We start from the raw sequence: 72089 nt of genomic DNA on the forward strand, positions 1-72089 counted from the left end.
CAAGAACTAAATCAAATAAATTTGTCAATAGGGGCGACTCAAGATAATTAAAAATCTAAAACAAAATTTAAAAATGAAATATCTAATTTATTTAATAAAAACTAAATTTGATTTAAATTTGTCATGGCAAATCTTATATGAGTTGTTTGTTAACACATCCGGAAGTTATTATGACTCATCACTGCTTATAATAAATGGATGTGTTTTAGTTCTACAATCAAGAACTCAAGATTAAAAACAAAAAATAACAATAAAAATAACTTTAAAAAACTCATAATTTATAATTCAAAAAATGAACGTTAGATTAGTCGTCAAAAAAAATATAAAAATATATAATTGATTAAGCATTAATTAAAAAAAAATTAATACCCTAATTTATTATATTAAATAATTATTACAGTTATTATAATAAGGTTTTAAAAAAATTTAAAGCTGTAAAATTCATGATGAGGACTGTTAAAATTGGAAGGCAAAAAGCCATCCCTCTAGTGCCAATACAGGATCACAATAAATAAGAATCTTTGTTTTAAGAACTATTAGCTTTTTTATAATAATAGTGGATAAATTATATGGGATTAAAACCTAGAAATTCTTTCCCAAAACAAAACTTATAAAAAAAAAAAGAAAACTTTTAAAAAAAAACAAAAGAAAGAAAAGAAAAGAAAAGAAAAGAACTGACCATAGGAAGAAGGATTTTGGATGATGTGAAGAACAGTGTTGTAGATATCAAGGAAGATCAATCTTATGCCTGGAAGTTCAGCATTCAATTCATAAATCTTTGCCATCATCTTGGAATTGAAGTCTTTTGCTACCTTGTTGTACTCTTCAATGCAAGCACCACCATGTAACAAATTGGTGGTCCTCTCCAATGGAAGACACCCAATTGGACTTAGTCCAGTGAATGCAATCTTTCTAGCTCCCAAATAGTATATTTCACTAAAGAATTTTGCAGCCAATTCCACTAGAAAATCCTCGAACTCTTCAATTGTGTATTGCTTGAATCTCCCTGTTATTAGTGCGTAGTAGTTTTCCAAGAAGTCATTTGTCCCTGTCAAGTGTCAACAATGCAAAATCAGATTAAGTTCAGCAAGAAAGTTTTATCACCAAATAAATTATGTTTTAAAATTATAAATAATGGCTCCGGTACTATTTGTATGTTCTCTTCTATAAAGCTTTGGTCGTTTTGTTTTTATATATCTATTAAAAAATTTATAGACTATTAAATAATTTTTTTCAAAATTTACTTTTTATTTTTATATACTTTTACAATTTTCAATATATTTTTTGGAAAAACATAAAACACAATTTTAAAATAAAAATATTAAAAAGCACTGTATTCTTTGAAGAATCTCCAAAATCTCTCTAACTGCCCTCCCTGTATTCTATATCAATATATTTTTTTGAAAAACATAAAACACTATTTTGAAATAGAAATATTAAAAAGCAATATATTTTTTTTTTTGAAGAATCTCCAAAATCCTTCTAACTATCCTTCTCCCTTCATTCTATATCTACTTAAAAAAATGGCCAAACATCTCCTGGTCGTCTTTCTATGAAGGTGAGCAGTCCTAAGAATAATAAATCCGAACTAATTTGTAGTTTGCAATCCGATTCCTCCTATAAACGGGACGTTTTTTTTTTTTAAGTTTTAGAAATTTATATCTATTAAAACTCTAAAATTTAATTTTCAAATTTCAGTGGTTAGTAGCTCACTTTCTCCAAGGCTTTATAAAGGGCTTTTTTCTTGAACTTTAGGTATACAGACAAGAGAAGTTCCCTTTTTCCCTTCTTTCTCCGCTACTCTCTCTTAGAAGGTTTAATTTCTAAATTCAGTGTAATAGTTATATTCTAGGAAGTAGACACTAGTTCAAACTCAAGTACAGGAGGGTGGTGAATCTACTTTAAGAAAATTATGTGGTACATAGGCCTCGATTCTATCTCACCTTGTTTTTGGGATATGGACTTCACACTTCCTATATGAAGTTTTTGTTTTATTTGTAATTTTTTTATTTATTAATATCCCAAGTAGGATTGTTTCCAACAATCTTAAAGCAAATGCAATGGATTCTGAAACAAACAATGTTTCTAATGTGACTCAAGAACCTACCCCTACTAGGAGCACCATTGTGCCTCAAGATGTTATTCCCATCATGAATACAACCGTGTCTCAATTGCAATCACCCATGGTGGATCTTGTGAACTATGCTGAAAGACCATAAAAATTTACTCGGTTGCATTTAAAGAGGTGGTAACAAAAGATGGTGTTCTGTTTGATCACTTTTAACCTTTTAAGGAGGGCAAGATGCTTAACTTATCATCACATTGGAAGCTTGGAAGAAGTCTAACTACCTGTGCAAAAACTATATCATGAATAGATTGTTAGATGCATTGTACAATGTACACACTTCCAAGAAAACTACAAAAGAGTTGTTGGATGCATTGGACCACAAATACAAATCTGAGAATGTTGGAACCAAAAGGTTTGGGGTTGACCAATTCCTTGATTACAAAATGGTGGATTCCAAGACTATAAGCAATCAAGTGGAGGAATTCCAAGTGATATTGCATGAAATTCATCTTGAGGAGATGGTTTTAAGTAAAGCCTACCAAGTAGCTACTATCATTCAGAAGCTACCTCGTGGTTGAAAGGACTTAAAAAATTACTTAAACACAAGCAAAAGAAGACAAATGTTGAGTATCTTCTACTTAGACTTTGGATTGAGGAAAATAACCATAGCAATGACAAGAAAGGTGTCACTCTAGCTATGGCTAAGGCAAATGTTGTAGAACATGGTCAAAGCTTGAAGAATAAGAAGAAAAACAAGCCCGACTAAAGGCATATGTTAGGACCAAAAGGTGCAGTTTAAAAGAAAAAAAAATCCAAGGAAAATAATACAATGGTGATAAGATGGGTCACAAGGCATCTGAGTGCATTGCCAAAGAAGAATAAGAATGAGACTAACATTGTGGATGATATCATTCAATATGTATCTAACATGAACTTGGTTGGGTATAATCCAAACCAATGGTGGATTGACACAAGAGCTACTGAGCATATATGTTTATATAAGGGTCCATTTGATACGCAAAATTTTGAGGTACAGCACAGCACAACTTCTCTTGTTTTTTGTTTAGTTAATTTGTTAAAAAGTTAAAAGTACAGCACAAGAGGATGTCAGAGTATAGCACAAGTAGCTAAAATTTTTGTACGATCAAAACCTTGGTACAAAAGTTTTATCGTGGTACAGCACAACTAAAGACTAAATTATCCTTAATAAAGAATAAAAAATACAATCATGTATATCGCATCCCACGACGCTCATCAAGCCCCACGACGCTAATCAATTTTAATAATATAACATTTTTTTAAATGTAAGATCAATATCTTAAAATTAAAATTTTAAATCATAAAAATTAACATAAATTTTTTTAATATTTCAATTTAAAAATTAAAAATTTAAACTGTATAAAAAAATAAATATAAATCTCTTTATATCTTATTTTCCTAAATCATAGATATGATTTTCATAGATATATCAACATATTAGCAATCTCATATAAAAAATAATATTATTTAACAATTGATATGTTAACGGAATTTATCATGTATTTTTTAACAAAAAAAATTAATTTTGCATATATTTTGAAAATTTAAAAAAAACATAATTATGATTTACTAAATTGATTAATTATAAAAAAATTAATTAAAATATTGAAAATGATATCTTATTGTGAAATTGTTTATTGTAAAACAAACATAAGATAATATAAAGGGTATTAGAAGTAATTTTATAATATTTTTGTCCAGTACTCGAGAAGATATCCATAAAATATCAAACATGGTACAAGACAAATAGTTGTGTTGTACCACAACTACTTGTTCTATTCTGTACTGCTTGTGCTGTACTTAGCTGCGTATCAAACGCACCCTAAAGGTGTGTTCACCATTTTTAAACCATTAGAGAATGGGGAAAAGTTGTTCACTAGGAACTCTACCACGTCTGAGATTCAAGGCGTAGGTAAGGTGATCTTGAAAATGACTTCTGCGAAACAACCGGCGCTTAATAATGTATTGTATGTGTCAGAATTCTGTAAAAACTTGGTGTCCAATTCGATGCTTGTTAAGCATGGATTCCGCTTAGTATTTGAGTCAGACAAAGTTATCATTAGTAAAAATAAAATGTATATAGGGAGTGGTTATTTGACTGTTGGGCTTTTTAAACTCAATATGATAACAATTAAGCCAAAAAAGAACAATAATAATAATGTTAGTTCTTCTGCTTGCTTGAGTCTTCTAGTTTACGGCATGGTAGACTAGGACATGTTAATTATAATACCTTGTGTAGATTAATTAACTTGGATTGCATACCCTCTTTTCATATTGATCCTAAACGTAAGTGTGAAACTTGTGTTGAAGGAAAACAAACAAGATCATTCTTCCAAACAATTGAAAAAGACACAGAGCCTCTTGATTTAATACATAACGATCTATGTGACTCAAAATTTATACAAACAAAGGGAGGTAATAAATATTTTATTACCCTTATAAATGATAGCACAAGATATTGCTATGTGTATTTGCACAAAAGTAAATATGAAGCTATAGAGAAATTTGCTCTTTATAAAATCGAAGTTGAGAATCAACTCAATCGGAAGATTAAGGTTATAAGGAGTGATTAAGGTGGTGAGTATGTAGCACCATTTGATGAATTTTGTGCTCAAGATGGAATTATACATGAAGTTAATCCATCTTATTCACCCTCGACCAAAATGGAGTTCTCGAGAAAAAAATTGAACTTTGGAAGAAATGATTAATGCAATGTTAATAAGTTCTAGGTTACCTAAGAACATGTGGGAAGAGGTTGTTCTGACAGCTAACTATCTTCTAAATAAGGTACCCTACAAGAAAAGGTATAAGCCCCCATATGAATTAAGGAAAGAAAAAAACCTTCTTACGGATACTTAAGAGAGTGTGTGTGTGTGGGGGTGTATCTTGCTAAAGTGGTTGTACCTACCCTTTAGGAGGTGAAAAATAGGTCCAAATTTAGTTTATTGCATTTTTCATTGGATATGTACAAAATAATAGTGCTTATCGTTTTTTGGTTCATAAGTCTAATATACCAGACATTCATAAGAACACGACAATGAAATAAAAAAATGCAACTTTCTTTGAATAAGTGTTTCCTTATAAAACAAGGAATGATGAAAAATCAAGCTCATCTAAACAAACACATAAGTTTGTTAATAATGAGGATAGTGTTGATCAAAAGCAAGAGGTTGAACTTTGACCTAGCAAGAGAGCAAGGGTAGAAAAAGCTTTTGGTCCAGATTTTCTAACCTATTTGCTAAAAAGTGAACCTCAAACCTATCAAGAAGCTGTGACTTCTTCAAAGGGCCTTTTTGGAAAGAAGTCATTAAAAGTAAAGTTGATTCCATCTTACAAAATTATACTTAGGGGTTAGTGGACCTACCCCCAATACGTCAGCTTGTAAGATTTTATTGGATTTTCAAGAGGAAAAAGAAAGGTGATGGAACTATTGACAAGTATAAGGCTTAGCTTACAATTAAAGGCTACAAGTAGCAACCAGGCCAAGATTACTTTGATACATATTCTTCTGTAATGAGAATAAATTCTATCAGAATTATAATAGTGATTGCAGCTTTGAAAGGTCTTGAAATACATCAAATGGATGTAAAACAACTTTTCTAAATGAATTTTTATATGAAGAAAACTACATGGAGCAACCTGAGAGTTTTGTTACTCCAAGACATGAAAAGAAAGTCTGTAGATTGTTAAAGTCTTTTTATAGCTTGAAACAAGCTCCAAAGTAATGGCATGAGAAGTTTGTTAGCATTATATTGCCAAATGGGTTTAAAATCAATGAGTGTGTCAAATCTGTATATATCAAAGAGACTGAAAAATGGATATGTCATTTTATGTCTATATGTTGATGACATGGTCATTGTTGATAGCAATGATAAAATGATCAAATCTACCTAAATTATGGTAAATTCAAGGTATCACATGAAAAATATGGGATTAGCTTATGTAATCTTAGGAATCAAAATCATAAAAACATCATATGGTCTCATTCTTAGTCAACCACTCTCTATGGACAAAATCCTTGAAAAATTTAGTTTAACTGATTCTGATATAGCTAGAAAACTATTGAATGTGAATCTACACCTATATAAAAATAAAAGCGATAGTGTTTCACAATTTGAATATTCAAGAGTGATAAAGATTTTGATGTACTTAATGAGTTGTACAAGACCAAACATAACTTACATGGTTAGTAAGCTAAGTAAATGCACAAGCAATCCTAGAACTGATCACCAGAAATGAATTGTAAGAGTATTAAGGTATTTAAGGTATGTCTGTAGTTACGGGCTACATTAAACCAAATATCCAACAGTTCTAAAGGGATACAGTGATGAGAATTGGATTTCTTATATGAAAACTCTAAATCCACAAGTGATTATGTGTTCACACTAGGAGGAGCAGTTTTATCATGGAAATCCTCTGAACAAATAGTTATAGCTCATTCTACAATGGAATTAGAGATTATAGCTCTTGATAATTGTGGTGAAGAGATTGAATGGTTATATAATTTCTTAAAGGTTAAGATATGCTTTTAATAATTCTTATGCATCAGTATTCCGAGGGGTGTAATGCGGGTTACTCTTAAAAGAAATCACCTATGTGAGAGAGAAATGGGGCCGCTTCGAAGGAGAATTGTGTTGGGCTTAAATTCTTTAAAAACTATCACATAAATAAGAAGATGTTCAGGGCCAAAATGAACATGACATTGAGAACTCAATTGTGTTCAGAAGATTCTTGTGAGAAGTGTATTGTCATTTACCATAACGACGGAACAGTTCAAAGGCAACAAAGTCCACAATTCATTTGATAAATTAAGTATACTTTCTCAAGGGAAGGTTCAAAGGTTAATACCTACTTATCCTTTACAAGTTTCAACCAAGACGCTCTATCACTAGGTCAAACATTTTAAATTTTTTCTTCATCGTTTTGTCACTTCCATTCATGTGGGGGATTGCTAGAAAAATTAATATTGAATGGAAATTAAAGAGTGGAAACTCTTGAAAAGTTTAGCAACTCCAAAAAGTTTAATTCCATAGTTTGAAAAGGTTTTAAACTTTCTTATTATTATTATATCTATTGAAACTCCAAATTTTAATTTTGGAATTTCAATGGTAACTCACTTTCTCTAAGTCTTTATAAAGGGCTTCTTTCTTCAACTTTAGATATACAGAAAAGATAAGTTCCCTTTTCCTGCTTTCTCTCTTACTCTCTCTTAGAAAGCCTTATTTATAAGTTCAATGTGATAGAGCTCACATAATTCATTTAGTTGGAGTTGTAAAGTAGTGCACATAATTCAGTTCGTTGGAGTTGTAAAGTGTTGTTCACTTGCAACTGGAGACCATTGTATTATGGGAAGCAGACGATAGTTCAAACCCAAACACTGGAGGGTAGCGAATCTATTTAAGGAAACAATGTGATACAAAGGCCTTGGTTCTATCTCACCTCGTCTTTGAGATCAGATTTTCTCATTTCTTACCGTAAGTTTTGTTTTATTTGTGTTTTTTTTCAGTTATTAATATCCAAGTAGAATTGTTTCCAAGAGAGATTGTAACTTTTAGAATATTACTATTTAGGCACGGCGGGTGGGGCACGGGGAAAGAGATGGTTCAAGCTAGACAGTAGTGATAGAGGCCTACCCAGCCCCAACCCCATTGCCATCCCTAAGCAGCCCAACCCCTCTTACATATAGTTATTAGGATTAGAAGTCTTTCGGGCGTAGGGAGAGATAATAAAATATATAATTAAAATATATTAAAAAAATTAATAGAATTAGATGGGTTTTTAAATAAAGTAATTTTAAAAAATTGATATAATATTTTAAAAATGTAAGACTATCAATTATGTTTAACTAATTCTCTTAATTGGTGTAAACATGGCAAAACCGGCATATAATTAGTTCTGGAGGAAGTAATATTCAAAATTTTTGTTTGAATCAAATATTTTTCTAACCATTAACTAACTTTGTCTTTTCCATGGTGCGACAATGATAGTGAGCATTATTTATTAAAAAGTATTTTAGTTTAATACTCCTATAATTTGATTTATTAAATGTTTTGTTTAATTTCAGTGCTAGAACCAACAACTATATTTATTTTGTAGCAGAAGAAATATGTTAGACTTTTTTTTTTATTATCTTTAATCCCAGCTTAATTCTATTTCCCTCTCATAAGATGAAGGAGATAGATATTTATAAACTTTTCAATTATTGTCTTATTAGATTGCATATAAATAATACATTCAAACTCTATATTTTTATCAAAACGCAATAAATCTATCTTTTTACAAAAAAAAATTAAAAAGAAATCTCCATTTCATGAGTAAATAAAATGAAAGGAAGAATTCCAACTATTATTACTCCCTATGATTCAAATGAAAATTCTTTTCTTTTTCAAATTATTAATCATTTTAAAAATATTATAATGCATTAATTATTTTTTACCCAATTTTTTCCTACTGTAATTAAGTTTATTTAAAAAGAGAGTGTAAATTTAGTCGGAGTAAATAATCTCAATAAAAAAAATAAAATTATCCTATCATAATATTCTTTTTAAATCTTAGAAGTTTTAATAATAAGTGAAAAATAATTTGAAATGAAAGGAGTATAACCGATTCAAATAAAATAGGTAGTCATCCATTTAGTGCAAGAACAAAAAAAAATTGAAGATTTTTCAACTTGAAATCAAAATGCTTTTTTTTTATATTTTTTTCCATATTTTTTAAAAAAAATTGACAAAGTAAATGTTTTATCTATGCTTTATTATTATTATTATTATTATTATTATTATTATTATTATTATTGAAGATGAGAGTATTGAGAATAGAAATACCTATGCTAACAATGTAGATTGCTTCATTAACTATTTGCTTGGCCTTTGATTCACCAACATAATTCCTCAACTTCTCTTGATACTCTCCAAAATACTCCACTTCCTTCTCTAGTGGTATCACATTCTGAAATAAACCAACAAACATCCATACAAATCATAATAACTGATGGAAAACTATTCTTTTTTAGGAATTAATTTTTCACCTTTATTTAACTATTTTATATCCATTACTAGGTTTAAAAAAAATTCATAGAATAAATGTATCTTATTTGCATATTTGTTTTATAAATATCCCAAAACGGCTTTGAATTTTAGACAATTTACTAATAATAATTATCATATTGTAATTATAATAATGAAATTATTGTTTAATCCCTGCTAAAGGACAGCTTCATGAATGAAACTAAAAAATTGAAAACATAAATACGCACAATAACAAATTATTTTTTTGAAAAGAAAGATGAACAATACTTTGTCCACTTTATCGGTGATTTGATGGAAGAATAATTAGGGATTTTAACGTGTATACCCTTGACAAATCTGAAAATTGTGTGTACCGTTTTTTTAAAAATTTATTTATACCTCTATATCTTGAAAAACATTCATATTTACACATATACCCTTCCCTTTACAAAACGTTCATATCTTTTAAGGTATACAAACTCAATAATGTTAGCAATTTATTACATGGTAGGACCGTTGGAAAAAAAAATCTTAAATACCTTTAATAAACTCAATCATAGAACCCTTAAAAACTTCATGCATAGTTTTTTTAAAGGTACTCCCTCTATTGGTCAGTCTCAATGTAAATATTTACTCATAAAAGCTTAGATGTCTTAAATTATTTTTCCACAAACTGAATTTTAAAAAATAATTTTTAAATTTAATCTTTTCAATTTGTTTAAATACACTATTTTCCACCGCTATCACCTTAAATGCACGGCATTAATGGATGAAAAAAAAATTAATAAAATGAGATAAATAAAATGGTTAAAGTACACAATTGTAATGGGGCGGATAGAGTAATTTGTAGGAATAGACATGTAAATATATATATATATATATATATTTGGTACATATGTAATTTTACTGAATAATTTTACTAGATTTTTGCATATAAACCACCAAAACCACATTATACATCTAGCCAATTCAAAGTGCTCTTGCAAATATAACCTTAGATCGAATTTTTTTAAAAATTAATGATTGAATTTATTGGTCATTATACCAAGGCAGAGCATTTATGTGGCACAAAAACAATAAAAAAAACATTAACATTGAGGGGCATAATGGTAATTATAAATTTATTTAGGCCATATGTAAGGGTACATATGCAAAATTAGTCACTGTAAATATATACACTTAAAAAATATAAATATTAAAGCCGAATGAATTGGTGATATTTAACGGATGTGGTATGATAATGAGGCTTATAAACAAATAAAGTTCATAATATTTATTTTAACTTATATATTTTTAAAAAAAATATTTAATATAATTTTATGTAGATGATATTATTCCACATCTTCGGTATTAATTCTCAAAAAGCAACGATATCTTAGCCTATTGATACTGGGATTTTTGCTTAAAGCATTCATTTTAGAGGACACTCAAAATTGAACTTGTTTATCATCCATTTATCAAATAAATAAATAAAATAAAATCTTATTAAACTTTAAACTTTTATTTTTAACAATCTAATAAAAAGAGGTATCAAGTTACTTGTTCAAGTTTTAATTTGAGTAAGTTACTAGTCATTTCAGGTTTATATCAAACTCAACCTCAAAGGCTGATGAATGCCAAAAAAATAAAAATAAAAAATTACAAAAAATAATTCTTTTTCTTATAACAATAAAATGATAAAAATATAGGGCTTTATGTATTTTTTGCAATTGGTTTATATTTAATAAAATTATCCCACATTTTATTTTCAATTAAATTACAAAGTATAATTATTTTAGTTCTTTCATTAAAAAAATCTAAGAAAAAAAGAGAATTAATATTGCATTCAAATAATTTTTTTATTATTTAACGTAAACTAATAAAAATATATTTTAAATTTTTTACAAATATATAATAATTAAAATAACCAAGGTATTCTCATAATTTCACATATTTTTCACCCAATTAGATATTAAAAATACACAGTATGGCCTAACGATAAGGAACAAAAATTTCATATGGGATGTCGAGAGGTCAAACCCCTCTTTATGTATTTTAAATAGTGGCTTAATCATTTTGTTAAAAAAATTAAAAATACAAATTTTATTTAAAATAAATACCTATAAGAAGAGCTTGTCATAGTATTCTTATTGATTTTTCTGAGGAATATGAAATAGTGACTATCATATTAAAGGAGTAGTATTCTTTTTATTTTATAAAAATTAAAAAAATACAAATTTCATTTAAAATAAATACCTATAAGAAGAACTTGTCATAAAAATTTTTTTATTAATTTCTCTTTACTTTTGAATCGAGAGAAAAATGAAATAGTGACTATCATGTTGAAGGAGTAATATTAATCTTCCAATATTTTTGTCACTATTTTGTCAAATATATATATATATATATTATTTAAAATAAATGTATATATGAAAAGTTCCTCGTAGAATTCTTATCTATTTTTTTTTATTTTTTTTAAGAAAATGAAACACAAACAACCGAGTTATATATATATATATATATATATGATAAAAAAAGAGCTCAAGAGCTTTTATTGAAAATAAGGGAGAACTACAAAATTAAATCGAAACCAACCAAATACAGAAAACTAAAAAAACCTAACAAAATTAGTTAACTAAACAAAAAGAAACTAAAACTGAAAACCAACTATAACATTTGAGTTCCTATCAAAGAAATAGTATTCTTATCCGACTCAAAATAAATCAAAATAAATAAACAAATACTTACTAGCACTTCAGAAGTGGCGATGTCGAAGCCAGTTCCGGCCGAAGCAAAGCAAACACTAGTCATAAAATCCTTAATATCAAAAGCAGGATCAAGATAAGCAGGAATGGTGGAGCCAAGTCCAAAAGCCTCTGCAATATAGTCGGTAGCAAGACGACCATTGCAAAAGCGTCCGGTAGGCTCACCGCCGATGAAATCACGGCCATAAGGACCAAAGTTACTTTTGAGGAGGGTGGCGATAACATTATTGTTTCCGGCATCGACGGTGGAGTCACCGAAGACAATTATGGCCGGAACGGTGGCGATCACATGATGGGAAAAGAGTGGAAGAAATTGTATGAGGATGAAATAGAGGTGAGGTGGTCGCATGTTGTTGTTATTATGGCATTTGTGTTATGGATCACTTGTTTTATAGAGGCCATAGACTCTAAAGTCTTCATTTATTGGTGCAAGTTTAGAGAGAGAAACATGATATGGGGCAGAGATTTTCATATCTTCCGTCAATTTATTATAAAAGATATATATCTATATATATATGGTAAAATCGTTAAAAACCAAAATATATATTAAGTTTTTCTACAATTTTCAAGAATTATTGAATTTGTAATTTAGCTTTTATTTTTTTATAATTTTAAAAAATTGATCTATGCAAATATATATATATATATATATAACGAGAGTTCAAAGGCCTTTTTCTTTGCAGCTGAATTTGACTTTAATCGATATTGTATGTGCGCTCAATGGACAATCTGACTTCACATTATAGCTTTTGTTGCTCTTTTCCCTTTTCTCTTCCGTAGGGAGAGCTTTTATTTTATCCCGTCTTCTACTTTTTGGGAATCATTATTCAACCCCGTCCATGGATAGGAGAGCACTAGTTCTGGGTAAGTGGCTTAGAAAGTCTGTCTTTCTTCTCTTGGACCTGGACCTTGACTTATATCTTTGACTTATAAAGGCTGTATGAGCCCCCTATAAAGCGAGTTTCACTAGCACTTGAGCTAGTAGTCGTACCTTTTATATATATATATATATATATATCTGTTTACTAACTATATAAATTAGGTTTTTCTTAATTTTAATGGTGTGTTATACATGATGGAAGAGACAGCTGTAGACTTAAACGCTGAACCTGAGATAAATCAATATCCATATTATTACTTGTAATTTTTTTTGTTATTTGTAAGTGACTAATATTGTTGTTTGTAATTACAAAATTGGTCGTAAATCCAAAATGTACTCAGCATATTATGCACATCAAATGAAATGCGCAACAAAAAAAAATACGGGCAATACACAGGAAACATAAATAATATACACCAAAAGAAGGTAATACACAGGAAACAAACTCAATACACAGTAAACAGAAATAACACACATCAAACGGAAATAATACACAGAAAACAAAACTATTACACACTCAACATAAATAATACACAAGAAATGAAATTACTACACAGCAAACGGAAATAATACATAAGAAAGGGAATTAATATACAGGTACCTAGTCAACTACACAACAACATCAAAACATACACAGTCTCATGGCACAAATAAAAACAAATAGCATCCGCTCACATTATGGATAGACCACTTAGTCCACTATGACTGCATTACATGATCTACAATTATGACCTAGTTGATGGCACCGGCTACAATATAAATCGCGGATATCGAAGGCTTGTGAATCGATTCTCTTCTTTCTTGGACGCCCACGGCGTTTCTTTGAAATTGACAACCGAATTCGGAGCTCACGCTTGTCGTCAGTGAAGTTTTTACTGAAACAATGCACATGCATGCTTGCTTGGTAGACTATGTACTTCTCATCTTCTGTAAGAGCAACCCGAAACTAGAGGTTGACTGCACTGTTGTGGTTGTCAATGACCGTTGTTGAACAAATTGAAAGAATTACAGCTATATGCCATTATGTGAGGACAGTTAAGAGGGCTACATTCAGAATTTCATGTTTTGAAAGGAGTGTCCATGTCATTTTCTTTATGTTTGCTTATTGTACAAAGATTTAAACTTTTAAAACTATGAAGCTGTATTATATGTCATTTTCTTCATTTATGTTTATTGTACAAAATATATATATAAAATTCAAATTATGTAGTTTTATATACATTCGTGAAACGGATTCTCTCAATTTGTTAAAAAATTTAAAATGACGTGAAAATGGCACAGTAACACTTTTGAAACATATGATATCTAAAATTATAATTACCATTTATATAAGTTTTATATGATAAAGTAAATTATGAAAAATTTTAAAAAAATTTAAAAAAAATTGCCAAGAGTCCTGGAAAGTAGGGAGTGACCAATCAACCAGGGCACTCACTCACTTTCCTAAATTTTTTTTATATTTTATTTTTAAAAAGCAATGCTCATTTTCTCAGTAAAATTCTTTTTTTATTGCATTTATTATTTTTTAAAAAAATTAAAAATAATATTTGAATGGTAGGAAGTACTTTATACCCCCTTTTATTTTTTTCATTTATTTTTAAGTATTTATTTTTCTGAATTTTAAACATAATTTTCAATATTTTAATTTTTTGACTACAAAAAATTTCAATTAATAAAGTAAAATAATATTTAAGAAAAATAAATAAATTTTCAAAAACAATCTCTCTTGCAATTAGGATGATTTGGTGAGTTTCATGGTTATTTTAATAAGTTCTTTATTTAGAATAAATAAATAAATAAAATAGTAGTATCTACAGAAATAACGAAGTAATAAATCAATGAACCAAAATTAGTCAATCAAATATGTACTTATAAAAAGAAGATTTAATTGCTGTTAAGAAAACTATGACACAATTAATGGGTTAAGTTTTTTATTGCTTTTAAAAGAAATATATAGTACATATAAAGCCAAACAGAATTAATTGTTTATTACACCACAAAAAATATTTAAGAATTAAAATTTCTAAGGGTACACATGCAAACTTATAGTGGTCATTTTCATTACTTTGTCGGTTTGTTTAACAGAATTAAATTATTTTTTAATCGATATACAAGCATTTTTGTGGAAGTATAACACACAAATATCATTTTGATAGGGTATAAGATAAACATGAATTTTTAAGGGATGCATAAGCAATTTTCCATACTTTATAATTTTTTTTTCAAATTACATTTAAAGCCTTTGATTAATTGTTCATTTTTAATCATTTTAAAAATAATATTCAATATTTTAATTTTGACTTTAAAATTTTCAATTACAAAGTAAAAAATATTTAAGAAAAAAATTCTCAAAAAAATCTCTCTTGCAATTAGTATGATTCCCGCAATTTCATAAATATTTTGATGAATATTTTATTTACACATATAAATAAATGAAATATAATATTAATTAAAAAAAGTAATAAATCAATACTCTCTCCCGTCTAAAATACAAAGTCTTTTTAAAAAAATTGTTCCAAAATAATCATCATTTTTATAAAACCAATACAATATTTATTTATTTTTTATTTTCAATTTTACCTTTTGTTTTTTCAAATTTTAAAGTTCTATAAGCAAAGAGAGTCTAAAGAGAATGGTAATTCCAAGAAAGTAGAAGTTATTTAGTTCATTTTTATTTTAAATATCAAAAAAATTAATATGATCATTAAATTTTTGTGCAAGATCTTTAAACAACTTGAATTTTAGAATGGAAGGAGTAAATAAATATTAGTCACTTAAATAAGTACTAATCTAATAAAGATGCCATTAACATGTTTAATTGTTTAATTTTTTTAACCTTAAACATATATATGTACAAAAATGAGTGTTTTTTGGGGGTATAACAAACTAATATGAATTTGTATGGGATATATATATATATATATATGAAAATTTTAGTATTTTATAATATCTTTTCAAATTACAGTTAAAGCCATTGGTTAATTATTGAAAAAAATAATAATTTAAAAACCAAAATAAATCTTCTTAAATTTAGAGGGCAAAATGACCATTGATACATATGGTTAAGTTAATTAGCAGAAAATCCAACAATTATATATCATAGAAAAAGTGCATAAATTTTTTATATAATTTAGAGCTTATTTAAATAATTTTTTTCTTAAATTTATAAATAAAATAAAGTATTATAAGCTATACAAATGGAGGATGGCTCATGACACAGTTGTAGAATTATTAATAAAAAGACATGTTAGAGCATTATTTCCAACTAACCTAAATATTTTATATATTGTCCATGAAACATCAAAGTTGTAAAATACATTAATGTCTTTCTTATAAAATTTTAGACAGGTATTTAAAATAAATAAAAAAATGAACTGGAATGGTGTTTATAGAAGCTAACTAATTTTATAATGGGTGTCATTGTTTGTTGTGCCATTATTATGGTTTATATCATATAAAATTCTAGAATGTTATATGACAATTGATACCCACATGAGTCATGATCAAAGTAATACTACCTCTCCAATTTTTAGGTGCTTGTCATACTCACCTATTCGGTATTAAATGCATCCACACCCATTATTAATTATTATTAAATACTATTATTATTATTATTATTATTATTATTATCTCTGGTATTGTTTATTCTCATTACTCATAAAGCCACTGATATTGTTTTTATACTTTTTTTAGTAATCTCATTTTTTTTTAATTTTTTTTAAAATTTTTTTATCATATTCAAATTTCATTTGTGATTAGCGTTGTGCATACGAGCTGATCACTCTTTGGGCCCAAGACACTGGGCAGCTACTAATGCTAGTACTGATTAGACCTGTCCATGGGCTGGATCAGGCCGGATTTGGGCCAGGCCTCGTCTATAATTATTAAATTTTATGCTTGTCCAAGCCCTGCACGACCAGACCCGAAAATCTAGGTTTAACCCTTACCAAAACTCGCTCAAATTTAATGACTTCTACCCAAGGCCCGCCCAAATAGATTTTTCATCAAATAATATGTTAAGTTATAAAAAAAATTAATAATAATATTAATATGTGAATATGACCAAATATTATTCGACAAAACACTTACAATTAAAATACCAAATGCAAATATTTATTCAACTATAACAACTAAAATTCAAACTATTATAATCCATGGTAGTCAACAATAAATATATATTATATAATTATATTGAAAACTAATTAATAAATAATCGATGACAATTCAAATCATTATATATATAAGTATATACATACGAAATTAATTAATAAATATATTTTATAATTCGGTCAGTCGGCCCTGTGTTTGGCTTTTTAATAATGTAAACCAAATACGACCCGCTTTTTAAAATGGGCTTTTTTTTTGTCCAGGGCCCGGACATAAGGCCTTATATATTTGTTCAAACCCTCCCATTTTTCAGGCCGATCTTCAGGTTTGGGTGAGTAGCCCGATCTTTGGATAGGTCTAGTACCGATGTGTAAAGGTGGAGGTAATTTGATAATTTTTATAAAATTTTTAAATTTAAAAAAATAAATAAATATTTTTTTAAAGATATCAATGGTTTGTTTGCTTGATATACTATCCTGTGATATGCATAAAATAAACATTTGATAGTGTTTTATTATTCTATTTTATGTTTCTTATGTTTGAAGTGAATCAAATAATAAAATAAGAATTATCCTTATGGTATAATTATGTACACATTTTCTAAATAAGGTTTTTGGATTTTTTTAAAAATAATTTAGCTTATTAGAATGTGAAGGGAACTTATTGACTTTGACAAAATTAGCATCCTAGAACTTAATTTTGTCGTTGATGAGTTTCTCTTCCCAAGTCTCGAATGTGGCTAGATTTTATTGAAAAGGGGAGGAATATAATGGGTTCTAAAAACTTTAGATGAGAGAGCAAGAGGGAGGAGAGAAGTAAAACCCTTCGATCATAACCACATTCCCTTCAAGCAAGAGGGAGAGAAAGGTTACAGGATGTTAGTTCCGCCGGTGTGGTTTGTGAGTTTAAAGAACACTCAAACGCTCATAGAAATTTCATAGAAACCAAATAAAAAAGAGACACAAGATTGGTAACCCAGTTCGGCGTCAACTCGCCTATGTTTGGGGGGCCAAGCCCGGAGATAAACAATCCACTAAAAGGTGAAAATACATGAGTACAAACACTTTGTCACTCACTTTTACAAATAAAGATCACTATCCTCTCTAGATTGTCTAGTGCTCACATACTCTCTTCCTTAAGTGTCACACCCAATCTCAAAACAAGGTAGCTTATATAAACGCCTCAACGTCCCAAATATAGTCCATACCTCTTTTAGAATCTCTACGGCTACTAACTTTAGAACCTTCCAAAATTAGATGTTGCAACTCCTGTTGTAACACAACTTACAACATGGCCTTGACTACTAACTTGACTGAGTTCTGGTTACGTTGTAAACGACCTCAAGACCCATCAATCTCCCGGTTATGCTTAGTCCGAGTCAGTGCAGCCCGATCTCCCGATCCTGACTACCGGCAACTAGCCTACCTTCTCAATTCCTCATCACCCAGTCCCCTCGTAAGGGGCGCACGTCTTTATGTGTCTTCATGAAACCATCCAAACTTGATTTTCAATTCACCCAAGTTTGGCCTTCAAATCTTCCCAAGAAAGATCTTCAATCAATCATGCTAATCATGCCAACAATAGGCATGTCTTCAATCATACCCTTAATAATCTTCAATCATACCCTTAATAGTCTTCAAGCATACTTATTAAAGATCTTCAAATAATACCTTCAATAGCCTTCGGTCATACTTTTGATAAGTATTTCTTCAATTAAGCTCCATCCATATTTAGTCTTCAATCAAATCTCTCTAAATATGATCTTGGTAAGATCTAGCCTTCAAGTTGTAACACATATCAAAAATAGCTCCACCAAGATCTCCCAAGATATTTAGCTAGAAGCCAAGACTCCTTGTCACATCACCATACATTGCCATGTCATCATTTATGCTACTTCACAAAGGTTGCCACGTCACTTTATTTTGATGCCAAATTATGCCAATTAAAGTGCATTTGCACTAATACAGGAGAATGGCAAAAAGATAAATTTCTTATTTATACCTACTTATTTCATTCTAAACTGTTCCATTACATTACTTATTAGGTTGTGGATAGAATAAAAAGAACTAATAGAATAAGGCTATTATATTTTGTTACCACATCAAACAAAAAATAGCATATGATAGCATAATTTATCATGTCGACCAAATGGATAGAATTAGAGGGATCTACTATTACTTTATTATTATTATTATTATTATTATTATTATTGATGATGATAATAAGCAAAATTGTTAAACAAATACTCATTTTGGAATCTATTTATACATATAGAATAAATCTCATTATTACTGTTTTATGCACAAAACTTAATCAACATATCTTTAAAAAATAGTTGCAGTATAAAACCCTTTATTATGCAGTTGATGCAACAAAATTTTGCATAAAAATAAAAATTTGAAAATAAACTTTTATCTGTAGTATATTGGATGAGGAAGCTCTTTTATACATGAGGATGCATTTTGTAAGAACATCCCTAGATTTGAAATCTAGAGACTCAAATCTAGGAGAGTCCCATAGTGACCATTAGATTTGTATCTAACGAACACTGTCTATTCCTGTACAGTACTTTAACAGTTTTTAATGGTACTTAATTGAGACCCAATAACTAACAATAGTTCTACACACCATCCTACAAATAATAATAGTTAAATTATGATCTTATGACTGTCATGAAATGTCTCTAGTTTTTAAAAAAAATTAAAGACATATATATCTATGAACATTTCGCAGCTGAGCACAGTGTCGATTAGGATGCTACAGTGAGAGATAATTAGGGTTAGTTGGGTTGTTTAGTCTAGGTTTTTATTTTTAAAAGTTTGTTGTATATGTAGTACAAATAGTAGAGTTTGACTGGTTCAGATTTGTTTAAATATTATACACAAATTGATTGAATAGTTTAGATTAAATTACTATACATCTTATTTTTTTCATTTTTTTACTGTACTATTATTTATAAACACAGTAATATTATTTATGAAACAGAGCAGGACATATATATATAAATATATAATGATATTAGTGAGCCTTTTCATTTATCCAAAATTGTGACGTTTCCATTTTGCACAGCTTTGAAATGGTAACTTTGTGGATATATTCTTTAGATTGCTTTTTCAACTTTCAAGAATATCAGCAACATTTTTAAATTAATTATTATTTATAAAAATTGAAATGGATAATTAGAACTTTCTTCTCCTTAAAATCACAAGTTTCAGCCGACCTCGCACTTCCTTTGGGGGATATACAAGTAATTTCAAATTGTGTAAGTGCACACATACATAATAATAAGGGAAAATTACTGTTTACCCATCGTGAATTTCAAAAATTCCCAAACAGCCCCTCTAATTTTGGCAAACCTCGGACAACCCTTCCGTTATTGTTTAACTTCCCTTTTACCCCCTACCGTTCACTTGAAATGCGACCATGTTATGAAATTCCATTTTTTTGCTCTTGAAAATGGCAGGAAAAAATGGTCACTCACATCATGTCCAATCTTTATACATACAATTTTGCATTTTTTTGCTGCCTTTTTGTCAAACAAAGTTTAGAAGGCTCATCACATCTTCTTCTTCTTCTTTTTCTTATTCTCCTCATTTGGTTTGTTATATTTGAATTCTGCCAGTTTCTTGATAAGGTGAGAATTTCTTCGATTCGAGGGCTATTGTTCACGGCGCTGACTTCTTGGGAATTGGTGTTAGCTTAGCTAAGATACGTGAGAGATTAGGTCTTGATGTTCCCCGTGTCAGGGTGAAGTTTATCACACTTGATGGATATAAAACGGTTTCTCCAATAGAAAACGAGGTTGACTTCCAGCGGATGTGCCATTGTCTATCTTGTCAAGACAGATGCTATGCCATTGTCGAATCCTACTGAAAACGAGTTTTTCTCATTGTAAGATTCTTCTCTTTTATGTTTATCTAGTTGTATAAGTTGATTACCGTTTAACGTCGCTTGTCTCTGTTTAAATACATTATTTTTATATTTAACAATTGTCTTCTTCGTTTAATTTATATGTCAGTATTTAACTATTTGCATTACCATTTAACATTGTAATGTATCATTTAAACATTTTTTTGTCTCTGCTTAAAATATTTTCTTTTCCGTTTAAACTGAAGTGTTGTCAGGTGGCCAATGGCAAATTTATGGTATCCCGTGCACAAGAATTAATGACGGCATTAAATTCTATCTTATTAATGAGAAAAGCTCGGTCCCCCATGCGTTTTCATTTTTTTCTGGATCCGAAGCGTCAACCGACTACGGACTTCAGCACCATAAATGAAAAAGGAAGACCACTTCCCCGAACACCCCTCCCTCCTCGTCCCTCTCGCTTCTTCTCGGATGAGTTTTATCTTCATGTGTCCAGGGATATTCGTTTAAAGGATGTGTCATGCGATCATCCTCTTTTAGAGAATCAATCACACAACAAGGTAAACTTTCTTTTTCTGCTCAAGTCGGGAAAGCCCACCTAATTGCCTGAATGCGGAGGATGACGGGTAAGCAATTAAGCGGGCATATTGACTTGATTAGGACAAGAAAGTTTTCACGTATTGCTTGATTGTGGAGGATTCTCCGGAGAGGGTGACCATGACACATACTTTAAAACGAAATTGATATTTATCACTTGAGAATTGTTCTCATCGTTTAAAAAATTTTTCTTAGTGTGCAAATATTATTGTCTGTGTTTAACTCATAGTATCTTCGCTTCATTCAGACTACAAGTTAAACTATCTATTCTTGACCAGGTCGAAATGCCCGCGTAATTGCCTTAATGCGTGGATTCTCTAGCGGAGGAGTTTCGACTTGGTCAAGAAAAGAAAGTTTAACTATATTTTTACTTATTGCTTGATTGCGGATGATTCTCCAGAGGAGGATGACCATGACATATCGATTATATTTAAATTGTTTAATTGTCTTTTTTAACTGTTCGTGTTCTAGTTGTGCAGGTTCAAGTTGATGCGCATGTTATGCAACCGTCGTGAGCATTCGAAGGTACAAATACTTGTTGAGGAAAGCCGAAATCTTAATAGACAAACTAGGATAAACTCGCAAGTGTCCGATGTCCGTGAAGACATTGTAAATGTTGTGGATGTTGTAAATGTTGTAAATATTTTATTTGAAATGAAACAAACGTATCTGAGTGTGAACTTTTGATATTTAATCAGAGGTCATTGTAAATGTTTAAATATTTTAAATGAAACAAACTTATTTGAGTGTCAACTTTTGATATTTAATCATTTTTAGAAACAAAAAAGGGCATTGTAAACAAACAAAATGTTAAACAAAATCGCCTTAGTACTTAAACAATGACAATGGTGTTTAAACAAAAAATATATATGGTTAAACAGTGACAACGGTTTAAACAAAAAAAATAAACATGTTTAAACGATATACAAATTATTTAAACAATGAACCGATAGTTTAAGAATATATATAATTATTTAAACGTAAAAAGGTTGACGTTTAAACAGAGACCCATGAGGTACCCAAGAGGATTGATGGAATGTCTGTAACACAATGTTTTTTTCGAAAAATATCCATCTTCAACACGATGTCGCAGAAAACCATTTAATTTAAGCAATCACATATGTTTTAAAACAGTTAAATCAAAATATTTAAACGGTTTACATATTGGTTTAAACGATATAATGTCAGTAACAACATTCAATTTAAACAGTGAACAAGCAAGCTGCTCAAGTGTTCTCTTCATGGAGGTACTGTCAGTGAACACAATGTTAGTAACAACATTCAATTTAAACAATAACATATATTGTTAAACAGTCAAATAATAATATTTAAACGGTTTACATATTTGTTTAAACTATATAAAAAGATTTTAAATAGTGAACCAATATGTTAAATACTGAATCATATTTGTTAAACATTAAAGATTGATATTTAAACAGAGAGAGTCATGATAAGTGGAGTACTTTCCTTCGAGCGATGACAGGTTGGCTTCTATCGTCACTTGCTTACTTCCCGCCGCTTCTCGCTTGCAGTCGACCGGTCGCTTGCAAGAACTTCACACTGCAGCATCTTCCTTATAAGCGAAGAAAAACTTTGAGACAATGGTGGAAAGCAACAATGGTGAAAAGCGATAATGGTGGAAAACGAAGAAGAACTACGAGCCAAGGAGCCAGTAATGATTGTCTTTAGGGATTAACCCTTGTTGATCACTTCAAGTGGGTCCATGTAATAAAATACCTTTTTTGCCCTTTAAAATGGTGGGAAAAATACGCCCAATCACATCATGTCCGACTTTATACATACAGTTTGTGTACTTTTTTTGTGAAACACATTTTAGAAAGGCTCTTTACATCATCTACTTCTTCTTCTTCTTCTTCTTATTTGGTTTGTTCGATTTGAGTGCAGTAGTTATATTATGCATAGTTTTTGTGGTATTGCTAGATACAACGGGGAGGGAAGAGTGCTAATATTCACGACACTCGACTTCTTGGGAGTCGGTGTTAGGCTGAGATATGTGAGCGATGGGGTCTTGATGTTTCCCTTGTGAGGGGTGAAGTTTATCACACCCGATGGGTATAAAACGGCTTTGTCGAGTAGAAAAGCGATGTCGACTTCCAGTCGGATATGTCACGTTCACTCGATCTTCAAATGCTCTATAGTCGATCTTGTCATGGAGAAAGACGATGTGGCATTGTTAAATCCCCTACTGAAAACGAGTTTTTCTCGTTATAAGATTATTCTCTTTTATGTTTATCTAGTTGTATAAGTTCATTATGGTTTAAGTTTGACAGGCTCTGTTTAAATATATTTTGTTTGCAATTAAATTTTATCTTAATCGTGTAACTATTTGACTTAACGTTTAAATTATGATTTTATCATTTAAGCACGTTATGTCTCTGCTTTAACTTATGGATGGTTTCATTTAAACCCGAAGTGTTGGCGAGGAATTCGGATTCGCTAGCGCTCCCGGGTCAACCCCATGGCGAACCCCGACGGTGTGGGATGCCTTCCTTCCTCGTCAGATCATTTTGAAGTGTTATCGTTGGATATCGGACAACGTTTTCAAGGCGTTGAACATTTTAGGGACGCACTTCGAAATTTTGCTATCAAACGAAATTTTGACTTCAAATTCATAAAGAACGAGAAACACGGGTGATCGTGGAATCGCTGCTCGTTGGTTGTCAATGGCGCATTCATGCATCAAAAGAATATAATAAAAAAATACTTTTCGAATAAAGACAATGAACCCGTCACACACTTGCGGTGGTGGAGTAGGGATCGACCTCACACCCGAAAAGCGTCCAAAAAAATGGATAAGCGCACGAGTGATTCAGAAACTCAAAGACCGGCCCTTGTACAAAGACATAGATATTTAGAAAGACATGTTGCGGGAACATGGTGTCCACATTCCATACAAGCAGGCTTGGTTAGGAAAAAGAGCATGCCCGGGTGGTGCTCGACTGGCAATGACATCTCCAGCTACGATTTGTTCCTTTGGTACGTGGATAAGGTGGTTGAGACAAACCCCGACAGCATTGCGATTGTAGAAAGAGACGGTGAGCGGTTTAAACGTGCATTCTTTTCTTTCAGAGCGTGTATTGTCGGATTTAAGAAGGCTTGCAGGGCCGCTGCTGTTTGTCGATGGTACTCACCTCTTTTGAAAGTATCGGGGTACTCTACTGGGTGCTATAGGCAAAGATGGAAACAATGGTTTCCTCCATGTCGCCTTCAGTATTGTCGACAACGAGACCGATGCCAATTGGACTTGGTTCATATCCAAGTTAGGTGATGCTTTATACGAGGAAGGAGATTATCATGAGATAATTACATTCGTCTTGGACAAGTCCAAGGGCTTTGTGAACGCTTTTGCGAGAGTCTTCCCTTCTTCCCCACATGCATACTGTCTTTGATACTTTGAGGCCAATTTCATGAAAGCCAACGTCAGACTAGGGAAGGCATTGAGAGAGGAGTGATGGTCAATGAACTGCAGGCCACATCACCCGAAGCCCATCACTGGTTGATTAATAAATCGGATATGGCACATTGGTCGAATTATCTATTCAGAGGCGAACGTTGGGGTTAGATGTATTCAAATGGCGCGGAGTCGTTCAATGCTTGGATCAAAGAAGCTCGGCATTTGCCGGTAACGAAGATGGTCGACTCCATAAGGTATTTGAATGTTCATTTTCACTTAAGAATTCGTATTATCCTTTAAAATAGTTTTTAAATATTCAAATATCTTTTTCTGTGTTTAACCATCGACATCATTATTTAATTTATGATAATACTGTTTAATAAAGTGTGTTTATGTTTAACTATCAATGTCTTCGCTTAACCTTGTTTGAGATTTGTGTTATACCGCCATGAGCAAGCGAACAAATGGGAGACCTACTTGTGCCCGGACAAACATTCGAAGGTGGAGATACTTGTTAAGGATAGACGAAATCTTCGTGTTGGTCGTTGTGTCGATGATCGTTATGAAGTGATTGACCAGTGTAGCTACTCACGTAAATCTTGGCATCGAACATGCTCATGTTGCGGTGGCAAGTTTATGGTTTCCCGTCGCAAAACACGCTTGCGTCGCAATAATGCGATGCAGACACCAACATTCATCGATTTATTAGCGGCTACTTCACCGTCGACAATTACAAAGCGGGCGATAAGGAAGCTATATTCCCCATACCCGACGACTGACAAGCCTACGGACGGAAATTGTGAACTGCGTCTGCCACCGCTTGTGACGAGAAGGCAACCAAGGCGTCCTAGGCGAAAGAGGATCGAGTCACAAGCCTTTGAGGTCCGCGAGCTACGTTGCAGACTCATCGCCACGGCTCCGATCACAATCGTAGATCTTGCAATGAAAAGCGTCGCCGACTAGCCATTGTAAAAACAGATGATTTTTAAAAATAAACAAACTTAATTGTGTGCCAACTTTTCATTTTTAAACAAAGAAAACCTTATTTTTACAGTTAACACATGCGTTTAAATAGAGACATTATTATTTTAAACGGTAAATAGTTATTTTTACAAGTGACTAAGTCGTCTTAAACTGTAATATGGATATTTAAACAATGACATTGACATTTAAACAATGAAACTTAATATTAAACAATGAAACTTAAAATTAAACAATGAAAATGCAAGTTAAACAATGATACTGGAAGGTTAAAAAAAGAGTCAAGTATATAAATATAGATACATGTAAATTTACATTGACAAAATTTGTCATGTTCTTCGAAAACAATGAATTGACTTTAAACTGATTTACATTTGAAACTAAGACAACGTATTCTATGAACCCGCTTTCGAACACTCCCCTTTGGCAGTGATGACGGCTGCCCTCTCCTCCTTAAATATGCGGGAAACATACTTTAATCGCAGATAAGGGACGCCCGTCTTCGGTAGCTGTAGCTTCTCATCTGTGAGCAACTACTCGATAAACCGCATCATATAGACAGCGCAGTCGACACTTCCTTGTTTTTGTCGTGGGGTTTCAGTGTCGTGAACAAGTGGGTACTTTGCGGTCGCCAACTCGCCGAACTCCATGTCGATACAAAGGTCAAATAGGTTCCGCTGTGGAGGTATACAAGTTGATATTAGAATACCGATTATTTACCAAACACTATTACTCAAACACAAATTATTAAAGCACTTACCATTTCTAGCGCGTCTTTATCATATTCCTTACTTTGGCATGAAGAATAATGCATGTATTCTTGTTTGTCATTGTCAAGGATGACGACATGGAAGTGGTCATTCATAATTATCGGGAGGATGACAATTTCAACATCATGCACGTCTACGCGAGGCATCTCCGATCATAGCCATAGTGGTATCTCGATGCGTCTTCCCGCATTGACATAAACGACCCAGGTGGTCGTGTGATGGAGGTGCGCTCTTATAACGATATGGCACTATCATCGCGAATTTTTGGATTATACATACGAAAAGCGTCCCATCACATTATCTCGCGACCATCTCCTTCCCTCAGCGGATCGAATAACCTCGGTCCGTGTGAGGTCGACGAGTCATTCTTCCACACGACAGGTCGCTGCTAAACGTAGCATGTAGATACGTAAACAATATTGTAAATATTTAATCGATACATCAACCGCTTAAATTCTATGTCGAATATTTAAACGTTAACTATATAAATTAAATGGTAACATATAATAGTTTAAATTCTATCTAGAATAGTTAAACATTAAATATATAACTTAAAGGGTAACATGTAATAGTTTAAACAATACCATAAAAACTTCAAACTTACTTTTTCCATAGGGCGCTTAAGGAAGATCCTTATCAACTCCCTCGCTCGAATTGTTGAGGCGCGATCGACCAACGATTTTTTTCTTCTTCGAATAAAGACTTTCCGAAATTCTTCTAATTTTTTTATTGCCATTGATCTTTTCTCTCGCCGCCATTTCGGCGGCATTCCCCTGACCCTGCCAACGCTACTATTTTGGGATCATCATCGCGGCAATCGGTTGTCGACGGTTGTCGATGTTTAACACCAAAGATCATCTTCCTTCGATGCGGGCACGACGGCAAAGATCAAGCGGAGACATATCCTTACATGCTTCGTTGTCGTGGGATTGTGTCCGCTCGACACGGCAATCGTCTCGCCGTTGGTTCCACCATGACTATGATTTCGCTGACAATAGAGTCGAACAACCTTCTCAACCGCGGCCACTGCAACAACGATCAACGGGAGACACAATGTTAGTCGGTTCTTGTTCTTCGTGGATTGTGTCCATCTTTGATGTCGCACTCGCTAGCCGCCTGCTCCACCGAAGTTCATGATTTCATTAAAGACAGAGTCATTGATCTTATCAACCGCATGCAATGGCAACATCATGTGCGATCTCCTCCGCCGTGACAACCATGTCATCAACAAAGTAATACCATCGCCACCGATAGTGTCGCTATTGATCATCATCGCTGCTTTCATCATCACCCGGCGTGGAGACGGAGGCATTACGCTTTTTCCTCTTTTTCGCAAGCCTCTTTCGAATGAGGTCGCTTTCGAATGGCCTCCCCGATGATGTCATCGTCGCCGACTCCGACGCCCGCATCCGTCCCCGGTGCTTCATTTGTTCGGAGGGACTGGGCGTAGTCGATCGCGACCGCCTTCCAATCCCTTCAACCCTAGCGACAAGCGAGGGAACTCGTCATCAATATCCGGCAAGCCCGCGAAGAGTTGCAGCGACATACTCGCCCTAGTGCCGCCGAGGGCGCTACCACTGCCGCAGGGTCGCCACAATCGGGACCGCTCGATGTCGTCGCTGCTGGGGGTGTCGCAATCTAGCGGGTAGGGGAGAGCTTCTCCCGGCCAAGGAATGCGTGCGCTTTTGGGTCGGAAGTAGGAGAACGGCCGAGCGCAAGACCAAGAGGTCGCCTTTTCATCTTGCCTTCGAGCAAGTGGTTCCCGAGCAATAGCATCCAACCAACGGTTGGCCCGAACAAATATATCTTCATCAAGATTCACGGAATCGACTCAGAAACTAACATGTGTAAACCAAAACAATTTAGCGTAAATCATTCAGCTTTTAAACAATAAACATTATAGCATAAACGTAAAAGTTTTTAAACATCGAAGAATACTTTTTCAAACGGTAAAACGAACAAAGTTAAATGGTAAATAATATGTTTAAACATTAACGCCTCATCGTTAAACACATTGTTCATGATTTATTACCTCTTTTCCTTCAAAAAGATGACAAACTGGTTTCTATCGTCGCTTGCTTCCCGTAAATATTTTTTTACCGTAGCACGAAAGATCCTTGGGATCTCGCAGAAACGGACTTTCTTTCCCGGCTCCCGGCTAGCTCGTAGAAACCGTATGTTAAGCGCGACCGTCAACCCTTGATATACCATGTGTTGGTCTTCTTCCCCGCGCATCTAGTTGCACTCGAGCGGCTGTTTGTGGAATGTCCTCCATAAGTCACTTCGTGCGTCGCTCGCGCCCACGCGATCGCACCATGCCGGTAGATCATCGACATAATCAACGCATCCGCTTAGGAACCGAGTAAGAGATATTTGGGAAGATGATTGTACCCATCGAGGCACACCATCGTGAGTTTCGCAAAAATTTTCTTCTTCCCCTCCTCGTCCCAACGAGTTGTCGAAGAGTGCCCTCGATGGAGTCTCTGCTCTCTTGTAGGTTTCTGGATAAATACCTCTCTTTGAAAAGTCGAGCGTGTTTTCTTCTTTTGAAACACGATCGCGCCTCCATCGCAACGCAAAACCAAGAACGAGGGCCACATCTTTCAGGCTCGAAAGTCGACATGCTTTCCCGATCCCAGAAATTTATTTCGTGCGGCTATCGTACCTTTTGCAACAGAGAATCAAGAAGGGCCTACTCTTGGAATCATGACTTCCAACTCAAGAATGCTCGCAAACGATGTCCTTCATATGATCTCCCGATGTCGAGGGATCATGTGAACTTTCAATTCACCCATAGTCTCCACTCACGGTGTCAAGTAGCATCGCCCATTAACTAGATCGACCGCCATAATCACAAGCTCGCGATAATAACAACACATTCAACCGACCCATATTCACAAATTGTTAAGCTGAAATATAAGTTGTTAAATGGTAAACTCTCAATTCTTAAACAATGATATCACTTGTTAAACAAAGCCCTATATTATTAAATAAGGATGCCAATATTTAAACGGAGACGACAAAACTTAAACGAGTAAAAGCTTATTCTTTAAACGGAGACCCTCATTTGTACTATCGCAACCATATCAATCGAAAAGGGGAAACGTACATTATAAACATTACACAAAACCACAACAATCGAAAAAAACTATTTCCTTTGTGTACATGCGGACTGAAAAATGTAAAACAAAACAAAAACCCTAGCCGAGATATCTCCCTCGAGACTAACAAAAACCCCACAGATAAATCCCCCTGCAGTCTTCAATGTCTTCCAATAAAAACAAAATCACAAAACAAAACCAAACCGAAAAATGTTTTTTCTGTAATCGAATAGTTAACATAAAAACCATAATTAATACCTTAGATCGCAAAACCCGATGAAATGTCGAATACTTACGTGGGACTTCTCCTTCGAGACACCGTGGAAAGGGAAAAAGTCGAATTTTTGCGAGGATGTGCCGCAAAAAAATACTGGAGACGCTAATTGAGAGAAGACAAGCAAATGGCTCAAATGGTTGTAGCCTTAAGACCCTCCTCCCCCCACACACTTCCTCTCACACCGAAACTGGCTCCAGCCATGACTTCCTACGCAAAGGGCATTTTTCATCCATAAAATTTAAAAATCATTCCGCTAACCACCGCTACATACTTTTGGGGGTTTCAAAAATCATGGAGTGTAAAAAGAAAAGGGTTTGAGGGATTGCAAAATTAGGGGTTTTTTTTTGGCAATATGGCAAACTTAGGAGGTTTTTTTGGTAATTTCCACTAATAATAATAGAATAAAATATATGAGAAAGAAAACAAACCATTCTCAGTAACCCTAAAAAATCCCCTACCATACCTTGTGGCACCCTTTTATTTTTAAAGGAAAAATTTAATGCGGTTGTGAATGATTATACAAAAGCCATGGAGTTTTTTGCAAATAAAAATTTTCATTTTGCAAGTCTCGCCAAAGAGTAACAGACCCAGTATCTCTACAGTATAAATAGACATGGTGAATACCACCTCATGTACATACTACATACTTCATCAGCCTTTAGCACTGAGAAAACAATGTCATTCAGAGGTGCATGCATTGTAGAATAAATACCGAAAAATACGGTCGATTTTATGTGGAATTCTTCAAATGATTCTTCATCCAGGAATCAAAAGATTGAAATTCTTCAGGGTTTATAGAGTGGCCAAGATCTGGATAAGCCTGAAAATTAAATAGAGAACTAATGAATGAAGAAATAAGCATGGAAGACCGAGGTCAATGAACGGAATGGTGAGATAAGACCTTGAATTCACAATTCATGCCCGCTTGCTCGAGAAATTGATGTCCAGCTTGTCCGGCTGTAATGGGTACTCTATCGTCGGCTGTGCCATGACACCACAAAATTGGAGTCTGCAGCAGCATCACAAATCACAATGTCATTGATAGGAAGCTTAAAAACTGAAATGATTTAGATAATACTACATTTTAAAGCATGAATATTTACATGACATTTCATTCCAGAATTCATCATTTGTTTTTGCCAGCAAAGTAATTTAAGATGAATGTTATCAATGCTACACTGCCATTGCATTCTTCAGATTGAAATAAATGTTTCCAGAAGACGCACAAGGAGAGACAAAAGACGGAAAATGATAATGGAGTCAGAAGAATGTTGAAAAAAAAAAAAGGTTGGAATTAAACTTCTATAACTGTTTTGAACTAAACAAATTATCTCTGAAGTAGTTCGATTTCTGCCAAAACAATCAGACAGTTTTGTATTTTAGAACCATTAAAATAATAAAAACAGCTTGGCCATTGACAGATGAATAGTGGCTCAGAGTTGTTCTAGGCAACGAGTAAGAATTATATCTACAAGTATCAACTTATCTACGACAAGGCTTATACATAAGCTTGAAAGCCCTGGAGTCTGGTAATTAGTGCGTGAAAGTACTTTGACAGCATTTTAATAATTAAAAAAAAAACTATGATTTTTCTCCTTTAAAGAAGTTATCAGAAAATCCATATCATTTGTCAGATAGAGAACGAGACTGCAACTGGACCTTCCTGACTCTGAGTCTCAAAAAAAATATTCTCCATTACTCTATTGAAGTCTATCAAGTATGTGTAGATTGAAAAGCCCTACATTTTATGGCAAATGAGTTTCAAGGCACAGTGAAAGTATATGTAGAAGACAACAGACCAGACAGGCAATCAGGCATTACTAATGTTCAGACAATTTGATATGCTTTCCCAGTTCATGTTCAATTTGATATTACTGTTCAATTCATCAAAATTTCTAAAACAAAACCATTCTCAAGAGAATATGACGGAAGTATAAGAATAATGTTCTTAATAAGAGAATATGCAGTGAATTTCATAACAGAAGCATATTAATAGTAACAGAAAATAGACATCGACCACAAACCTTTTTGGCTTCTGGTGAAATTTGTTCTACGATGGATGAATTAAAAGGCAAAAATCCGCTAAAAATTGCACCTCCACCCAAAGTTTTTGGATAAAGCAACACGCTTGCCAAGGCCAAAGCACCTACCAATCAATTTGATTTTGCTAATAATTCACAAAGATGATGAAATTAGGACAAGAAAACAGAAGAAGCAAAAGAGAATGCACACCTCCTTGGCTAAATCCACATACAAAAATGTTTTGACAATTTGTGCCAGCAGCAACCTCTTTGTCTATCATAGCATGCACATTCTCAACAGCTTTAAGAACACCCTTCTCGTCTTTTGGTGATTCCTACATGATTCAGAGGGAAGGAAGCTTAGGCAATTTATCAAAACAGAATAAAAAAGGACTTCTCACTTGAAATATATACTGAAAGCTCCTGAATAAAAGTTTATAAGCTAGCATCAAGAATTTCCATTTTGTGTATCATACCTTATGCAGATCATATATCATGCACGAAATATCCAACCTAGTGGATGAGATACCAGAAAATTACTTACCATCTACATTGTAACATGCTTGTGAGTGTTAACTGATTAGCGACATCCAGCATGATGTTGAATATGGTTATAGGATGACCAAGAATAACTGAATCTGGTGAACCTGTAACTTCCCTAAACAATTTCATGTAAAGTATTGTAATGAATCACCCTCTCTAACCAAAGAACAACAGGACTTGCTCACCAGAACAGCGGATCCACCTGAGGAAAGCATATATTCATTGCAACAAATCAAATCTAAGCATCCATCATCATAGTTCATACAGCAAGTCTACAGTTCATAAGAAAATACAAATCACCAGAAAATACTCAACTACACCACAATATAGATCTAAGAAATCACAACAAATACCAGGAAATAAGAACAAGAAGATAACCAAGAGGTTACTCCCCTTCCGAGAATAATACTCTCCGGAATCCTAGCCCTCGAAGGCCAAAACCACCCAGAATGAACATGACCCCCACTCACTCCCTTTTTCCTCCTATATATATTCTCCTTCAAATCGTAACGAACTCCTCAAAAGCATGATTTTTTCTTGTGTGCCTAGTGCTCACACCCCTAGCCTCAAACGGCATCATTTGATCAATTGCATAGCTTTCCTCCCATTCTGATTCCACCATGTGTCCCACATCCATCGTTTCTTCGATCTCTATACGCGATTGGTGTGCGCCATCGGAAGACAATCCCATCTCACATACTGTCTCTAACTTGTCAACTGAGTGCTTTCGGAATTGACTTTCCATGGAAATGCAACAAGTATCCATATAGCCAAAAACCTTATTTATTAGGATTAAAGACAAACTGTTTCTACTTTTTGCCTATGAAAACCATAAGATGAACATGGTCCATAAGAGATACAATCGATTAGAAATATTAGTCCAAAAAAGTGATGTTGAAACAAAGGCAACCAAATCTATGTCCTTTTTGTTAATCAATTCAGAACATGCCCTTCATGTTAACCAGCTTGTTGGTAATCGATTTCTTGCAGATATTTTATCTTGGCTCTACTACATATATGGACTTGATTCATGTACACTAATCAAATTTAGTTGTTTAATTATCGCTAATTAAAGGGCCTAATTAGGTGGTCAAATAAATATTAGACCATCATATTATCTCAATAAGAGTGTGGGGTAATTTTGTAATATGTGTAAAAACCCAGGGTTATTGCTAACCATTGAAACCTAAAGCTTAGATTTGCAAAATAAACAAGGTCTTTCTTAGCGAAGAAGTAAAGGTTTTTCTTAGCACAGATTCACATAAGTAAAAAAATTTTTTTAGTGAAGAAACCAAAGTCTTAGCAAAAGCAAGCTTACTTTTAGATGTTTGCCCCTAAGAACTTGAAAAGACTATCAGTCCAGCCAAATTGCAAGAAGTGGCTAAAGAAAATAGGCAGAAGAAAGGGAAATTTACTCATAAGCTACATTGCCTATACCAAGACCACAACAGGAGGATGGCAGTTCAAGACAGGAGAGAACAGCAGGTTGGTTGGGGAACTAGAAATAATGCAGGAAGGCCTTATAAGCAACTCACTGTAAAGAGTTAGATGATAAAAGAAACAAGGGATTATGCTATTGGTGTGTAGAAAAATATATTCCAAGCCATCAATGTAAAAGGAAGAAATTATATAAGTTGGATGTGTATGTGGAAGATAATACAAGATCTAAATATGCAGAAGAAAAATGTGGAGAAAATCCAGAAGGGGTGGAATAGAAGTCACTGTCACTAGTTATCTCTCTGAATGCTTTAGCAGAAATTCCTTCTTTGACTGACTACAAGACCATAAGGGTAAGAGGGGCAGTAAATGGGTAGAAAATTCATATACTAGTGGAGTGAGGCAGCACTCACAATTTCATTGATACATTCACTGTTCAAAAACTTGGTTGTTAGGTGAGTAACAGTCCACCAGTAACCATGGTTATAGTAGATGACAATAGAATACAATGGAAGCAAATGTGTACAGGTTTGGTTTGGAAAATACAAGGTCAGGAATTTCAAACAGATCTCTTGGTCCTATCCTTGGAAGGGTGTCAAATGGTCTTTTGCATACAATGGTTAATTAAACTTGGGTCAATACTCTAGGATTTTCAAAAGCTGAGGATGGAATTCAATATTAATAATAAAAAGGTTATCTTGATGCAAGACAAAACACTAGTGAAGGCATCTTAGCTACCTGCTCAACTGTGCTCTTTCCAATTATGTTCTTTACAAGCTTTAACCAAAGTCAGTCAACAGGACAATTTAGAATAGCGAGAACCTATGAAGCACGGACACTCCGGGGAGCTTGGCGTACCCGTGTCGTACCTGTGTCGGACACACCGTGAACACCTCTAGACACTCATATGCTGTATAAATGATTTTTCTAAATTACTTAGGTATATTTTCTAATTACTTTCCGATACACAAGATCACCAAATTAATCATAAGTAAATATATGACATATATTACATGAAAACTATATAGATTTACATTTCTAATAAATAATTTATATAAATATATAATTTTTTTTTTAGTCGTGTCCTGCCATACTCGTGTCCTTAATTTTTAGAAATTACCGTGTCGCTGTGTCTATGTCGTATCGTATCATGTCATCGTGTCACCGTGTCCGTGTCCTTGTCCATGTCCATGCTTCTTAGGCAGGAATAATGGAATACAGAGCAGAAACTACAGCTAGAGAGGCTATTACTGAAGTATGAAGGCATATTCAGTGAGAAGCAGGAATTATCACCATTTAGAAGCTATGGTCATAGAATAATTCTTAAAAGAGGGGATTGATCCTATTAATATAAGGCCATAGACATATCCAGTGTTTCAGAAGAACATCATGGAAGGGTTGAAAGCAGAAATGTTGGACAAAGGCATAATCAGACCTAGCACTAGCCCATTTTCCTCAATAGTTGTTTTAAAAAGATAGACAATAGTTAGAGGCTCAGTGTGGATTATAAGGCAGTGAATGATAGAATAGTCAAAGATAAATTTCCAATTCCCATAACTGAGGAGCTACTAAATGAATTGCATTATGGTGATTTATTTTCCAAGCTAGACTTGAGATCAGGATATCATCAGATTAGAATGAAGGAAAAGGATGTAAGTAAGACTACATTAGAACTCATGATGCCACTATGAGTTCTTAGTTATGCCTTTTAGCTTGACTAATGCACCATCAACTTTTCATGCTTAATGAATAACATCTTTAAGCCTTACTTGAGAAGATTCATGCTGTTATTTTTTTTATGACATTCTGGTGTATAGCAAATCATGGGAGACACATATGGAGCATTTGGAGAAAGTATTTGCAGTATTACAGGATCCACAGCAAATGCTCATTTACAGTCAGAAAAAAACAGATTACTTAGGGCATGCTATAAGCAAAAAGGGAGTTGAGATGGACAATCACAAAAGAGAGTCAATTATGTCATGGCCTATCCAAAAACTATCAAAGAATTGAGAGGTAGTTTGGGCCATGCAGGTTACTATAGGAGATTTATCAAAAGCTATGGGTAAATATCAAGACCCTTGACCAATTTACTTAAGAAGAACAACTTTGAGTAGAGAGAAAAGAGTAGTACAGCATTTGAAAAGCTAAAGAATGCCATCATCAGTGCACTTGTTCTAGCACTTCCTGATTTTAGTAAAGAATTTACTATAGAAATAGATGCAAGTGATCAAAGGGTTGGAGTTGTTTTATAACAATTTGGCAGATCTATTGCATTCATGAGAAAGGCTTATCTGACAGAAATTTAACACCCCATCTATGAGAAGGAGATGCTGACAATTGTAATGGCTGTTGTACAGAAATGGAGGCCATATGTTTTGGGCAGACATTTACGGGCAAATTAGATCATCGGAGTTTTAAGTTTCTCAGGCAGCAAAGAATACATACTCCTATCCAGCAATAGTGGTTGACAAAATTAATGGGATATGATTTCAAAATCATTTACAAGCACTCATAAAACACTGTAGTTGATGCATTGTCTCAAGAATTTAATTTCATAGCCATTTCAATTGTGAACTCTGAAATCTAATACAAAATTCATGATAGTTGGAAGAATGATGAAAAGACTGTTAGGTTAATTGAGCAATTGCAGAAAGACCCTCAATGCAAGTCACATTATATATGGAGCCATAATCAACTTAAAAGGGAGGGAAGAATTGTGGTTGGAAATGATCCTGATCTGAAGCAGCCTTTGTTGAGAGAATATCATTTCAGTGCAACGAGAGGATACTTAGGAGCAGAAGTAACCAAGAAAAGGCTTAACAGCTATTTCTATTCTAAGGGATTGAAGGAAGCAGTAAAAAAATTTGTAAGAGAATGTGAAATCTGCCAAAGATATTAAACAGAAAATACAATGCTAGCAGGTTTGCTTCAGCAATTACCACTTCCCTCAGCCATTTGGAAGAAGATCGGCATAGATTTCATAGATGGGTTGCCAATTTCGCATAGGAAAAGTACCATTGTGGTTGTAGACAAAATGAGTACGTATACACATTTTATAGCCCTATCAGATCCTTGCACAGCACTTCCTGTAGCTCAGATATTCATGGATCACATTTACAAATTGCATGGTTTGCCGAAAACTATTATTGCTAACAAAGATCGTATATTTGTGAGCAAGTTTTGGGGGGAATTGTTTAAGTTACAGAGTTAAATTGCTCTATTCCACAGCATACCATCCTCGAAGAAATGGACAAACCGAAGTTATTAACAGGTGCTTAGAGCAATATTTGAGGTGTATGAGTGGAGAGAAGCCTGAAGATTAGGTGAAATGATTACCACTAGAATGGTGTATAACACCAGCTTCCATTCATCCATTAAAGCTAGTCCCTATGAGGTTGTTATGGCAATGGACCACCTATGCACATACCATATAAAACTAAGAGTTCAAAGTTTGATGTTTTGGATAAGAGTTTGCTGGCCAGGGAATCTTTCATGAAGTCTTAAAGAGAAGTTATCTCAAGCCAGAAATAGAATGAAACAAATGGCAGAAAAAAGGATTCTGAACCGAGAATTCAAGGTGGACATTTGGTTTATATCGAATTACAACCTTATCAATAGCAATCTGTTGTTGCCAAGGCAAATGACAAGCTTTCTGCAAAATTCTTTGGTCCATTTAAGGTAGAACCACGGATTGGGAAAGTAGCTTATAAAATCAAACTGCCAGCAGAAGCTAAGATTCACAACATTTTTCATGTATCCCAATGGAAGAGAAAAGTGGGCAAACAGTTGGTGTCTCCTGTGCTTCCACACTTTGCTCATTCTACATAAACATCAGTTCGGGAGCGAGTTGCAATTTTAGATCATCAACCAATCAAGAGATTTATTAAAGCTAATGTGAGGGTGCTGATTTAGTGGACGAATACTCCAAGGAAAGAAACAACTTGGGAATATTATACAGACCTGCAGAAAAATTATCCCAAATTTTGCTTGCTGAAACCTTGAGGACAACAATGAGCTTAAGGGGGAAAGGTCAATATACTTCAAATGATGGGAAAAAAATTAAGCACTCCTTTATTTAATACTCTGCACAGTTTGTTACATAGGGGTACAACAGTATTTTGCTAACCACTGAGGTGACTAGTTTTTCAAGTTCGGTACTAATAAAGGGCCTGCTAATGTAAGAGCTGAGGAAGCATTGGAAGACTACGTGTCGCTGAACGAGGATAAGAGATTGTGCTAACCATTCAATACCATGTGCCGTCAGACACGGAAACGGGATTGAGTATTAAAGCGGAGGTCATCGTCTTCAAAGAGAGCGTCTAAAAAAACCAAGGTTCTCTATTTCCTATTCTCCTTTGCTCTCTTTCATTGGTTACGTAATTGGGTTAATCACCAGGATTCAATGATCCTTTTATTCCCTTCGCTTTCTATAATTTGGTTGTTCTTTCAATTAGAAACCAAGCTATTCTGGTGGACTGTTCTGTTTGTTGTGTGGATTTGAATTGTAGGTTCTCTCTGAGATGAAGATCTACATCAGGGTTAATTCGACAACGATAACTAATTCAGAAGATAAACATATTGAATTCATGCAGCAAAAGGTGATAATAAAATTAAAAACTCTAATCCAAATTACTCCCAAGCATAAGGTGGTTTTAATACCACTTGTTGGTATATAACAACGAAATTCATGTTGAATTTCTATGTCAAATCACAAAACCAAAGAACCTTGTGTGGAAAGTACATACAAACATGAATCTATAAATATACCGATGTTCATCAATTGAGATCAAGTAGTTTGCAGTTTTTTAGCTGCTGAATACCTTTATTCCCTTAAGTGATGGAAGCCCTAAAACAAGTCTTATACCGATGCATATTAGGTTTTAGAATACTGTAGCCAGAGATCACAACCCATAAATAAAGACGTAAGCTTGCTTCTTTGCTAAGCAAAAGCTCAGCTTTCTAGCAAAAACAAGCTTTTTTTTCCATTTGCTGGTATATAACACCAAAATATAATATGAATTTCTATACCAAATCACTAAACCAAATGACCTTAAATGGAAGTTACTTAGGAAAACATGAATCTATAAACATACCAGCGTTCATCCATTGAGATTGAGTAGCTTGCAGTCTTTAATAAGAAAAACTTCAGCTTTTTTTCACTAAGACAAGCTTTCACTTCTTCGCTGAGAAAAGTCTTTACTTTTTCACCAAAAAAGACCATGGCTTCTTTGTTAAGCTAAGTTTTGGCTTCTTTGCTAAGATACCCATCAATGGTTAGCAATAGCTCTGGGCTTCTACATATGTTACAAAATTACCCCACACTTATATCAAAATAACATTATGGCCTAATCATTATTTGATCACCTAATTAGGCCCTTAATTAGTCACAACGAAACAACCAAAAACCGTTAATATACATGAATTAAGTCCATATATCTAACAATCTCCCACTTGGACTGTAAATTCATGTAATGAAGCACTAAGACCGTTGTATGAAAATTACTATAGAACTTAGTAGCTAGCTACCAATCTTGTTTATTATTTTTATTAAAACATGAACCAAAGGGGAGTTCACTGAATCTAATCCTCAGCTAAACTCATCAGTGGTCACATATGTTAGCTAAATGACCTGGATTAAATGTGAATGTGTAACATGGAAGTTACATGCCAATGTGATCAAGGCATGTCTTCTTCCAACTGGTCCTCTTGAATAAGGTCAAATACATAGAAGTTAAGTGCTTGGAGTGAAAATGAAAACTAAAATGTAAATATAAATGTCATGACATACAAAAAAATAATGAGCAAAAATGATAAATACAAACTCCCATTAAACTTAAATATCACTTTAAGCAATAACACCCATACGAATAGTATGTCCCACAAAACCTTTGGTGCTAATGCTTTAGTCAGTAGATCTGCAAGAATGGAGTTTGCACAGATGTGCTCACTTCTCACTAAAGCACTCTAAACTCTTTCTTTCACAACAAGGAACTTGATGTCAATGTGCTTAGACTTTGATAGACTCCTATTGTTATATGAATAAATGACAGTTGCCCTATTGTCATGAAATAATGAGTGGTCTTTCTATCTCATCCACCATATACAGTTTATAAATGAAATTACGCAGCCAAATTGCCTGCTTAGATGCTTCATAGCAAGCTACAAACTTTGCTATTATAGTGGAAGAAGCAACAAGAGACTGTTTAGTACTTTTCCATAAAATTGCTCTTCCAGCTAGCCAAAAACGTAACATGACATAGATATTCTGCTATCTTGGCATCCTGTAAAGTCAAAGTCTGATTACCCAATGGCCTCCAGTTTCTCTAACTTCTTGAATGTGAATATATGATTCTTCATTCTCTATAAATATCTCATCATCCTCTTGGTTGTAACCCGATAGATTTCCACATAAATTCAAACAAACAAAAAGCAAAAGTCAAAAGACATCAAGTACTTTTTCTGTAAGGACCCTTCTTATGTTAAAAAAGGATTGCCCTACGTATCATGCTTGGAGCATGAAAAAAGGTATGCCTCTAATTATTGTTTGTACAGAGGTTAATTAAATTTTGGTGCTTAGATTTACTTGATAGTTGGATAAAAGGCTACTATTCACATAAGTACATCTATGCAGGGTTGCCAAAACTACCCTTAACCAAGTGATCATGAGAAACTCATCCATACGTGGGATGGTAATGTACCTGAAGTTGAGGATGTTTGTGTCTTTAGATTGTCTTTAAAGAATGATGTTTTGGAATTACATGAGACATGTGCCAGAAAAACCTTAAATAAGTTTTATCCGTTAATAAATCATTAAAGAATGATGTATTTAAAGAACATTCTATTGTAAAGGGTTAATATCTTAAAATACTTGAAAAGTAAAACCTTAAACAACATTATATTCCGTACATCTGACAGTATATATAATTCATAATTACGTAGCCTCAGGTCCTCACCTCTCATTAAAACTACCTACAATTAAAAAAAAAACATTACTAGTTTTGTTTATCATAGTATGAAGTTATTATGGAACAAATAAGTTCCCAAAATAACTTGTTCACTTGCAAGCAAAATTTGACATAAAGTATCTTTTTGTCTATGTTATAACTCTTAATTGCCAACAACACTTAGAAGCACCTGAATCAATACAGTGACTTTATAGGAGGAACCCCTTTCAATAAAAGTTATCATTGAATTTGTCGGCTTAGTAATCAGCCTTTTCTTGTTTATGAATTTGCCAGCCTTGATAAGTTAAAAGGGTTCTTTTGCTGTATTGCAATTTATCTAACAGTACATGGCCTCACCTCTCATTTAAGCTAACTACAATTAATAAAGTCTCTTAATTAGACCGTGATGGGTCTCTTTATACCTAATGCTTGTGTTTGTTGGACTAGTAACATATATTGACCTGGATCAGTCTCTTAATTTCGAAAGGAACTAAACTCATAACCCCAAGCAAAATGGGTCACAAAATTCAGCGAGAAAAAAAAAAAAATCAGTTTGAAACTCAGACCTCATTGTTGGTAGTTACATGTTATTTAAAGAAATTTCTGAATAGAGGTGGAAGAGTGATTTTAAATATTTTGTATATGTATAAGTTAGTACTCTATTGTAATAACTTTAAAGTCAAGCAAATGATTTTTTGATTATTTTTACAGAGTGACTTACAAGTTTGTGGACAATGCAAAAACTTTGGAAAGGGTATTTAGGAGCTTTATTGAGCATATAAAGTAAAGGCTAGAAGGGACGGGATTTAATAATATACTAAAGCTTATGTGTCCGGCTGATGATTGCATAAATCTTTTAATAGTAGCAGTTGATACATATGACATTGAAAAACCATGTTTAAAATTTAAAGACAGTATTTTATTTTTTGAATTAGGTGATGGCTTGAGAATAGTGGGAATACCAATAGATGGTAAACCAGATATTGAAAAGAATGTGAACAAGTGTGCCTTGTGGTAAGAGTATCTTCGCACAAATAAACCTTTTAGTGAATAAATAGGCAGGCTTTCATTTTGTTTGGTTTAGGGAATATTGTAATTCTCGGAAAAACCTTATGCTTGAAGAGCACGGCCTTATTAATTACATTTGGATATTTGTCCTTTACTTAATAAGATCCATTATAGCATCGGATATAATAGTCCTAGTTTACCTATTGGTTTTGACGAACATAAAAGATATTAGAAGTTATGCATAGGGTGTAGCCCTATTAGTATATCTTTATCGCAATCTACAAAACCACATCAAATATTAAGCTTATATAAATGTCAATATTCATTTTTTTACTAGTAATAGTTTTTTATTTCATCATATAATTTTTTTTTTTTCTTTTCTTTGTAAATGTCTATATTGGAGCATATTCCAAAGGTTCCAAATTGAGTGAACCACCGTGACTATAGGAATGATCATCCTTAGCAATTTCCACTGATGCTTGGCTAGCACGAGAAAATGAAGTCAACCAGAAAACGCATTGATTGCTCAAGCGATATTTTTTTATAAGTCTTTTCAATGATTTAAGAACAAAATGACGTGAGTTAAAAAGTTGTCTTCTCATTCTTTTTTTTTTTTCAAATGACTTTTGACTTTGATTTCTCATGTTAAAATATATCAATGCAAATTGAATAGACTCCTAATTTTTTATCTAGGTGTTATGCTAAACAAATACAATTAGAACATGTATTCACTTCTCTCCTACGCATTGAGAAAGCTATCCTTCATGATCCTGGAGTCTCAACTGGCAGACAAGGAAGGCAACTCTCTTTGTGCGATAGTGACCACAAGCTTCTATTGTTGTATAAAGCTCACATCAAGCATGATGCGGGAGACAGCGATAAGAATAGACAGCAAGGGAAGAGAAACTGGCTTCATGAACATGAAGCATTTGTTAAAGCATGGAATGATCATTTGCGATGCTTTAACGAATAATAGACCTTATGTGATGAACATGAATCATTTGTTAAAGCATGAAATATAGTACCACATCGGCTGTGTAATAGAAGTGCAATGGGTTTATATATAGGTATAGAGGTTGAGCCACTAAGTCTTGAAACTTTTTGGTGTAAGACCCCTAAGCCCATATAAGAGCCCATATAAGGCCCACTAGTACCAAAATATAAAATCTAACAGTAATAATCAATGTCCTACTCTTAAAGAGCATGGTATTGATGAGAATTGCAATAATCCTTAAGCCAACCAAAATGAAATCCCACCCATGTGCTCACTGAAAGGTTCATTTGTGCCAAGATACTCTTGACACAAGGCATGCCTATTCACATCTTTTTCAAAAACCGACTTACCATCTATTGTTATTCCCATTATTCTCCAAACATCACTTAATTTAAAAAATAAATTAATGTTTCCAAATTTTAAACATCTCTTTTGAATGTTATATTTATCAACCACAGCTATTAGAAGATTTACGCAATGATTAGCTGGAGACAGGAGCTTTAGTATATTATCAAATCCTATGTGTTCTAGCTTTTGTTTTATAGACTCAATAAGGCTCCTAAACACCCTTTCCAAGGTTTCCGCATTGTCCACAAGCATGTATGTTACTCTGCAAAAATAATCAAAGAGCATTTGCGTAACTACAAGATTATCACAACACACTATTAACTTACCTACAAACTACTTATAACGTTCATCTCTATTTAGAATTTTTTTTTAAAACAAAATGTAATTGCTAACAATGAGGTCTGAGTTTCAAAGTAACTTACTTTTTTTTTAAAGCTGATTGAAGTGTTTTTAAGTTTTATTGCCAATTAAGAGTTATATCATGGGGCCAGTGTAGTTAGAATCGTACGGTTCTCGATACGAATCTTACGATTCATATCGTTTTTTTCATCCGTGAACGGTTCGAATCTTATAAAAAGAATCGAAATTGATCTAGAATCGTGAATGAATCGTTTGAATCTGGCTCTCGAATCGATATGAATCGAGAAGATCAACGATTCCTAGTTAATACAAGTTTTTGAATTAAAAAGAAAAATCAAAGGAAAAAGGAAGAATAAAAAAAGAGTAAGAAACATAGGAGGAAGGAGAAATTTTTGTTGTTTTATTCCAACTTCCTCAACAAAGGCATTTTTATACCATCTCTTTATCTTTCTTGACATTCTTCTTTTTCTTTTTAAATTCTTTATTATAATGTATGCGATCAACTATTTTTAATTATTATAAAAGTTTTTTTAAAATTAGTGATTATTTAATTAATCTTTTAAATTTGTTATCCAAAAACAAATTCAAAGATTAATTAAAAAGATAATGCTTTTTAATTTTTAATATCAAATTAATTTGTTATCTTAAAACTCTTGTTATGGAAAGAAATCTTTTTTAATTTAAAAACTAATCTTTAACATAATTTAATCTTTTTTGTGATTATTCTATTAATTTTTTTAAATCTGAACTATTTTTTTGAAATAACTAATGTTTTTAAATATATATAGGTTTGCTTAATACTTGAAAATGTCTTCTTAGCTCAAAACAGGATCTCAAACTAAGAAAATGTCTTCCAAACTAGTTTATATTTAATTCATGACTTAGAATTTTTATTTTTTTATTTTTTATATAATCATGTTATATATATATATATATGACTTTGAAATGTTGAACCGAATCTTACGATTCGATTCGATTCACGATACTCGATTCACAAATTTAGAATTTTGATTCACGATTCGAATCTCGATTTGACTACCTTGCATGGGGATATACTTCATGCCAAATTTTGCTTGCAAGTGAATAAGTTATTTTGGAGACATATTTTTTTTGTTCATAACGACTTCATACTAGGATAAATAAAACGACTAATATTTTATTAATTATAGTTAGTTTTAATGAAAGTTGAGGACTTGAGGCTATGTAATTGTGAACTATATATACAATCAGTTGAATCAGGATACAAGATTCTTTAAAGTTTTACTTCTCAAGGTTTTAATGATAGATGAGGATCTAAGAGATATACATGAGGCTACACTTAGTAAAGAATGATGTCTTTACAGAACATTTTGTTTTAAAAGGTTGAGATTTAATATAATGTGTGGACCCCACTCTTATTTAATTATTTTCGTGATGTTTTCAATTTAATTAGTTTCTTTTAAATTTAATCTTATCCTTTCGGTAACCATCCACCCACATTTTAGGCAACCTCCCACTTGCGTGATCTTTTAAATTAAAATAAAAAGAGAACTTCGCAGTCTTCTCCCTATCATTTCTATAGCGTTGTGGGTGAAAGAATCGAGAGTTTTTCCGTGATCACATCTATCAAACAAGGATCCAAGTGACTTCCAAATTCAAGGTTAGTCTATCACTTAGTTTTGTGCATTGGGGTTGTTTTGTTGGGTAGTTTGGGGGTGTTGTTTGGCGTTGCATGTTAGAGGTTCTCTGCATGTAGGTTCTTCTTGTTCTTTTAAGTTCCTCTATTAATTACGTCTATAGCTTTTTAATGCTAGGGGTGTTGAAATCCTGTTACTGATTTAAACTTGCTGAGAAGTATCTGATGCAGCATATGATAGGTATAGATATTTTAGTGTTTAGATGCTTCTGGTCATTTGTACACACTATTGTTTTCAGTGTTGTGAAATATATTATATACATCATTTTTATTGTTCATGTGCTAGCCAGTAATCATCTTGTGGCTGTAGAGCTAATGATTTATCTGTCCAATGCTTTAGCATTTAAAAAAAAAATTATATGATAACAATTGCCTCAGTTCACTTTCAAGGCATTTATTTAGACAAGGTTAATTTGGCATGGCTATTATATTAGGATCCTTGGCCCAATCAATGCATACTCAGGTCATGTTTCTGTTGTACTTTTGCATGTTAAGTGTTTTTCTCACATCCTATAAAACTTTAGATGTAGCTAGCTTTCTTTTGTTTTGTTATTGATGTCCATGCATCTCCTTTGAGTACCTGGGTTTAATGAGTAGGACCGGTTTCCATGCTTGAAATTTTCTTTCTTAGTGCTGGTGATTTATTGGTATGCCATGCTTTGTAACCACAGTAATTAGTGTCTTTTAGGTAGATATTTTTATCATCAGATGGCATTTATCCATTGTTAAAGTTACCAAGCTATTGAATTTATTATTCTTTCAAGGCAAGCATACTGTGTGTTGAATCTAACCTGGTTTACAGATGCCATAATCTTAGTGAAATACTGAAAAAGGGTAGGAATTTGTTTTATGATTATAGGGTCCTTCGCCGAGCTTTGATTTAGTGTTCGAGTCGAGTTTTCTTGAGTTGGGTATCAATTTGGATTTTGGAAATTTAGCGAACATCAGGTAAGTAACCACATATAAATTATACTATATATATACATCCTTTGACATTGGCTAAATTTGTGAGTTTAATCATTTTAATTATTTATTTTGTAAAATTAGATTTCTGTTGCTCAATCAAACTTTATTCCTTTAAGTATTATTAATTTCAGACTTATCATTTAATTATTTAAAAAATTTTGAATTAAAGACGTTTTTGAATTAAAAGTTTTGAAACTATTTAAAGATTGATATACATTTTGGATTACTTAAATTCTGAATTATCATATACTTTATTTAATTCTGATCATTTAAATTCTGATTACCAAATATCTTATCAAATTCTGATTCTTTTAAAACTCTGAATTTTCATATATTTTATCAATTTCTGATTATTTGTATTCTATTTCTTACTTGAAAATTTTATATAGTTTGTTTTCCAATTAATGATATTTTGAATTATCGACTAAAGTTAAATAATTGATTATTTTGATATGATAAAAATGGGATCATGTGGCTGCAACGTTCTTGTAATTTGCCAATATGAATTTTGACATTTTTTTTTTGTTTTGTGAACATAAAATATTTTGACATGGAAACTAGTCCCCATTAAACTATGCACTAACCCTATCACTGGGAGTTAAAGCGTTAAACACTGACTATGTCAACACGTATTTTGATCTAGAAACTATAGTTTCCCACCGCTTTCCATCGGTGAAGAATAACGGCCTTTGATAATTTTGGCTCAGGCCACCGAGGGTAAAAATGACTTTTGATAAATTTTGTCTCAGGTCACCGAGGGTAAATATATGAATTTTGTAATTTTGTTTTGGCAATAGTTGTTTTGGGGACCTATATGCTCAGTTTTTAGCATCTGTGTTTACGTGAAATAAATTTGTTTTATTGATTTTGCATTTTGATAAATTATGATTTTGTATAAGTGATCCTTGTATTTTTAGTGGGTGCTTACTGGGTTGTCAAGCTCATAAATATTGTTGATATTTTTTTCCCAGATCAGGAGTAAAGGTGAATGGCGGATAGCTAGCGGGATTGTTGGGTCATCACCGATTTAATTAGCATGTAATAAGTCCTGTTGTTGTGAGCCTAGGTTTTATTTGAATAAGCTTGTATTGACTATGCTAAACACTTAGTTTGTTTCTTTCAATGTTGAACTTTGTTCTAATGTTCCTAGATTCAACCTTTATTTTGTTAGATATTGTGATTCTTGAGAAACAGGTTTTGAGGCCTTGTACGCCTACTTGGTTTCAGCCTTCTAGGTATGCGGCCGTTTGTCAACGCACTGGGCCTGGCGAGCCGGGTTCGGGGCGTGACATGATGATTATCTAGTGGCTCATATTTATTCAACTATTAAAAACTGGAAAAAAAATTTTAAAACTGTTTTTAAAGGTTGAGATTTAGTTTGATGATCATCTAATAGCTCAAATTTTTTTCAAGCTCTTAAAAACTGACAAAAAATTAGAAAAAAAAAAAGGGCTACACTTTACCAAGGCATGCCTCAAATCGCGCCTCAAGCCTCAAGGCAAGCACCTTGGGAAACCTATTTAATGCCGCATGCCTTTGAGGCTCCAAGGTATTTAGATTGGAATCTGGGGAGCCTGGACCCTGAGGGGCGCTTTTAAAAACTATGTGGACCAGTAAAAAGCCTATCCAAAAACATTTACGCATTTGGGGTTGTTTAATTAAAGCTAGGCCTTATAGGCTAAATGAAAAGAAATAGGAAGAAAGGACAGTCAGTTGTTATTTCATTGGTTTCAGTATAAGATCACAGGGTTATAAACTTTATCGCCCCAAAGATAATATATTCTTTGAAGACCACTTATTAGAATATAACAACGAAATTCATGTTGAATTTTATACCAAATCATAAAACCAAATAACTTTATATGGAAGTTATCTAGAAAACATGAATTTATAAACATGTGTCCATAGATTGAGATTGAGTAGCTTGTAATCTCATGGTTGCCGAGTGACCTAGTTTTTTTTAAGTGATAAAAGCCCTAAAGAAAATCCTTTCTTTAGAGGAGATAAAAATAAGGATACTGGAAAGGAAAACATGCTATTTTGGTAAGAAAACTTCGACTTCTTCACTAAGCTTTTTACTTCTACGCTAAGAAAAACCTTTACTTTGTTTCTAGAAAGTCTTTCCTTTTTTGCTAAGAAAGACCTTGGTTTCTTCGATAAGATACCCATCAATAGTTAGTAATAGCCTTGGACTTCTACACATATTACAAAATTACCAAATTACCCAAAACTTATATCGAGATAACATTATGGTCTGATCTTTATTTTGTTACCTAACGAAACACCTTAATTAGCAATAATCAAACAACCAAAAATGGTTAGTACATATAAATTAAATCCACATATCTAACAATCTCCAAGTGAGAAATTGTTACAAATGTCTTGATCAATGCTTCGTTATATGAATTTACAGTACAAGTGGGAAATTGTTAGATATATGAATTTAATTTATGTGCACTAACAGTTTTTGATTGTTTGATTATTGATAATTAAGGGGTCTAATTATGTGATCAAATAAAGAGTAGACCATAATATTTTCTCAACATAAGCGTGGAGTAATTTTGTAATATGTGTAAAAAACTTAGGGCTATTACTAACCATTGATAGTTATCTTAGCAAAAGAAAGCCAAAGCTTAGCTTAGCAAAAACCCAAAGTCTTTTTTAATGAAGAAGGCTTTTCATTAAATTCAGCAGCTAGCTACTCAATCTCAATCAATGGACGCTAACATGTTTATAAGCTCATGCTTTCCAGATAACTTCTACAAAAGTTTATTTGGTTTTGTGATTTGGTATAGAAATTCAGCATGAATTTCATTATTATATACAAACAGGCTCCATAACAAAAATTACTTGCAATAATGAGAAATAAGTTTTTCTACATTGGTGAGTCGGTGACCATTTTCAACATTGAAACATCAATTAAGCAGTGAAGCATTATATGTATAATCTATAATATATTCTAACCTTTTTTTCAATTTTTTCAATTTCATAGTTAGGATCGACAATGCTCCATTAGCATATGAAAGGCTAATATTTAGGTAAAATGCAAAACACAAGTTAGAAGTTGTGTGATAATGAGTATTGCTAGGTACACTTTGCTTTCATTTATCTTCAATAATAAACAGGTAAGCATAATTGTTTCTTCCACTTTAGTCATGATAATCATTGCCTCTAAAATACTACTGAAGGTTTACCGACGTCATGATCTACTAGAATAAGTAGTTGAAAATCAACTTTCTTTTGAAAGTTAGGAGTGGGATTAGGGAAAAAATTGCTAATGCGAAACCACATTGCACAACATACATTCAAAGTAAATAAAAACTTTTGGAATATCCATATTTACATTTGACAAAGAAAAAGTCCCTGATTTTTATAACATAAATTTCATGTTATCTAACTGTGGTCCTGTACTATAATGATTAACTGAAAACTGAACATATTCATTACTTTTGATAAACAAAAAGTAGAAATTCTGCAAAACTATTTAGAAGTCATATGATTACAAGATAGCATACAGTTATATGGATGCTCCAAAATACAGTAATAGGAATTATACTTGGGGAAATTTGCATAGTTTCTCCATAATATTTGGGTATATAACCCTACTATCAAAAGAAGTTAGGTGATTTTTTATAAACCATCTTAACTGCACCTTTTTGCTGTAATGTAAAAAAATCAAAATAATAAAGAAAGAGTCAATTGACTTTTGAACACAGCGATCTATACTCAGATCAAATAATTGTAACTATTATTTCAAATGTATCACAATTTCATCATTAAATGAGGAAATTTCTCTAAAAAACTGAGACACCTTACCTTGATCAGAAAAGGTCCATCGGATAATGAACTATCGGTTCTAGAGGGGATTTACATAAATATGACTTTTATGGGTTATATAAACAAATATGCAATATCATAGGACTATATCTGAAAATTTGCTTCTGCTTATTAATGTTGAATCAGAAACAAAACTACCAGGAAGAAAATACAACATCACACAAATTGTAACCAAGTCCTAAGCTCCTATATGCATCAAGTATATTTAAGCATTATTTTCACACCATCAATATAGGATGAACTCCAAATCTATATAATTTCCTTTCAGAATAAATATATATATTCAAACTACAATGTAAAGTTCAATTGGTTGAGAAATACGGTGGTAAAAGGCTTATGCTTAAACAAAAATACTGAACATAACCTGGAAATTTCAAATTACAAAAGTTTATGCATTGTGTGAAAGTTATAAATGACAACAGAAATATATTTACCAATAGGGACTTACAGCACTAATAGGTAGCTCATAAACATCAAACCACGAGGGCATGACGATACCATCTGTCAGGAAAGGCAAATTATGTTCCAAGTTACCACTAAAACAAATAAATATTATACAAGAAATATTTCAAGAGTGTTGTTGTATGATTATAATCATCCATTAGAAAGTTCTTGCATTCTCACACAAGCAAGAATGACAATATAGAATGCCAGAACATCCATATAGCATTAAACAATGATTTGAACAATGAAGCGGAACTCATTAAACAATGATTCAAAGATAAGAGCAATGCCTCCATACAGCATTGCACCCAAGGTTAATTTGATTTGTTGCTTTCATAGAAGCCAGAACACAGTTAAAGCAGAAATTTGTCATCTTACCCCAATGAATTTTTCTCAAATTGGAAATTGTAAACTCACATATAGAACCATATCATCACTAATAATCAGAAACAGGAATGTAGCCACTAATAAGTAATAACTACAACCAAGTAAGGAGTACTTGACAAAATAGAGATGCACCATTTGCCGGAAGAAATAAAACCTCATTTACATCGGTACATGAAGTATGGAGACCAAAGAGAGAATGTAGATTCATTTATGAGCCTAAATTGAATTTCTGGGATAGCAATAGGAAGATTGCCATGGAATTGGACCAAAATTTGATTATATCTTACTTTACGTATAAAATAAGAGACAGGCACATGCCATAGATATTAGGAAATACCAACATTTACTGAATATATTTAGGTAGATAATAGCAAATAACAGAGACAAGCTCCCCCAAATAGAACGCCTAATTAGACCTCAGCCATTAAGAACATCGTTTGAGAACTTATTAGGGCCCTATGTAATTGTCAAAAAAAGCCCTAAATATTAAAAATTGCATATAAATTTTTTTCTATAAGTTTTTTTCAGTCTCAATTCCACAAAAATATAAGTACAAAGTAATTCTTTAACTAGGTCATTTCCAAATTATTGATCCAGAGAATTACTTGAAACCAGGAGATTTGACCAATGTCCACCCTTTCCATTAAGCATGGCTCGACCATATCTAGGTATCCTCAACTCTTAATAATTTTTCAAAACCCATAAGTACCATCTAACACTTATGTTATGTCTTAAAAATAGATAAGTATGGATAAATATATATATATATATATATTTAAAAAGTCCAGTTGAGGATTGCCAAAATCAACTAAATTAATTCTTTTTATATATTAAGCTTGCTCAAACAACTAATATTTCTTTGAGATAAGTATGGATCGGCACATTTGTTGGGCCAAAATTCAAAAATACCTCTTTTGTCAAAAAGGCCACTCAATTTTACAAAATATATATATATATATATATATATATATAAAGTCTTCTTTTTCCACAGCAAATGGTTTAATGCAGTAATTCAACTGTTACATATAATAGTTGTACATAACAATTCAATTGTTATATATAACAAATTAACAATCCAAATAAGACATATAATGGTCATCAAGCATAAGAAGAAAGATCTTCTTTTGCATTTACTTGTAAAACTGAGAAGCATTCTCTAATTTTTCCAAGAGATTTTTTTATGGCAGAAAAAGAAGGGTCATACTCAATACTATTTCTTTAATCGTGCATATGAACAATAACTTAACAAAGATTTAAGTGATACCTAAAAGTAATAATATGATCGTATATTTAATTTTTTTGAGAAGCAAACTCAAGTGACAACAAAAAAATATGGCAAGCAAACACACAACCCTTAAAAAAATCAAGCACCAAACCTACTAAATTCAAGTGCATCTATAAACACTAACATAAAGGAAAAACACACACACACACAGTTTTTTTCATTCAAGATACTAACAAGACAGAAAAAAAGTAAATTTATCACATATGTTCATTACTAAAAGATAAATATAATTCCATGACAGCAAAGTGAAGCATTTGAAAACCTTAGACAAACACTAAATCAGCTACAAAACCAACCGCATTTCATCAAAATCAAGGAAATAGGAGGAGTTACACTCACAGTTGCAAGTGACGGGGATATGAGGGGCGGAGGGGAAGGACCAGCGCGTGTTCTTGAACTCAGGGGATGAGAAGTAGGTGCTGATGTGCTCATTCGCAGGCCCGGAGACTCCACGGCCGTGCAGCCAGAGAACGAAGCTGGGAACTGCCATCAGAAAGGAAGAAGGTCAACGGTTGAATGAGGAGAAGGCGAAGAAGGCCAAAAGTGGAAAGGTTAAAGAACCCAATTCTCATTTCAATAATCTAAATCACTTTTTTAAAAAAATATATATATATGGATATATGCAAAAACCCCTAAGTTTGCAATATTGCCAAAAACCCTTCTAATTTTGCAATCCCAAAACCCCTCCTTTTACACTCCATGATTTTTGAAACCCCAAAATATGTAGCAGTGGTTAACTGAGTGATTTTTTAAATTTTATGGACGGAAATGCCTTTGCGGGAAGTCGTGATTGCAGTCATTTCGGTGATGTGAGAGGAAGTGGGGGGTTTTCTTAGAGCTCTGACCCATTTGATCCGTTTGCTTGTCTTCTCTCAACTCGCGTCTCCAGCCATTTTTGCAGCACATCCTCTCAGAAAATTCGAACTTTTTCCTTTTCCACGGTGTCTCGAAGGAGAAGTCCCACTGCAAGTATTCAGAGATTTCATCCGTTTGCAATTTAAGATATTGATTATGGTTTTATGTTAACTATTCTGTTACAAAGAAACATTTTTCGGGGTTTGTTTTGTGATTTTGCTTTTACTTGAAGACATTGAAGCCTATAGGGGATTTATCGGCTAGGGTTTTGTTAGTCTGCAGGGAGATTTCTCGGCTAGGGTTTTGTTTTGTTTTACATTTTCGATGCGTGTACACGATCGAAATAGTTTTTTTCGATTGTGTGATTTGTTTAATGTTTATAATGTACGTTTCCCCTTTCAATTGATATGGTTGCGATTGTACAAATGAGGGTCTCCGTTTTAAAGGATGCGCTTTTTATCGTTTAAGTTTTTGTCGTCTCCGTTTAAATATTAGTATCCCTATTTAATAATATAGGTCTCTGTTTAACAAGTGATATCACTGCTAAGAATCGAGAGTTTACCGCTTTAACAACTTATATTTCCGACTAACAATTTGTGAATACTGGTCGCCTAAATGTGTTGTTATTGTCTGCAGCTTGTGATTATGGCGGTCGATCTAGTTAATGGGCGATGCTATTTGACATCGGTGAGTGGAGACCGTAGGGTCGAATTGAAAGTTCACATGATCCTCGACATCGGGAAGATCATCCGAAGGACACCGTTTACGACGATTCTTGGAGTTGGAAGTCGTATTCCAAGAGCGGATCCCTTCTTGATTCTCTGTTGCAAAAGATGCGATAGCTATACCAATAAATTCAGGGATCGGGGAAAGCATGCTCGACTTTCGAGGGCCCGCAAGATGTGACCCTCGTTCTTGGTCTGCGTTGCGATGGAGACGCGATCGTGTTTCGAAGAAGAAAAACACACTCGACTTTTCGAAGAGAGTTATTTATCCAAAACCTCACGAGAGACACGAGACTCCATCGGGAGTACTCTTCAGAGAACTCGTTGGACGAAAGGGAAGAAGAAAGAAATTTTTTGCAAAACACTCGATGGTGTACCTCATGAGTACAATCCTCTTCCTAAATACCTCCTACTCGGTTCCTAACTGGATCATTGATTATGTCGATGATCTACCTGGCATGGGGCGATACGCATGGGCTCGAGGCGACGCACAAGTGGCTTATGGAGGACATTCCACAGCGACCGCTCGAGTGCAAGCTAGATGCACGGGGAAGAAGACTAACAAAGGGTATATTAAGGGTTGCATAATCACGCTTAACATGTGGTTTTACGAGCTGACCGGAACCGGAAAGAAAGTCCGTTTCTGCAAGATCCCAAGGATGCTGTGCTACGGTGAAAATACTTACCGGAAGCAAGAGACGATAGAAACCAGTTTGTCATCTCTCGAAGGAAAAGAGGTAATAAATAATGAACAATGTGTTTAACAGTAGACGTTAATGTTTAAACATATTATTTACCTTTTAACTTTGTTCATTTACCGTTTAAAAATTATTTTTCACTGTTTAAAACTTTTGTTCTTTGTTTACGTTTATGCTATAATGTTTAAATATATAAGTTCAATGTTTAACTATAGTTTTTATTGTTTAAACTGAATGATTTTCAGCTAAGATTGTTTGGTTTACACATGTTAGTTTCTGAAATGGTTCCGGTGAATGCTCATGAAGATATATTTGTTCGGGCCAACCGTCGGTTAGATGCTATTGCTCAAGAACCACTTACTCGAAGGCAAGATGAGAGGACAACCTCTTCCGCGTGGCGCTCGACGCCATTCTCCTACTTCCATCCAAAAACGCCGCACGCATTCCTCGACGCCGGGAGAATCCCTCCCCTACCCCCGCCGATTGAACACCCCACTCGACGACTGACATCGACAGTCCCCGCATCGTGGCGGGACCCGACAAAGCACTAGGCGAGGGATGTCACTACAACTCTTCTGTAGGCTTGCTAGATATTGATGACCGAGTTCCCTCGGCTTGTCGCTTGGGTTGAGGCATTGGAAGGCCGGTCACAATCGACTGCGTTGTCCCTCCAAACAAATGAAGCACCGGATCGGACGCGGCGTCGAATTTCGACGACGACGACGTCATTAGAGAGGCCATTCGAAAACGGCCTCATTCGAAGAGGCTTGCGAAAAAGAGGAAAAACAATAATGCCTCTGCTCCACCGCAGATGATGATGAAACAATAGCGATGATCATCGGGCCGATGGTGTTACCGTTGATGACATGGTCATCACGGTGGAGGAGATCGCAGATGATGTTGCCATTGCTGGGTTGAAAAAGATCAACTGACTCGTCGTTAACAAAAATCATGAACTCGGTGGAACGGGCGGCTGACAGTGCGGCATCAAAGATGGACACAATCCCTGAAGAACAAGAACCAGCTAACATTGTGTCTCCCATTGATGTTGTTGTCGTGGCTACGGTTGAGAAGGTCGCTGACTTTATTGTCAACGAAATCATAGTCACTGGTGGAACCAACGGCCGACAAGATCGCATCGAAGGCGCACACAATCCCACAACAACAAAAAAATCATGTAAGGATATGTCTCCGCTTGATCGTCGCCTGCCGCGCCGCATCGAAGGAAGATGATGCTAGTGCTAAACACCGACAACCGTCAACAACAATGAGCCGCATGATGATCCCAAAACAAATCGTTGATCGAGGGTCAAGGGAATGCTCGAAATGGCGACGAGAGAGAAGAACATTACCAATCAAAAAAATTAGAAGAAGTTTGGAAAGTCTTTTATTCGAAGAAAAAAAAATACGCTGGCAATCACGCCTCAACAAGTACTGAATTGGAGTTGATAAGGATCTTCCTCAGCTGCCCTATGGACAAGTAAGTTTGAAGTTTTTATAGTATTGTTTAAACTATTACATGTTACCCTTTAAGTTATATAGTTAATGTTTAAATATCCCACATAACATTTAAACTATTACATGTTACCATTTAAGTTATATATTTAACGTTTAAATATTCCAGATAGAAATTAAACTATTATGTGTTACCATTTAATTTATATAGTTAACGTTTAAATATTCCACATAGAATTTAAACCATTGATGTATCAGTTAAATATTTATAATATTGTTTACGTATCTCATCTATCGCTTTAACACGCAACACTATCGCTGTGGAAGAATGACTCACGGCACCACACGGTCCGAGGCTATTTGATCCGCTTGAGGGGAAGGAGATGGTCGCAAACAATATGATGGACGCTTTCGTATGTATAATCCAAAATTACGTGAACATAGTGCCATATCGATATAAGAAGCGCCTCCATCACACGATCATCGGCGCTCGCTTATGTCAATGCGAAGAGACGACGATGATATCACTATGGCTATGATCGGAGATACTGCGCGTAACTTGCATGATATTCAAATTGTCATCCTCCCGATAATTATGAATGGTCACTTCCATGTCGTCATCCTTGACAATAACAAATAAGAATATATGCATTATTCTTCATGCCAAAAGCAAGGAATACAATAAACACCGCTAGAAATGGTAAGTGCTTTAATAATTTGTGTTTGAGTAATAGTGTTTGGTAAATAATCGGTATTTCTAATATCAACTTGTATACCTCCATAGCGGAACCTATTAGACCTTTGTATCGACATTGAGTTCGGTGAGTCGACGACCGCAGTACCCACTTGTTCACGACATCGAAACCCCACTGACGTAAATAAGGAAGTGTCGATCGCTACTGCTCTATGTGATGCGGTTTATCGAGCGATTACTCACCGATGAGAAGCTACGGCTACTGCAGATGGACATCCCTTATACTGCGATTAAAGTATGTTTCCCGCATACTTAAGGAGTGGAGGGCAGTTGGCATCACTGCCAAAAGGGAGTGTTTGAAAGTGGGTTCAAAGAATACGTTGTCTTAGTTTCAAATGTAAACCAGTTTAAATTCAATTCATTGTTTTCGAAGAACATGACAATTTTGTTAATGAAAATTTACATGTATCTATATTTATATATTTGACTCTTTTTTTAACCTTCCAGTATCATTGTTTAACTTGCATTTTCATTGTTTAATTTTAAGTTTCATTGTTTAAATGTCAATGTCATTGTTTAAATATCCAAATTACGGTTTAAGAGCTAACTAGTCACTTGTAAAAAAATAATAAATCATGAACAATGTGTTTAACGATGAGACGTTAATGTTTAAACATATTATTTACCATTTAACTTTGTTCATTTACCATTTAAAAAGTATTCTTCAATATTTAAAACTTTTACGCTTATGCTATAATGTTTAAATATATAAGTTCAATGTTTAACTATAGTTTTTTTATTGTTTAAACTCGAACGATTTCAGCTAAATTGTTTAGTTTACACATGTTAGTTTCCTGAGTTTGGTTTTATCGAATGCTGATGAAGATATATTTGTTAGGGGCCAACCGTTGGTTGGATGCTATTGCTTTCGAACTACTTGCTCGAAGGCAAGATGAAAGGGCAACCTCTTCCGCATGCGGGCTCGACGTCGTTCTCCTACTTCCGACCTCAAAACGCTCACGCATTCCTCGACATCGAGAAGCTCTCCCCTACCCCACGATTGCGACACCCCCACCAACGACGACATCGACGGTCCCCGCTTTGTGGCGGCCCCGACCGTGGCGGCGCTCCCGACGACATTAGGCGAGGATGTCACTCGCAACTCTTCTCGCAGCTTGCCGAGATATTGATGACCGAGTTCCCTCGGCTCGTCGCTCGGTAGAGGATTGGAAGGCCGATCACAATCGATTGCGCCCGTTCCTCCGAACAAATGAAGCACCACAGACGGACGGCGTTGGAATTCAACAACGACGACATCATCGGGGAGGCCATTCGAAAACGGCCTCATTCAAAGAGGCTTGCGAAAAAGAGGAAAACAATAATGCCTCCGTCTCCACCGCCGACTGATGATGAAACAATAGCAGTACTATCAGCGGCCAATGGTGTTACCGTTGATGACATGGTCGTCACGGTGGAGGAGATCGCAGATGATGTTGCCATTACCGTGGTTGAAAAGATCAATGACTCTGTCGTTAATAAAATCATGAACTCGGTGGAGCAGGGCGGTGACAGATGCGGCATCAAAGATGGACACAATCACGAAGAACAAGAACCAGCTAACATTGTGTCTCCCATTGATGTTGTTGTCGTGGCTACGGTTGAGAAGGTCGTTGACTCTATTGTCAACGAAATCATAGTCACGGTGGAACCAACGGCCGACAATGACCCAGTATCGAGGCGGACACAATCCCACAACAACAAAAAAATCATGTAAGGATATGTCTCCGCTTTGATCTCTGCCGCCGTGCCCGCATCGAAGGAAGATGATGCTCGGTGCTAAACATCGATAACTCGTCAACAACGAGTGCCGCATGATGATCCCAAAATAGCTGTTGACGAGGGTTAAGGGAATGCCACCGAAATGGTGATGAGAGAGAAGATCAATGCCAATAAAAAATTAGAAGAAGTTCGGAAAGTCTTTATTCCAAAGAAGAAAAAATACGTTGGCCAATCGCGCCTCAACAAGTACGAACAGGAGTTGATAAGGATCTTCCTTAATCGCCCCTATGGACAAGTAAGTTTGAAGTTTTTTTATAATATTGTTTAAACTATTACATGTTACCCTTTAAGTTATATATTTAACGCTTTAACTATTCCAGATAGAATTTAAAACTATTATATGTTACCATTTAATTTATATAGTTAACATTTAAATATTCGACATAGAATTTAAACGGTTAATGTATCAGTTAAATATTTACAATATTGCTTTACGTATCTACATACTCGTTTAATGGCGATGACTTGTCGTGTGGAAGAATGACTCATCGACCCCTCACACGGTCCAGGTTATTCGATCTGTTTGAGGGGAAGGAGATGGTCGCAGATGATGTGATGGACGCTTTCGTATGTATAATCCAAAATTTGCTGATGATAGTGCCATATTGTTATAAGAAGCGCACCTCCATCACACCACCACTAGCGATGTTTATGTCAATGCAGAAAGATGCACAGATACCACTATGGCTATGATCGGAGATGCCGGGTACAACGTGCATGATGTTGAAATTGTCATCCTCCCGATAATTATGAATGGCCACTTCCATGTCGTCATCCTTGACAATGACAAACAGGAATACATGCATTATTCTTCATGCCAAAGCAAGGAATATGATAAAGACGCGCTAGAAATGGTAAGTGCTTTAATAATTTGTGTTTGAGTAATAGTGTTTGGTAAATAATCGGTATTCTAATATCAACTTGTATATCTCCATAGCGGAACCTATTAGACCTTTGTATCGACATGGAGTTCGGCGAGTCGGCGACCACAAAGTAACCACTTGTTCACGATACTGAAACCCCAATATAGAAACAAGGAAGTGTCGACTGCGCCGTCTATGTGATGCTTTTTATCGAGCAGTTACTCACCAATGAGAAGCTACGGCTACCGCAGACGGACGCCCCTTATCTGCGATTAAAGTATGTTTCCCGCATACTTAAGGAGTGGAGGGCAGCTGGCATCACTGCCAAAGGGGAGTGTTTGAAAGTGGGTTCAAAGAATACGTTGTCTTAATTTCAAATGTAAACTAGTTTAAATTCAATTCATTGTTTTCGAAGAACATGACAAATTTTGTCAATGTAAATTTACATGTATCTATATTTATATACTTGACTCTTTTTTTAACCTTCCAATATCATTGTTTAACTTGCACTTTCATTGTTTAACTGTCAATGTCATTGTTTTACAATGGCTAGTCGGTGACAGTTTCATTGCAAGATCTACGATTGTGACCGGAGCCGTGGTAGCGGCTGCAACGTAACTCACGGACCTCAAAGGCTTATGACTCGATCCTCTTTCGCCTAGGACGGCCAAGTTGCCTTCTCTTCACAGGCGGTCGCAGATGCAGTTCACGATTTTCGTCCGTAGGCTTGTCATCGTATGGTATAGGAAATATAGCTTCCTTATATGCCAGTTTGTAATTGTCGACGGTGAAGTAGCCGCTAATAAATCAATGAACGTTGATGTCTGTCTACATTATTGCAGCGCAAGCGTGTTTGCACGGGATACCATAAACTTGCCACCTGCGACATGAGCATGTTCTGATGGCAAGATCTACAGAGTAGCTGCACTAGTCAATCACTTTATAACGATCATCGACACAATAACAAACACGAAGATTTCAGCTATCCTCAACAAGTATCTCCACCTTCGAATGTATGTCCGGGCACAAGTAGGTCTCCCATTTGTTCACTTGCTCACGGCGGTTACATAACGTGCTCATCAACTTGAACTTGTACAGCATACAACACAAATCTCAGACAAGGTTAAGCGAAGACATTGATAGTTAAACATAAACACACTTTATTAAACAGTATTATCATAAATTAAACAATGATGTCGATGGTTAAACACAGAAAAAGATATTTGAATTTTTAAAAACTATTTTAAAGGATAATACAAATTCTTAAGTGAAAATGAACATTCAAATACCTTATGGAGTCGACCATCTTCATTACCTGCAAATGCCGAGCTTCTTTGATCCAAGCATTGAATGACTCCGCGACATTTGAATACATCTCACCCCAACGTTCGCCTTTGAACAGATAATTCGACCAATGTGCCATATCCGATTTATGAATCAACCAGTGATAGGCTTCGGGTGATGTGGCCTGCAGTTCATTCACGGTATCATCGAAATCTTTAGCGGTGAATGCCCACGCAATACGAAAGTATGTAGACCAGCACTCCTCTCTCAATGCCTTCCTTAGTCTGACGTTGGCTTTAATGAAATTGGCCTCCAAGTGTCGAAGACAATATGCATGTGGGGAAGAAAGGAAGACTCTCGCAATAGTGTTCACAAGGCCCTTGGACCATGCGGGAGCGAATGTAATTATCTCATGATAATCTCCTTACTCGTATAAAGCATCACCTAACTTGGATATGAACCAAGTCCATTTGGCATCGGTCTCGTTGTCGACAATACCGAAGGCGACATGGAGGAAACCATTATTTCCATCTTTGCCTGTAGCACCCAATAGAGTACCCCGATACTTTCCAAGGAGGTGGGTACCATCGACAAACAGCAGCGGCCTGCAATCTTTCTTTAATCTGATAATACACACTCCGAAAGAAAAGAATGTATGTTTAAATCGGTCACCGTCTCTTTTCACAATCGTAATGCTGTCGGGGTTTGTCTCAATCACCTTATCTACGTACCAAAGCAACAAATCGTAGCTGGAGATGTTGCTGCCGTCGAGCACCACCCGGGCATGCTCTTTTCCCAACCCAGCCTGCTTATATTGAATGTGGACACCATGTTCCCGCAATATATCCTTCTGAATGTCGATGGCTTTGTACAAAGATCGGTCTTTGAGTTTCTGAATTATTTATGCGCTTACCCATTTTTTGGACGCTTTCGAGTGTGAGGCCGATCCCACTCCAGTACCGCAAGTGTGTGATGGGTTGATTGTCTTTATTCTGAAAGTATTTTTATTATATTCTTTTGATGTATGAAGGCGCCATTCACAACCAACAGCAGTGCATTCCATAGCCACCCGTTGTTTCTCGTTTTTTATGAATTTGAAGTCGAAATTCCGTTTGATTGCAAAATTTTGAAGTGCGTCCCTGAAATGTTCAACGCCTTCAAAACATTATCCGATATCCAACGATAACACTTCAAAATGATCTGACGAGGAAGGAAGGCATCCCACACCGTCAGGTTCTCCATGGGGTTGACTGGAAGCGCTCGCAGAATCTGAATTCCTGCAACACTTCAGTTTAAACGAAATTATCCATAAGTTAAACAGAGATATAATGTGCTTAAATGATAAAATCATAATTTAAACGTTAAGTCAAATAGTTACACGATGAAGATAAAATTTAAATGCAAACAGAATATATTTAAACAGAGCTTATCAAAGTTAAACCGTAATGAACTTATACAACTAGATAAACATAAAAGAGAATAATCTTACAATGAGAAAAACTCATTTTCAGTAGGATTTGACAATGCCACATCGTCTTTCTCCAAACAAGATCGACTACAGAGCATTTGAAGATCGAGTAAACGTGACACATCCGCTGGAAGTCGACATCATTTTCTATTGGACAAGCCATTTTATACCCGTCGGGTGTGATAAACTTCACCCTCACACGGGAAACATCGAGACCCCATCGCTCACATATCTCAGCTAACACCGACTCCCAAGAAGTCAACGCCATGAATATTAGCACTTTTCCCTCCCCGTTGTATCTAGCAATACCACAAAAACTATCCATAATATAACTATTGAACTCAAATCGAACAAACCAGATGAGAAGAAGAAGAAGAAGAAGAAGAAGAAGAAGAAGAAGAAGGAAAAGTAGATGATGTAAAGAGCCTTCTAAAATGTGTTTCACAAAAAAGTACACAATTGTATGCATAAAGTCAGATATGATGTGATTGGGCGGTATTTTTCCCACTATTTTAAAGGACGAAAAAGGTATTTCATTACATGGACCCACTTGAAGTGACCGATAAGGGTTAATCCCTAGAGACAACATTAGTGGCTCCTTGGCTCGTAGTTCTTCTTCATGACTCTCTCTCTGTTTAAATATCAATCTTAAATGTTTAACAAATATGATTTAGTGTTTAACATATTGGTTCACTATTTAAAACCATTTTATATAGTTTAAACAAATATGTAAACCATTTAAATATTATCATTTAACTGTTTAACAATATATGTTATTGTTTAAATTGAATGTTGTTACTGACATTGGTTCACTAACAGAGCCTCCATGAAGAGAACACTTGAGCAGCTTGCTTGTTCACTGTTTAAATTGAATGTTGTTACTGACATTATGTCGTTTAAACCAATATGTAAACCGTTTAAATATTTTTATTTAACTGTTTTAAAAATATGTGATTGTTTAAATAAAATGCTTTCTACGACATCGTGTTGAAGATGGATATTTTTCCAAAACATTGTGTTACAGACATTCCATCAATCCTTTTTGGTATCTCATGGGTCTCTGTTTAAACATCAACCTTTTTACATTTAAATAATTATATATATTCTTTAAACTATCGGTTCATATTTAAATAATTTGTATATCATTTAAACATATTTATTTTTTTTGTTTAAACCGTTGTCACTGTTTAAATAGTAAGGCGATTTTGTTTAACATTTTGTTTGTTTACAATGCCGTTTTTTGTTTCTAAAAATGTTTAAATATCAAAAGTTCACACTCAAATAAGTTTGTTTCATTTAAATTATTCAAACATTTACAATGGCCTCTGATTAAATATCAAAAGTTCACACTCGAATACATTTGTTTCATTTCAAATAAAATATTTATAACATTTACAACATCCACAACATTTACAATGTCTTCATTGGCATCGGACACTTGTGAGTCGATCCTAGTTCGTCTATTAAAAATTTTTGCTTTCCTCAACAAGTATACATACTTTTTGAATGCTCACTGGCGATTGCATAACATGCGCATTAACTTGAATCTATACAACGTAGAACACGAGCGAGTTAAAAAGGAAGTTAAACGGTTTAAATATAATCGATGTGTCATGGTCGGGGTAAATATTACATGTGATCACCAAATTATAGCCAATTATCGGTTTGGGTACCACATTTTTAATTTGTATCAAAATGGTCCCCCATTTTCATTTTGTTTCTTAAAGATGCTACCCAAAGGATTCCGAGTGAATTTATTCCGGCGTGGATGCGGCAATCCAGCGTGGTTGCGGATTTTCCACGTCACATGTCGAGTGGCATGTCCACGTGGATTATAATACCACATCGACCGCCATGTCGACTCCCTTCTTCTTCTTCCTTTTTCTTATCATCTCTCAAATCCGAGAATCACGAGACTTCTTCTCCTTCGTCTTCTTTCTCATTTTTCATCTCTCAAATCGAGAATCCGAGTCCACGAGAATCCAAATCCTTACGCTCCTTCTTCTTCCTCACATTCGAGAATCTTGATAATCGAGCATGTTGAGCTGTGAGTGCTCTATGAGGGTGTGATCCCAGTATGAAAAGTAGCGATTTGTGATACTCGAGCTTGTATTCAAAGCTTGGTTTTTCATTAGGTTTTCGATTTATGTATTCATAGCTTGCTTTTGATTCGAGTGGGAGTTACAAGCAAATAATCACAAATCAAAGTTATGAAGATGTCTCAATATCATTTATATATCATTTATATTGTTTTTGCATTTACTTTTGCTCATTGGGCCTATTTTTCTGTAAAATTACTTCAATGTAGTTGATATCCTTTTAGCAAAAATTAATGATCCGATAATATCCTAATTATTTCTATGACTTTTTCTTTTTCAAAGTGAGAATGTTGTGAAGTTGTTACGAGAGACATTAAAATTTATATTAATGTCTTCATATAAACATAGTAACTACTGAAATTTAAGAGCACAAAATAAAAACACGCAAAAATAATCAATACAAATATACATAATAACACTAATCGTATCTATTTACTCGTAATTGTTGATTGAAAAATTAACAGACACCTAGTGTTGATAAAAAAACAACAAAAAGAAATTTATCCTATGTATATACACAAATACCACAAAAGCAATGCAATGTACAAGTAGTAGTTTAAAAGAGTTCCTTCCCATCGAATACTGTGAATTCATTGTTCGGATAAAATTTACAAAAGATCTACAATAAGTTTGTTCTTATAATTTAGCCATTTATACAAAATTAGCCATAGTTAGACCAAAACATGGCTATACAAAAACAACAAGCACATAAGCTAGTTTTTATGTCTCTAAAAAGAAAAATACAACAAAGTTTCATTGGTTCTTTCCATATGAAGAACCCGAGTGGAACCCATATTTTTCTTCTTTGCACAAATTTCTTCCCCTGCTCCTATCTTCAATGCATTTGTTCTTCATTTGTGACAACAAGGAAGGTATCATTAAATTTGGAGGGGGCCTCTTTGTTGAGGTTGTGTCTCTTGCATCATGTACATCTTTGCTCCTATTTTCATTGAGTTTATCCTTTTTTCCACCTCTAGTGTCTAATTTTGTCCTTCTTACCTTAGTCTGAATTTCAGGTGCTAAACCAGGAAAAGCTTGCACGGAGATATTAACCATCTGCAGTGAGTTATACATGGTTCGAGTTCAAGCAATGAGTGTTCATTGTTACGTTTCTTATACTATACATACCATGACATCGATTACGAAACATTACTCTCGACTCTGAGGTTCCTCATTTCCAATCTTCTTGCTTAGAAGATCAACTCTAGCAACTATAATTTTTAAATATAAATAGCACAAGCAACAATAATAGCCATTAACATTTGCTTCTCAAAAGAGGTTGAGGTTGTAATTAAAAAAAAGAAAGAAAGTAATCATACATATGCAAAATGTTCACCAAGAACCCCGAGGGTCAATTGCTTCCATTAGGGCAATTTGTGTCATCCCTAACATAGACGATAGAAACCAATAAAGTTTTGTTTAGATTAGCAACTATTCCGAAATGATCCTATATTTAATCAATGGATAAAACTTACATCATAAACATTTGCTTCTCCAACTATTTGTTCAACCTCCTGTGTAGTTTCCTTCTATTGTTTTCCCGAAAATTAATAGAAATACAAATTGTCAATATACAAAACATTCACTAGATATAACGGAGACAAAGGAACCAATGTGGGCATACACGCAACCCATGATATTTCTTGTTATGGCCTTGGACACCACCGGATGTTGCATGTGCACTTTCACTTACCCTTCCATTCTGCAGTAATCCAACATTTTTCATCACCGCTTCTTTTTCTTCTTAACATGAGCTTCCTACTCTCTTCTTGTTTTGCTAGCTCGGGTGGAATCATTGGGTTTTTCAGCACTTTTAGGCCAACAAACACTATCTTGGGTTGGATTTAGGAGAGTGATTGTATGTTTGCAAGAATGTGGTGACCTTATAGCAATCGTCTACATAATCCTCGAGGTTTCTCTTTGTTATAAAAATATGGATGAGATTGCATGAGCACATGGCAGTCCCTATTAGTTGCCATCTCCTACAAGTACAACTTCTCTCCTTGACATCAACTACAAATTGACCATCATTACCCAAAAACTTGGTATTTATCTCCTCCGGACCATGTTGTACTATAAAAAACAAGCTTGTTTGCTTTTAGCTTTTTCTAATTTTTTTCTGACCTCTGGACAATGTTCACGTGACACATTTTTATGGCATCTCTTTTTCTTTTGGATTCTTTTTCATGAGTTGTGTCCTAATCATCTCATTCATGGTTATAACACCCCTTGTTCTTGCCTCTAAGATGTTACTATTAAAACATTCACGTGGTTATTTAATAACATGTCATGAATTGAGCTGTGTTTGGAAGTATACTCTACTCGATGATGAGGATCTATATTTTTAAGAACTTATATGCATCTACATACATCCTTTTCGGATCTTCCATTGCTTGATTAAATCTTTGGAATATAGGTGGCCCTAACACAAAGCCCAAAGTTGATCTTTAAGAGATTTTCCCTTATGATTTTTTTTATAATTGGTGTGAATATGTCTTACACAAAATCTGTGTTCACTTTGAGGGAATAATTGTTCAATGGCAGGTATAAGTCCCTATGTTTTAATTTATTCATATACCAGTAGCCAGCAATCAAGAAGAAGACATAAAAAAATAAAAAAATAAAAGATAGTGGCATCAGTGAGCAATTATAATAAAACTATAAAGTAATTATACTAAAGGTTTAAGCATGTACCTTTTGTCGGGTCACTCATGAAAAGCCCACTTATAAGCGTCGTCATTATCTCGCAAGTCCCCTGTGAGCAATTCCAAAAACCACAGCCAATTCTCATGATTTTCCTTACTCACCATAGCCCATGCCATAGGGTAGATGCCATCATTAGCATCTATTCCAACTGCTGTTAATAGTTGTCCTCCATAGAGTCCCTTGAGAAAGCATCCATCCACTGATATGATGTGTCTGCAGCCTGCTAGGAAACCAGCTTTGAGGGGTGCTAAGCATAAATACATGCCATTGAAGACACCTTCATTGCGTTTGAACATCATAGTTGATCCAGAGTGAGTCCTAATCAATTCCAATCTATAGTCATATAGTCTTGTAATTTGAGTTTTTTCATCACCATCCAGCATCCTATTTACAAAGAGATATATAAGAACAAGGAAAAGTCAGCAACACTACATTAACTTACAATTAGAATAAAAATTTAGGAAGAAAACCTACTTCAGTGCAATGGACTTAGCCCTCCAAGCTGTTAATCTGCTAATGTGAACCTCTTGATTAGTCTTCACAGCCTGAATGATTCCATTGATCTTCCATGAGGGATCTAATCTGAATTGGTCCATGTACTTCTTTGCTATCCACTTTGCATTAACATGCCTAATGTGATGGTCTCTATTGCATTCATGCTTCAAATTACCTGATTTAATTTGTATTGTATCCTTATCCTTCACCATAGGTGCAGCCCACAAGTAAAAAGGACATTTCTTCTTGCAAAATGCTTTGCACTTCTTCTTGTTGTTAGGTTTGAAGTTAATCACACAGCGGTTATTAATGGCATAATTTCCTAGCGCTTCCTTGAAGCTGGCAAAGCTCCTAAACTTCATCCCAATTTTAAATTGGGGATTCTTCATATCACATTCTTCATTGAAGTTTGCATAATTTGGCCTTAATGGAGCCATATCTTCTTCATCTGTGGAAGAACAATAATGCAACTCTTCGATGCAACATAAGAAGATTCTTCATCTTTCTCACATCCCATATCTTTGATTTCCCCTCCTAATGCATTGTCAGGCATATTCATTGTACAATTATCCACCTGTCTATCCTCTGCATCACTATCACAGGTGTAATCTGAATCATATAACTCATCATCTATTTTTTTCTCACTTTGATTTCCATTCAAAATACCTTCCAAGTCAGCTTCTACCTCTTCATTTTCTTCCACATCCTCTTCTATATCTTCTTGTACATCATCTTCTACATCTTCAAAATCAACCTTTACTTCCTTGAAAGCACCCTTGACATCTGACTTACTACTAGGTCCAACAGAGCTGTCCACAACATTATTATCTTCTGATTTACTCCCCTTAATATATATATATAGATGAGCCTAGTAAAGTCTATAGATGAAGCCATTGATAAAACATCCAAATCAGTTTTAATTTCAACAAGCCCATGGCTGCTCTTGAGATCTAACCACCATAATGTGCATCCTTCCACATCTATTCTCAGTTGTTTGGCCATGTTTAAGATTTCTACAAATGAAATCTTGTCTTTGCAACAAAAGTCTACAAACCCTACTAATGTGGAGTGATCATAACCAAGCATATGGTGCACTCGAATTGTGAAAAATTCAGAGTTTTTGGCTGGCACACAAATGTAAAAACTAATTAATTGTTGATAGTGGTCTATCATCTCTTAGATGAAAGCTTTATCTCCATTCTAACAGTATGCAATTACCAAAATTTAACAATAAACAATTAAGCAAGGAAACAATTAAGAAAGTAAGCAATTTCATTGAATACAATTGCTTAACAATGTTAATAAAATACACATGGAAAAAAATTAATAATATCTTTCAATTCCAAGGAAACCTCTTCCTATTCGAGATGGCCAAACAAAAGATAAACCAAACGTTGAAAGTAAAAGGCGAGGGCTAGCTTAAATCGAGTATTCTCTAGTGCAAAATTTAACATTAATGAAAAAAATTAAAAGTTTCTTAATGTTGTTATTTTTCACTTTGATAACCTAGCAATAGTCCCCAGTATGGGAAAAAAGTTTATGCTAAAAACTTGAACAAATACAAGTTAATAAATTAATACATGCAAGCACCTCTTCAAATTAACGAGTCAAGTTATGCATGTTGATCGCATGCTTTTGAATAAATATTAAAATCTACATCTTAAGTTTTTAGATGGGAAGAAAACAAATGCCTTGTATATTTATTTTTAATTTAATGTCGTAGTCAATTAGTCTAACTATGCTAAGACATAGTTGTGTTGTTCTTGGATTCTCATGTTTTCAACATCTAGTGCACCTTTATGTTCACAAGGAATATTTGTTTCAACATGAATCTATTTAAGTGATTGAAATTAAAAATTAACAATTCAAACTTTTTCATGTTGATCTCAGTATTCTACAAACGAGCTATTAAGATGCTTAAGATGAAAAGAAAACAAATGCCTTATGTTCATTTTGCTATAATAGAGTTGTTTGGTTACTCTATTCATGCTAGCAAGTAGCAAAACAATAACGATTCATGCAAGTTTTTATTTGAATTAGATAGGAATCTCTTTTTCCATAGAGTGGTGACCAAAATTCTATAAGGGCATAGTGGCTTGAATTTGGAATTTAGATTAGTGGGTTTGTTGTAGTAATCTAAAGGAAAATATTTAGTAACTAACGGAGACGTAGGTAACTTCATCGCCAGGAATATATATATATATATATATATATATATGTGTGTGTGTGTGTGTGTGTGTGTGTGTGTGTGTGAAACAAGACTACAAGCCAACTATGATAGTAACAAACAAAAACTAAAGAAATCTAAATAAAGGGAAAAACAAATAACAACATACACAATCAAAGGTAATCAATAAATTAATAACCAATGTGATAAAAACAATTCTAGACATAAACACACAATAATACATGAAAAAAAGCAAAAGGTAAAAAGAAAAAAAGAGACCTAGGGTGTTCGAGCATAGCCCCTCTTCTTCAAACCCCTAAATCAAATCAATATATTGCAACCTTGTTTTTATAAAACCCAAATATACAAATAAAACCCTAACTTTGAACATAAGTCAAGCACTACTTACTATATGTTGGGGCTTTCTTCTCAAGGATCCTGATCTCCCAGCTGAGTCATAGGGCTTTCTTCCTCGACCTACAAACACGGTAGTCGAATGTGATTTCCTTCCTCTCCTTCTTTTGAGCTTTCTCAGGATCCCGATCTCCCGATCCGAGTCATAGGGGCTTTATATTCTCATAATTCTTGAACATGAGAGATGAAAATGAGAAAGAAGACGAAGGAGAAGAAGTCTCGTGGATTCTCGGATTTGAGAGATGAGAAGAAGAGGAAGAAGAAGAAGAAGAAGGGGCGACATGGCGGTACGATGTGGTATTATAATCACGTGGACATGCCACTCGACATGTGGCGTGGAAATCCCGGTGACCACGTTGGATTGCCAGGCGTCCACGTCGAATAAATTCACCGGAATCCTTTGGGCAAAGATCTTTTTGAAACAAAATGAAAATGGGGGACCATTTTGATACAAAATTAAAATGTGGTACCCAAACTGATAATTAGCTATAATTTGGTGATCAACAGTAATATTTACTCGTCATGGTCATCCTCCCTCTAGAGAATCCTCCGCAATCAAGCAATAAGTGAAAAGATAATTAAACTTTCTTTTGTTAACCAAGTTGAAATGGCCGTCCTCCTCCGCTGGAGAATCCAGGCATTAAGGCAATTACGTGGACATTTCGACCTGGTCAAGAATAGATAGTTTAACTTGTGGATCTGAATGAAGCGAAGATCCTATGAGTTAAACACAAACAATAATATTTGCACACTAAGGAAAAATTTTTAAACGATGAGAACAATTCTCAAGTGATAAATATCAATTTTGTTTTAAAGTATGTGTCATGGTCACCCTCTCTGGAGAATCCTCCGCAATCAAGCAATGCGTGAAAACTTTCTTGTCCTAATCAAGTCAAAATGGCCGCTTAATTGCTTACCCATCATCCTCCGCATTCAGGCAATAAGGCGGGCTTTCTGACTTGAACAGGAAAAGAAAGTTTAACTTGTTACGTGATTTATTCTCCAGAAGAAGATGATCATGACACATCATTTAAACGAATATCCTGGACACATGAAGATAAAACTTATCTGAGAAGAAGAAGAGGACGAGGAGGAGGGGGTGTCCAGGGGAAGTGGTCTTCCTTCTCATTTATGGTGTGAAGTTTCAGATCTGAGAAAAAAAAAGGAAACGCACGGGGGACCGAGCTTTTCTCATTAACGAGAAAGAGAAAGGAGTCTTCCGATATATACGGTATCAAATTTTAGAAAATTTAATGCCGTCATTAATTCTTGTGCACGGGATACCATAAATTTGCTATTAGCCACCTGCCAACACTTCAGTTTAAATGGAAAAGATAAATATTTTAAGTAGAGATATAAAATGTTTAAATGATACATTACAATGTTAAACGGTAATGCAAATAGTTAAATACTGACAAATAAATTAAACGAAGAAGACAATTGTTAAATATAAAAATAATGTATTTAAACAGAGACAGGTGATGTTAAACGGTAATCAACTTATACAACTAGATAAACATAAAAGAGAAGAATCTTACAACGAGAAAAACTCGTTTTCAGTAGGATTCGGCAATGGCACAACGTCTGTCTCGACAAGATCGACAATGGTACATCCGTTGGAAGTCAACCTCATTTTCTATTGGACAAGCAGTTTTATATCCATCGAGTGTGATAAACTTCACCCTGACACGGGGAATATCAAGACCCAATAGCTCACGTATCTCAGCTAAGCTAACACCAATTCCCAAGAAGTCAGCGCCATGAACAATAGCCCTCGAATCGAAGAAATTCTCACCTTATCAAGAAAATGGCAGAATTCAAATATAACAAACCAAATGAGGAGAATAAGAAAAAAAAGAAGAAGAAGATGTGATGAGCCTTCTAAACTTTGTTTGACAAAAGGCAACAAAAAAATGCAAAATTATATGTATAAAGGTTGGACATAATGTGAGTGGCCGTTTTTTCCTGCCATTTTCAAGGGCAAAAATGGAATTTCATAATATGGTCGCATTTCAAGTGAACGGTAGGGGGTAAAAGGGAAGTTGAACAATAACGGAAGGGTTGTTTTGGCGTTTGCCAAAAATTGGAAGGGCTGTTTGGGAATTTTTGAAAATTCACGAGGGGTAAATAGTAATTTTTCCCATATATATATATATATTAATAATGTATTTTAAAGAATATATATTATTAAATATTTTTAAAATTATTAATATATGTATATA

General features: G+C 34.1%; 2 protein-coding genes across 2 annotated transcripts in view; both read right to left on the reverse strand.

Moving 5' to 3' along the window:
- The window catches only part of LOC120279542 (GDSL esterase/lipase At4g26790), a 12800-nt gene extending 563 nt beyond the window's left edge, over positions 1-12237 (reverse strand). The window contains exons 1-3 of the mRNA XM_039286464.1: positions 11842-12237; positions 8932-9055; positions 680-1048 (exon numbers count right to left, since the gene is read on the reverse strand). Coding sequence (XP_039142398.1) covers positions 680-1048; positions 8932-9055; positions 11842-12207 — 859 coding nt within the window. The 5' untranslated portion in view covers positions 12208-12237. The remainder of the gene's footprint in view (positions 1-679; positions 1049-8931; positions 9056-11841) is intronic.
- Positions 12238-30387: 18150 nt separating this feature from the next.
- Positions 30388-52641, reverse strand: LOC120279087 (probable carboxylesterase Os04g0669500). Its single transcript, XM_039285942.1, has 6 exons — positions 52445-52641; positions 50438-50490; positions 32086-32209; positions 31878-31999; positions 30755-30862; positions 30388-30673 (listed from the first exon to the last, which is right to left on the reverse strand). Exons 1-6 carry the CDS (start codon positions 52593-52595, stop codon positions 30584-30586), a joined length of 648 nt encoding a protein of 215 aa, XP_039141876.1. The 5' UTR covers positions 52596-52641; the 3' UTR covers positions 30388-30583.
- Between the last annotated feature and the right edge of the window lie 19448 nt (positions 52642-72089).

This window comes from Dioscorea cayenensis, chromosome 16 (genome assembly GCF_009730915.1).
Source record: "Dioscorea cayenensis subsp. rotundata cultivar TDr96_F1 chromosome 16, TDr96_F1_v2_PseudoChromosome.rev07_lg8_w22 25.fasta, whole genome shotgun sequence".
Taxonomy (NCBI): Eukaryota; Viridiplantae; Streptophyta; class Magnoliopsida; order Dioscoreales; family Dioscoreaceae; genus Dioscorea; species Dioscorea cayenensis.

What these genes read in the sequence shown, in the direction of transcription:
- LOC120279087 (XM_039285942.1), bottom strand. Translation starts at nt 52,595, where the DNA reads ATGGCAGTTCCCAGCTTCGTTCTCTGGCTGCACGGCCGTGGAGTCTCC. An exon ending in ATGAGCTACCTATTAGTGCT is followed by an intron (nt 32,210 to 50,437) that starts GTAAGTCCCTAT and finishes TGAATCATGTAG; the next exon opens with GAATCACCAAAAGACGAGAA. An exon ending in TTTCACCAGAAGCCAAAAAG is followed by an intron (nt 30,863 to 31,877) that starts GTTTGTGGTCGA and finishes ATGCTGCTGCAG; the next exon opens with ACTCCAATTTTGTGGTGTCA.